This window comes from Panicum virgatum, chromosome 2N (assembly GCF_016808335.1).
Source record: "Panicum virgatum strain AP13 chromosome 2N, P.virgatum_v5, whole genome shotgun sequence".
In the NCBI taxonomy this organism is placed as follows: Eukaryota; Viridiplantae; Streptophyta; class Magnoliopsida; order Poales; family Poaceae; genus Panicum; species Panicum virgatum.
The window spans coordinates 49870535-49939461 of NC_053146.1; the positions used below are offsets into that span (position 1 = coordinate 49870535).

General features: G+C 45.7%; 6 protein-coding genes and 1 long non-coding RNA gene across 19 annotated transcripts in view; 4 read left to right on the forward strand and 3 right to left on the reverse strand.

The window, feature by feature from the left end:
* Positions 1-8636: 8636 nt before the first annotated feature.
* LOC120660964 lies at positions 8637-9392 on the reverse strand. Its single transcript, XR_005669773.1, has 2 exons — positions 9257-9392; positions 8637-9132 (listed from the first exon to the last, which is right to left on the reverse strand). It is a non-coding gene; the product is annotated as an uncharacterized LOC120660964 (long non-coding RNA).
* Positions 9393-9416: 24 nt separating this feature from the next.
* On the forward strand, positions 9417-15083 carry LOC120660963 (homeobox-leucine zipper protein HOX4-like). 2 transcript variants are annotated; one of them, XR_005669772.1, is made up of 4 exons: positions 9417-9805; positions 9928-10268; positions 10384-10866; positions 14431-15083. XR_005669772.1 is itself a non-coding variant. In XM_039939625.1 (3 exons), the coding sequence occupies exons 1-3, from the start codon at positions 9751-9753 to the stop codon at positions 10798-10800; spliced, it is 813 nt and encodes a 270-aa protein (XP_039795559.1). In that variant the 5' UTR covers positions 9417-9750; the 3' UTR covers positions 10801-11194. The 2 variants fall into 2 exon arrangements, 1 of the variants encoding a protein (XP_039795559.1); XM_039939625.1 differs by lacking the exon at positions 14431-15083 and having other exon boundaries at positions 10384-11194.
* Positions 15084-19620: 4537 nt separating this feature from the next.
* LOC120660965 (28 kDa ribonucleoprotein, chloroplastic-like) lies at positions 19621-21804 on the reverse strand. The gene is made up of 4 exons (XM_039939626.1): positions 21198-21804; positions 20767-20868; positions 20391-20663; positions 19621-20007 (listed from the first exon to the last, which is right to left on the reverse strand). Exons 1-4 carry the CDS (start codon positions 21684-21686, stop codon positions 19957-19959), a joined length of 915 nt encoding a protein of 304 aa, XP_039795560.1. The 5' UTR covers positions 21687-21804; the 3' UTR covers positions 19621-19956.
* Positions 21805-22401: 597 nt separating this feature from the next.
* Positions 22402-28244, forward strand: LOC120660966. 9 transcript variants are annotated; one of them, XM_039939632.1, is made up of 16 exons: positions 22662-22865; positions 22961-23250; positions 24055-24287; positions 24382-24600; positions 24686-24825; positions 24932-24953; positions 25089-25192; positions 25353-25504; positions 25973-26037; positions 26130-26198; positions 26279-26458; positions 26540-26661; positions 27164-27490; positions 27620-27756; positions 27842-27901; positions 27994-28232. In XM_039939632.1, coding segments are annotated over exons 2-10 (1005 nt in total). In that variant the 5' UTR covers positions 22662-22865; positions 22961-23248; the 3' UTR covers position 26198; positions 26279-26458; positions 26540-26661; positions 27164-27490; positions 27620-27756; positions 27842-27901; positions 27994-28232. The 9 variants fall into 9 exon arrangements, 7 of the variants coding, with proteins under 7 accessions (XP_039795563.1, XP_039795566.1, XP_039795564.1 ...); XM_039939629.1 differs by having other exon boundaries at positions 22403-22865; positions 23028-23250; positions 24932-25192; XM_039939630.1 differs by having other exon boundaries at positions 24932-25192; positions 27164-27527.
* An 18594-nt stretch (positions 28245-46838) lies between these two features.
* On the reverse strand, positions 46839-48496 carry LOC120660968 (60S ribosomal protein L37-3-like). The gene is made up of 4 exons (XM_039939634.1): positions 48376-48496; positions 48149-48284; positions 47213-47314; positions 46839-47134 (listed from the first exon to the last, which is right to left on the reverse strand). Exons 1-4 carry the CDS (start codon positions 48376-48378, stop codon positions 47085-47087), a joined length of 291 nt encoding a protein of 96 aa, XP_039795568.1. The 5' UTR covers positions 48379-48496; the 3' UTR covers positions 46839-47084.
* Positions 48497-48587: 91 nt separating this feature from the next.
* LOC120660969 (nicotinamide/nicotinic acid mononucleotide adenylyltransferase-like) lies at positions 48588-50633 on the forward strand. Of its 3 annotated transcripts, none has more exons than XM_039939636.1 (10): positions 48588-48761; positions 48849-48931; positions 49039-49124; positions 49199-49282; positions 49403-49487; positions 49569-49648; positions 49785-49886; positions 49977-50035; positions 50138-50270; positions 50370-50633. In XM_039939636.1, the coding sequence occupies exons 1-9, from the start codon at positions 48700-48702 to the stop codon at positions 50250-50252; spliced, it is 756 nt and encodes a 251-aa protein (XP_039795570.1). In that variant the 5' UTR covers positions 48588-48699; the 3' UTR covers positions 50253-50270; positions 50370-50633. The 3 variants fall into 3 exon arrangements, with proteins under 3 accessions (XP_039795570.1, XP_039795572.1, XP_039795571.1); XM_039939638.1 differs by having other exon boundaries at positions 50204-50270; XM_039939637.1 differs by lacking the exon at positions 50138-50270 and having other exon boundaries at positions 50323-50633.
* A 13379-nt stretch (positions 50634-64012) lies between these two features.
* The window catches only part of LOC120660970 (protein SCAI homolog), a 6163-nt gene continuing 1248 nt past the window's right edge, over positions 64013-68927 (forward strand). The window contains exons 1-8 of one of the 2 annotated variants that reach the window (XR_005669776.1): positions 64013-64710; positions 65608-65814; positions 65937-66176; positions 66726-66792; positions 66882-67028; positions 67163-67258; positions 67962-68135; positions 68221-68357. Coding sequence is in view for 1 of the 2 variants with exons in the window: in XM_039939639.1 (XP_039795573.1) it covers positions 64189-64710; positions 65608-65814; positions 65937-66176; positions 66726-66792; positions 66882-67028; positions 67163-67254; positions 67962-68135; positions 68221-68357 (1586 nt within the window). In the remaining variant the exon portion in view is untranslated. The remainder of the gene's footprint in view (positions 64711-65607; positions 65815-65936; positions 66177-66725; positions 66793-66881; positions 67029-67162; positions 67259-67961; positions 68136-68220; positions 68358-68927) is intronic. The other variant, XM_039939639.1, reaches the window with a different exon arrangement.

The following is a 68927-nucleotide window of genomic DNA, read 5'->3' on the forward strand; positions in this document are numbered from 1 at the left end:
TTCAATCTATTGCAATAGCCGCACTCTCGGACATTGAGCACGCTTTTGTACTTTGACTTTAACGTAGAGTTACCGATGAAGTTCATTGAAGATTGAGCTTATGATACATGATTACTCAATTATGCAATTTCATTGATGTTTGTTATAGAGATCATAGATGCTATGTCTTTGCTTATCATAACTTGATCAAAGTTAGATGCCTTTTTATGCAAAATTAAATACCACGATATATCCTTGCTACTAACCAAATGCATTCTTCTTGAGGTCGGGCAAGTATATACCCATATCGGATAAGTCCTGCGAGTACTCTTTGTACTCATGGTGCTATCGTTAAAGTTGTTGTAGGTGATACGCAGCCGGAGGCCATCTTTGGGTACTTCTACCCCGCGGACGGAGGTGCGGGTGAGGAGTAGATGGCCGGTGGCTACAAGAAGGACACTATCGGCATATAGTGTTTACCTTCTTATTTTGCATTATGTATGGAATGACGGCGTCGTAGAATTTTCCACTGCAAAACTCTGAAGACTTGATGTAATGAACCTTGAACCTCTTTTGTAATGTAAACTCGTGTTGGGTGTGCCTCTATAATGGTATTACTGTTGTGCGAGTGGAGTGTGTTTAAATCCTGAACGGTGCTCATAACATATTCTAAAGACTACCGGAGATGGTCTTTTCTAATTGAGTTGATCAATGGACGATACTCAATTAGTCGGAGTCAACGTGGACTGGTTCCACTCACGTAGGACGCAGGGGAATCTGTTCCCTTGTACGAGTGGTGACTGTTGGACGACGACGCCTGGATCGGCTCGGTGGCGGTCGACAACGACGGAACATGACGGAGCAGCAGGCGCTAGGGCGGACGAAGATGATTCGAACCCGTCCTCCTGGGCTCGGTTTGGTTTCGTGCTATCTCTATTCATTGCAGGCTCTACAGCTAGCTAGCATCACTTAGGGCGGTGCACCACCTAGGCACTAGGGCACTGTAGCAGACAAAGCGTAGGCGTGGCATGGAAACGTGCTCGGCACCCCGGCCTTCCTTCCGTTTCAGCGCGAAGAGCTTTCCTTTCTCCTTTACCATACCTATGCTCGACCGCGACACGGCAGGCACGAAATCTGCTGCACGAAAAGCCTACCGGCTTTTGCAGCCTGCGAGCACATGCCTGAACACGAACCGTCAGTCAAGATGAAAATGAAAGAAAAATTACAAAGGAGCTTTCGCTATCTTGCTCGATCGATGCCGTGATCTCGACAAGACAGGGAGTCTTTAGCCTTTATACTCTAATGAAAGTTGCTCTTGATCTTCATATTTTTAAAAAATTCACTCGCACTTGTATGCCTTGTTACCAACTTTTTTTTTATCCGTGTAACCTTCCATCCATCTCCATTCAGTTTACACCATTAAGATGCCCTAACATGTGGGCCCATTCAGTGAAGATGACCAAAATGCTCCCTGCCCTCTCCCTCACTCTGTTTAGCCTCAGCACTGGGGTGTGGCGCACCGCCGCGCCGCAGCTCCTGCTTCCGGGCCCTAGGATAGAGGTCGAACCCGATGGCGTTCGTACCGACCACCCGTGCAACAGTATCAAATGGGTGATTCCTGACAGGAGCTTGCACACACACAAGCAAGCAAAATCAAATCAAATTAGACACGTCTATCGCTCTCACGAAGAAACCAAATCCAACCAGTCGGGACAATACTGCCGGGAGGCCCGTACCACCAGAGCGCGAGGTGCCACCCGCCGCCGTTGACTGGGGTGTAGTGGATCTGCGATCATCGGTGTTGAGAGAAATTCGCTGCAAAGAATTCAGTAATCCGGATTATATATATAGGTGACTGCTATTCCACTCACAGCGTTATAAATAAGAATGTCTCATCAATCGATTTTTATTATCCATCAATCATCTATTTCAACCATAGGATCACCGTCCAATGACCGGATCCATGACCGGATCCGCAGTCTGTTGAGTTTGCTGCTTGTAACATGTTATCGGCCCGGCTTGCTGTTGAGTTTCCCACCCATAACGGGTCCATTTTTCACCTGTTACGCGTCCAGTAAGTAGTTGAGCAGCAGCAATAACAGATCTATTGTATATTCAAGGACCTATTAAGAGTGTAGGGTGTTGCGGATCAGTTAATTGTTGTCTTTTCCAGCCAATAATTGGCTCAACAATCCTAAATGTGTGTTAACTAGTACACATTTTTAAATTTTTAAAAATAACAACCCCTGCTTATTATCCAACTTTTACGCGTACCAGTTTACAAATACAACATTTTTTACAAACAGTTTTTTCTTCAACTACAGTACGAACAAAAATAACAACAAATAAATAAGTTACATATAAAATTTTGGACAAACAAATTAAGAAGCCACAAATTCTTTTGCCAACTGTAGTACAAATAAAAATATCGACAAATAAAAAAGTTACTGGTAAAATTTTTGGACAAACAAAAAATTGACAAGTCCTTTTTGCTAACAACAGTACAAGTAAAATTTTTGAACAAAAAAATTGACAAGGCTTTTTTTCCAACTACAGTAAGGTAAAATTTTTGGACAAACAAAAAATTGATAAGTTTTTTGCCAACAACAGAAGAACTGCTACCCAAAAAAAGTACAAAGAAAAAAAAACTGCTACAGGTTGTAATTCTAAATTCAACATTTGTATTCAGACTCAAATTAGAAAATAACATGCGAAGAAAAAAACAAACCCTATAAACTGCTTTCGTCTTCGTTGGAATTGCTAAAATTGGGAGCACAATTCTCCCTTCTTCATGGCTGCAGGTGCAGAGAAGCTAACAAATGGATCACGGGCAAGAGGGGCAGCCGCGCTCCATCAGGAAGGGAGCCAACGGCTCTGGGACGCCGCGCTCATCACCCGCCAGGTGACACGGCGCTGGCACCGACATGAAGTTGCAACGTTGTCACTTCTCCAGCGGGTTCCAACCGCTCCTCGCAGACAACCACCGTTGCTAGGACACACCCACCGCAGCGCAGGCTCCCTCGATGACACAACAGCATGTGGTAACAGGTAAACATGCATGCAAACTCGCGGAAACAGACTCAATTAGAATGTGGTTTTAAAATATGCTAACAACCTTATAGCCTCTAATGCAGACGAAAGAAATTGGCAACGTGGTATAGGATCATGGAGTCTCCAAACTCATCTCAAGGTTAGCTGGGTGGACATCAAAGCCACATGAGGAAAAAGCTTAGTAAATTTTATCAGTACAACTGTATACTAAGTGAACAAGATAGAACAAAAAGGAAGCGAGATGATGTGACAACACATGATGTTATGAAAGGTAATAAGATACGAATTCAACAAGCCTATCACATTGTTGCACTATATTGATGATGAGTACTTCTAGATGTAGAGTTCAACTGTTTCATGGCGGAAGATGACCAAGTTGCATTGATCAATTCTTGATCGGAAGATCGAATCCTTGTCAAAATAAAGGATATTATTCTATCTTAGAAGAATATGGAAACGTTAACTAGAGATTACGGTTACGACTCTTTTTACAAATGCTTGGATGATAAGGTTCGTCATTTTTTAATATGTTAATTGATTCCCTTTTTTTTGCACTTTCTGAGTCAGTGTTTCAGATTGTGGATGCTAGGATACATTATATGCGAGTGAAAATCTCAAATGATGAAAGGAGGTTTGGTAGAGTGTTCTTAGAGAACACAAAGATGGCTGCAGCTTTCCAGTTTAAACAGAGAGTGAAATCAGATATATGTAAAATATGTCAAACACCACATGGTACCACTGATTTTGATTCAATAAGTATCCTTATTTAATTTAATGAATATATGTTCCTCTAATGAATGTTTATTAAATTATTTGTAGATTTTCATTCCAATGCGTGTGCAAGACCACTGGTTCCTATTTGTAGTCCGTCCAAAATTATTGTGTATGCAGGTCCTAAATTCCTACAAACCCCTCAATGTAACAATCGATCCACTAATTATATTTAGTAATGGATGCTCAAGCGACTAACATTAAATTTTATATATTTAAAAGGTTCAAGGATTGGAGTGCTATTTTGATCACATCGATCCATACTACAAAAGGAATAATCATGGTGGATAGATTTCAAACTAAGCACCTGGAATGGCAACAGGAAGACCGAACTCATCAGGCCTATTCATGCTAAAGTACATGGAGCACTGGAATGGCAAAAGCCTTGAAAAAGAATTCACACAAAATCTTATTAATGAGTTCGGAAAGAAGCTGGCAGCCATGCTTGTGAACTCGCCCCACAATGAGGAGGGGATCTCTAGAGATATAGTGCAACAATGCTAATTATTGGGAACCGAAGTGGCCCTAATACCCTCTAAGTTGGGACTTCTACGTAAAACACACCAATCCACACTCTAGTCGGCTAGCCTTTTCACGAGAAAACGTTCTTGTGAAATCGACGTTTAAACGTTAAAACGTCCGTTTAAACGATAAAACGTCCATCGTTTCGTTAAAATCTACCCTCTATTCGTTTCGTCGTTTTATCGTTTTAATAACCTTGTTGTAGATACTTAATGTATATGGTCATTTCAACAGCAAAACCTCTTTCTCGCTTCTAGGTGGCAGAGCGTACCAACAGATCAAGCTGGCTTCCGGAAAACAGAGGCCTTCCTACGATGAAGCTCGGACCCTTTGTGATCCCGAGTGGCAGAGCCAACCTACGATATATCTCAACTTATACACTTAGTACTTAGAAACTAGGAGATTAACACTTACAAAACACTTGTTTTATTACAACACACAAGAGTACACAATACACCTTTTTTTGCCTAACCTAGCACCCTCTTTTTGTGCCTAACTTAGCACTACTTCCTAGCACCACTCATGTATCATGCTCATGGAACGAATGGCATGAAAACAGAGGGGGCTCTATTTATTGTGCAAGGGAACCATGAGGTTGTGACAAGTATCCCCATTTTAAAATTTTCCTAGATATTATAGCATTATCTAATTTATTTTATTACTAAATCTACACTACTCCATGGTAAATATTTTACTCTTGCGTAGTGTAGAACATTCTAGGAGATTGTCTTGCCTCTTTCAACAGTTACCATGAAGAGCATTTAATTTCTGAATTTTATCTCAGATATTCTATTTCTAATCTCATGATCCTATTGACTGAAGTGGATCTGTGTCATCACCAAGCAATTATCATGAATTGCAACGCCTGAAATCGTGAATGCGGCCATTATCACTAAGCTTGATGTTTGCCGGCTTGGCCCTTGCTTGAAATCGTGAATGCGGCCTGCTAGATGGGGCGTTGCGCCGCTGATCCCTCTGATGCCGCCTGCGCTTTGGTCGTCTGGTTCTGGTCTCTGGTAGCCGGCGCACCCTGCCATGGCCGCCTGACCCTTGCCGGCTTGCCGCCGGTGGCCCTCCCGTCCCGTGCCATGGTTGAGCGAGCGAGGCGGCGTGGTCTCGAGCGAGACAAGACGGCTGACGATTGGATCTGTGGAGCGGTGGAGGTGGGGTCAGGCTGTCACGGGAGTCCGAGAGGGCCAAACGGGTTTATGTTTCTTGTGGGCTGGGCCGTTAAGGGTTGATGAGGTCGGCTCGGTTTCGTTCCCCGGGCTAAAAAATCTTCAACAAGTGCTTAATTGTACATGATCAGTAAAGTCTATATATCTATATGATAATTTTGATTAAAGGTATTTGTTCAAATAAAATCTTTGTACAAAGATTTAATATGAAAGACCCATATTACACATCAATCAGGTCTCACCTATCATCTACTATAACTTTGATGAAAACTCGCTTATCCTGTCTACCCATTCGTCTCTTGGTATTATAGAGTATGTCTTATGGCACGTAGTGAAATATGATATTTTCGCTTTGTATGAGTTCGTTGTCAACTTGCCTACTTATCAACATTGTTAGCTTAAACATTAAATGGTGAACGGTCGGTCACCCATTGTTGAGCAAAAAATCAGTATACATAGCCTTTTAAATAGTCAAAATGGTTTTTGACGGCTTTACTTGGCGTGTAAATGGCCTAAACGGCCGTGTAGGACCTCTGACTCCCGGCCAATCGCTCCTGCTTGCCGCTGGTTTGAGAGAAGTGGTGGTTTTTTGGCAAGAAAACGAGTTCGCTGGTGACGAACCCAGGAGGGGCGCCTGAACGGGGTTGCTAGGACAATCAACCACTGCAGGGCCGTGGAAACATCATACTCCTTCTATTTCAAAATAAATGTAATTTTAGAACTGAGCACGCAAACTAAAATTAAGTGTAAAAATATAAAAATATTGTTTATCTTTTGTGATGAGTGGATGAGGTGTTAATTGTTTTGTGAGAATATTCTAGAAATTATTTTATTTTTTATGGTAGATAGGTCATAGTTAGCTATGTTTATGTGACCAATTTTGTGAGAGCAGCATCGTCCATGAGATGTATGGGACCACGATCCGTCGCGTCGGCTAGCGCTGCGTAGCGCACTAGCCGGAGCCCTTAGCCGGGCCCGGGGGTGCCCAGGCCGGCCGGCAGGCGGCCCAGTACGCGTACGGCAGCGGCGCGCAGCTAGCCAGCAGCGCCGGCGCTAGAGTCTAGATCAAGCAGCTCCCGCGAGGCGCGAGGCCGCGACGGGAGCGGCCGGCCGAGCAAAAGGGCGCGTAGCGGCGTAGCTGAAACCGAGACGGTGCGGCGTAGGTGGCTTTCAGTCCAACAGGCGACGCCTTGCGCGTTGGAGCTACGTGCGAGCTATGCGAACCAAAGACAGAAACCGAGGCGAGCCAGATATCGTCCGTGGTGCCGGCGTGGCGTGCGCCACGACGATACACGGTGGACGTTCGCGTCGCTCGCTGCCCGCACACGATCGAACCGGGAAAAGGAGGCAGCCTTTCGCATCTGCGTGGTAGGCTCATGCGTGCACGCGCGGTGGTCAGGCTACGGTTGCAGAGCAAATGCCGAGGAGGTGGGCGCGCAAGTTGCTGCCGTGGGGGCACAAGGCCTGCGAGAGGGACTCCGCGCTGTGAGACCGTGAGCTAGGTCGAGCGCGCGCCGCCTGTTTGGCCGGCCAGCGCCCCCGGCGGCGACGAGTCCCGATGTCACATCACCACGACACACCACCCTGGCCTGTTCCGGGCGGGATCCCACACCACACGGCTCCCTCCGAGCCTCCGAGCGCGATCGCTTTGTCCGCTTCGGCACAAGCAAACGGCGCGGATGGTGCTGTGACTGTGAGCCTGTGACTTGTGAGCGAGCGCCTGTGACCGCGAGACCGACGGAAGCGTCCCCATATGCCTCCTCAACTCTCAAGCGAACAGCAACCGCAGCGGAGCGAAACGTGACGACCTGACGTGGAGTAAGGAGTATACGCGCCGCACGTACAGTGGCCTTGTTCGGTTTTGCAACAAAACCAGCGCGCACCTTTCCCGAGAAGAGAATCTTGTATGCATGGATGGAGTACTAAATGAAGTCTATTTATAAAACTTTTTAGGGATGAGTATAACTTTTAGCGACGAATCTAATGACAGTAATTAATCGATGATTAGTTACAGTGGTGCTACAGTACCATCCTCTAATCTCGCGGTCAAAGACCTCATTAGATTCTTCAGGGTCACTAGCACGGGGTTCTGAAGTTGGTTTTGTAAACTGACTTTATTTGACACCGTAATTAGTAGTCAAAATTATTACTATTCCTAATACGCTACAATTTTAGCGCCAACCAAACAAGGCCAGTCATGCTGAAGCCGAAATTTTGAGTGACCATGCAGCTCGCTAGCATATAGCCTGCTACTCTATCTGCTGCTCTTTGGACACCGTCAGGGGGAAGACTTGTGCTACGCTGACAGTGGCTGCATGTAGCGTAGCCGTGCTGAGTTGCCGACCATACGCGAACGAGACTGCCTTTGCCCGCAGTACTAGATAGACCGTGCACCTTCTGTCCATCCATGCAGTAGCTGAGATGAACAGGCATTACCAGATGAGTTCCGGTGCCGCCGCAGCACACTAGTTTCCTTCCTGAAAAAGAAAAAAAAAAGGTGTACACAAACAAACCACCCTTACCGCCGGCGCAACGCAAGTACGCCATGACTGAGAACCTCGCCACCACGTCGCAGAACCCTACGTCGCAGAACGCGTGGCCGGCGTTTCCCCTCCGGACGCAGACATTCACCGACGTCACCGGCGCGGAACGGCGACGCGCGGGCCAGCGGAACATCCAAAGGATCCCAGCTTTCGCGACGCGACGCGTCGCTTTCCCCGGGACGGATCGTATGGTCTCACACGCCGATTTTAAAAACGGGGAGCATTCTGCGCCCAGGGATCCGCGGGCGATTTGGGGAGGTTTAGAATATGCGACTGGGTGCTGGGTGAGCGAAAAGAAAGGGAGAGGAAGGAGGAAGGGCGTTCCGAAAGCCGCGGCCGCTTTCCTCCACCGGCGATCGGCGATCGCGCTGTGTAGTGCTGAAACGGGGCGCGGAATCTTCGGCGAGTCCATACATCTGACCTGCGAGAATACGCCGTGGGGGAGATGGTATTTTTATCCTGACCGTGGTAGGAGCGAGCATTCTTCGTGCGCGATGCGTCTTGAGCATCAACCATGAGCAGGACTCGATCGAACGACGAGGACAGACACGAGAGTGAATTGCGAGTTGCCAAATTGCAAACAGGGACAAGGTGAACGTGAAGGAGGGGCTCAAGGAGCGAAGTGCAAAACTATTTATTAGCTCCCGGTCCCTGCTGCTGGAACATGTTCAGCACAGCAGAGCGCTCCTCCATGTCCATTTCCCAGAAAAGCTGCCCCGCCGTATGATTTGGCTTCTACCGGCCTGCTTTTGCCCCCCACCCCACACCACCCCGACCAGTGGATGCGAGCCGCCTTTCCCGCCCCACCTGCCGCCGCGCGCTCGCTGCACTGCGGTGCACCGGCACCGCGCGCCGATTCCACCCACCCACGCCCCCACAACGAGCGTCGCGTCGCGCACGTACACAGCTCTCCACCACGCTCCTGCTGCGTCGCTGCTGGGCCTGCGGCGGGGCGGGTGCGGTTCGCTGACGCCGGCCCCGGGCGCCAGCCAGTTGCCGTGCCTGCCTGCTCCCGGCTTTGGTTCGTCCATCTTTTCAACTTGGCTTCATGGGCGTGACCTGAGCTTGACCACCGCCTCGTTTCAGCTCTAGGGGTGGTCACCAGAAAGAAAAAACAGTTCGATGACGATCACACTTTGGTTGTACAAGCTGCAACGCTGCACGAGATGTAAGAAAAAGACAAGCTAAAGACCGCCGGTTCAGAGTAAAAACCTGTGCCTGTAAACTCCGTAACTCCTGGCGTGCTTGCGCGGTTAACCATGGTCACCCGTTAACCGCACCACCGCCGCGGACCTAACCCAGGCTCCGAGCCCGAACTCCCTCTTTGCCCCTCGCACGCCCTTTATTAACGCACAGAGTACAGAGCACACAGTCTTCAGTCTTCAGTCTTGCCGGAACTGAAAGGAAACCGAAAAGGAAACAGAGAAGAAGGCCTCATTCCACACTCCAGTACTCCACTCCCCTCCCCTCCCGGTCCCGGCGCTTTCTTGGATCGCGAGAAAACCACTCGAGAAACCCGCAGTTCTAGGGAACTGTATCGGCAGGAGCACGAGGAAGTAGAGGGTGCCGGGCATGGATCACGCCAGGGGACGGAGACGAGCAGGGAGGCAGCAACGACCGTCCCGGTCTCTGGTCTTGTTCTCGCTGTAAAGAGAGTAGGTGCCCTCTGAATTCCACTTGAGCGATCCAACTCCAGTCGCCTCGCCATGAAGCGGCCACGCGCCGGCAGCCCCTCCCTCCTTCCGACGGCCAGCCCGGATGGTAACTTGCCAGCCTCTTTTGTTTTTCCTTTTTCTTGCGCGAATTCTTCTCCCCCCCCCCCCCCCTTCTGTTTCGGTGGAACTCGTGCGGAAGATCTGAGGCGTGCTGTTGTTGATTTCCAGATGATGGTTACGGCGCGGCAGCTGGGATGGAGGCGGAGGAGGAGATGGTGGCGTGCGGCGGCGGCGGCGGGGAGAAGAAGCGGCGGCTGAGCGCGGAGCAGGTGCGCGCCCTGGAGCGGAGCTTCGAGGTGGAGAGCAAGCTGGAGCCGGAGCGCAAGGCGCGGCTGGCGCGCGACCTCGGCCTGCAGCCGCGCCAGGTCGCCGTCTGGTTCCAGAACCGCCGCGCGCGCTGGAAGACCAAGCAGCTCGAGCGCGACTACGCCGCGCTGCGCCACTCCTACGACGCGCTGAGGCGCGACCACGACGCGCTCCGCCGCGACAAGGACGCCCTCCTCGCCGAGGTATGTATCGCTGGCTGCCTCCTGCGCACGAGCAGGCACGACCCATGCGGCGTTCGTTTCTTTTAGGTGGGCGATGGTTGATCCTATCTTTGGTTGCTTGTTTGGATCGCCGCAGATCAAGGAGCTGAAGGCGAAGCTCGGGGACGAGGCAGCGGCGAGCTTCACGTCGGTCAAGGCGGAGCCGGCGGCCTCCGACGGGCCGCCGGCCGCGGGCGTGGGGTCGTCCGAGAGCGACTCCAGCGCGGTGCTGAACGACGCGGACCCGGCCGTGGGCGCGGCGGAGGCGCCGGTGCCGGAGGTGCAGGGCGCCCTCCTTCCCGCGCCCACCGGGGCCGCCGCGACGAGCCGCGGCGGGGCGTTCTTCCACGGGGGCTTCCTGAAGGTGGAGGAGGACGAGACGGGGTTCCTGGACGACGACGAGCCGTGCGGCGGGTTCTTCGCCGTGGAGCAGCCGCCGCCGATGGCGTGGTGGACCGAGCCCACGGCTGGAACTGAGCTGGGGTGGATGAGAGCGCGGACTTGGGATCTGTGAGCCAGCCGAGCCAAGCGGTGGGGGAATAAAGGATTCGGAGCGAGAGACGGGGGCTATTCTGCGAATTTTGTTGTCGTGGTGTGGCAAACCACAGTCGGGTGGCGGAAGGCACCCGCCCTAGTCCAGAGGGTGTGTACTTGGGGGTTAGCTAGTCCCAATTAGATTTCACTCAAGAACACGATGAACACAGCTGGTTTAGAGTGGTTCGGGCCACCGGAGCGTAATACCCTACGTCCACTGTGTGTTGTATTGCTTGCGCTCTCTAGCTGAGTCTTGAGAGAGTCTGAGGAGGATCTGTGTTCTAGCGGGTGTGCTCTCCCTTTTATATGTCCAAAAGGAGCACGTACACTGAGCGGGGCCCTGACATATGGACCCGGCGATGTATTATAAACTACACTTTGGCCTTCAATGCCTCAGATCCGGAGATCTTGTCGTCGGCTTCCGTGCGTAGCTTCTGACCAGGGATGGTCTTGAGCTGTCCTGTCAGAGTAGAGTCTAGCCTCTGCAGCCACGCGTCGAGGTCATGATGAAGTGCCGAACTACTGACTCAGTCCACTGTAGCAGCGTGCATTGTTGCTCCAGTCAGTAGCTGGTTATCATGACTCGTCGCCCATGCGCACGGCGCTGAGTCTTTAATGCTTGTCTTGGTAACTGACGAGCCGCCTCGGTAACTGGCGATCCACAATGTGGACTGACAAAAGCTGCCCCGTGCCTAGAGGCAGCAGAGCCTGCCTCGACCACTCGCACTTAATGCGGGTGGGTGAGGGAGCTTCCAGCGGAAGGCTTGCGCCCGCGCCCGCGTCTGCATGACACGCGGCGGCTCCGGACCCCTCCCGATCAGCTAGCTGAGCCGAGAACTCACGGGGGTCCGGATAGTCACGTGGAGGTCCCGGACCCATCTGCGGGAGTCCGGATGGCACGTGGAGGTCCCGGACCCACCTGCGGGGGTCTGGGTCCGCGGCCACAGGTACTGAGCATTTCCACCTCTAGGACACGTGGTGACACCGGACCCGTCCCTGAACGGGAAGCGGGTCCGGGACCGTTGGTCTGGTGAGATGGAGTCGGACCCCAGAGGTCCGGCTACTCAGCTCCTTAGGGCGTAGTTACGGATAACTACGCGAGTCTTGGCACAGTAGGAGTGGGTACCCCAGTTACAGGGTACCGACAGAGGCCCCCGGGCCCGCCTCGGGAGAGGCAACGAACCCGCAGGTGGGGCCACTACTGTGAGCAACTTGGCTGCTTCTGGCGCCCAGCGGTGCGCGTCGCAAGGGTCTTGTCCTGCGTCGTCCATCCTTTGGGTCACCTGCTGCATCATCACGTTTGGACCTGCACATGACTCAAGGTAGATGCTTAGTAGCGTGCCCACGGGTCCCAAATCCTGTTGGCTGTAATCCTTTGAGATAGACAGCTAGGTTCAGTGAACGGAGCTCAAGGGGCCGGCCTTTAGGTTAAGAGAAAGTCCGGACCTCCAGGTTCCTAGTCCTTGGTACTACGACACTCATTCACAGGAGGTGGTGCGTGCAGGCTTAGGATACGGAACCAGGCTAAGCGGCTACACGGCTCCGGACCTCCCCGGAGAATGAGTGCGCTTCCCTGAACCTACAGGTTCCCAGGGGTCCGAACCCCTCTCTTCCATGAGGGGTCTCGAGCTAAGTCACTAACTAGCCAATTCAATTCGGACCACAATCACCGCACAAGAGTAAGAAAGCCACGTGAGGGTTAGCGCAAACAGAATGCGTAGATTGAAATTGGAATGTAACATCCTTAGAGGCGAACTGAGAATAAACTTTTCCTTTATAATTAGATGTACATGAGATGTGTGATGTAAGCCAGAACACGGGTTTATGAGGCCGGAGCTATCCGGACCTCCGGGCCCCCAGTCTTAGGTACTACGGTACTCGCCCTAGAGAGGTAGACCATGCAGGCTTAGGGTACGGAACCAGTCTAAGCGGCTACACGGCTCCGGACCTCCCCGGAGGGTGAATACGCTTCCCTGAACCTGGTTCGCAGAGGTCCGGACCCCTCCACGGGGGAGGCTCACCGGACTGGACCACACGGAAGTACTACCTAGTTACAAAGGAAAAGGCTTTATTCCCTGCTGGACCTCTAAGGGTAGGACTTACAGAGATGTAGAGTCGGGGGTGCGACCGGAGTCGGCTTTCCGCCGGAGCGGGCTTGGTGCGACCGGAGTCGGCTTTCCGCCGGAGCGGGCTTGGTGCGACCGGAGTCGGCTTTCCGCCGGAGATGGCTTCCTCACATGAGTGAGGTATGCTGCGAGCTAGGATTTGTCTCTCCGCCGCACGCAGCTTGTGAGGGGGCCCTTGATGGGCGCCCTGACTCTTGTCGGCGAGCAGCGCGCGCCGCCGCCGACGGTGGCTGCTCCACAGGCACGGTTGCCCTTGGAGCAGGAAGGCGAGAGGCGTGTGGCGCGGATGATGCCACCCTCTGTCATCTCCACGTCGTCCACACGAACCATGGAGACGAGGAAGAGATGAACTACGACCAGCTAAATGCCCCCTACCTGGCGCGCCAGATGTCGTGGTGTGGCAAACCACAGCCGGGTGCGCGGAAGTCACCCGCCCTAGCCCAGAGGGTGTGTACTCGGGGGTTAGCTAGTCCCAGTTAGATCTCACTCAAGAACACGATGAACACAGCTGGTTTAGAGTGGTTCGGGCCGCCGGAGCGTAATACCCTACGTCCACTGTGTGTTGTATTGCTTGCGCTCTCTAGCTGAGTCTTGAGAGAGTCTGAGGAGGATCTGTGTTCTAGCGGGTGTGCTCTCCCTTTTATATGTCCAAGGGGAGCACGTACACTGAGCGGGGCCCTGACATATGGACCCGGCGATGTATTATAAACTACAATTTGGCCTTCAATGCCTCAGATCCGGAGATCTTGTCGTCGGCTTCCGTGCGTAGCTTCTGACCAGGGATGGTCTTGAGCTGTCCTGTCAGAGTATAGTCTAGCCTCTGCAGCCACGCGTCGAGGTCATGATGAAGCGCCGAACTACTGACTCAGTCCACTGTAGCAGCGTGCATTGTTGCTCCAGTCAGTAGCTGGTTATCATGACTCGTCGCCCATGCGCACGGCGCTGAGTCTTTAATGCTTGTCTTGGTAACTGACGAGCCGCCTCGGTAACTGGCGATCCACAATGTGGACTGACAAAAGCTGCCCCGTGCCCAGAGACAGCAGAGCCTGCCTCGACCACTCGCACTTAATGCGGGTGGGTGAGGGAGCTTCCAGCGGAAGGCTTGCGCCCGCGTCCGCGTCTGCGTGACACGCGGCGGCTCCGGACCCCTCCCGATCAGCTAGCTGAGCCGAGAGCTCACGGGGGTCCGGATAGTCACGTGAGGTCCCGGACCCATCTGCGGGAGTCCGGATGGCACGTGGAGGTCCCGGACCCACCTGCGGGGGTCTGGGTCCGCGGCCACAGGTACTGAGCATTTCCACCTCTAGGACACGTGGTGACACCGGACCCGTCCCTGAACGGGAAGCGGGTCCGGGACCGTTGGTCTGGTGAGATGGAGTCGGACACCAGAGGTCCGGCTACTCAGCTCCTTAGGGCGTAGTTACGGATAACTACGCGAGTCTTGGCACAGTAGGAGTGGGTACCCCAGTTACAGAGTACCGACATTTGTAAAATGGAATTTTACCTAGTCCTTTTTTGTCAATTCCTGCGCGTATTAGCAGGGTGGTGGTAGTAGTAGTAACCAACCTAGAATAGAATCAACCCTAAGCACGTAGTGTTTGGTTAACTTTGGACCCCAGTGCAAAAATGCGACCAGAATCGACGAAGAGGGGGGACAGCGACAGTGGGAAGAGAGGAGTGTAGAGGAAGAGCTGGGCGAGGAAACGGCCAACCCGCCGGTCCCTGTTGGCGGGCCCGGGGCCACGTGAAAGTCAGGCATTGCTGGCGCCACCATTGACCGGCGGGCCTGCCAGTGGCGCCGATCGGCGACGTGGACGTGCCTGGCCGTGCGCGCCCGTGGCGTCTTGCGCGAAAGCGTTGGCTCCGGGCCTCCGGCTCTGCTCCCTGATTTCTCTGTATCTGATTTGGAATCTTGCCGCTCGCCGTGGAGCGGATCGCCGGCGTGCCGGTGCCACGGGAAATGGCGATCGATCTCGATCGGTGTCTGTGTGTTCTCTTTGATCCTGCTGAGGAGCTCTGATCGAGAAGACGAGAAGCGACCCGATCTTGTCAGATGGTGATCGGTGTTCTTGTACGAGACCGAGTACTTTTCTGCTACTCTGATTCCGCGTATTCAGAGAATTCCCGTTTTGTGCCACTGCGATTAAGATTTTCCTCTCTACAGTGTTCTCACCGCAGCGTATCATGATCCGGGATTTTTTTTTTAAAGTTGATCCGGGATAGTTGGAGATTCAGAGTTCGTCCATCCATCTTTTCAAAAAGAGTTCGTCCATCCAGTGCGGCGGAAAGGTGATGCGCGTAATGATGTGCGATCAGATGGCAGTGGCACGGCGTTAGGATATGTACTGAAGCCTTGTTTAGATGCATAAATTTTTGGATATAAATCAGTATAGTATTTTCGTTTGTATTTGATAATTATCGTCCCACCATGGATTAATTAGGCTCAAAAGATTCGTCTCGCAAATTATAGACAAACTGTATAATTAGTTATTTTGTTTAGCTATGTTAAATATTTCATATATATGTTCAAAAATTCGATCTGATGGATGGAGAATCTTGTAAAGTTTTGGAATTTTAAAGACATCTAAACAAGACCTAAGGCCAGCACTTGCTCCGTCCAGTGGTAGTCCTGAACCCCGATCTCTTCGACTGTCGGAATGATTACCAGCACGGAGTAAAATAAGACTTGCCGCGTACGGCGTCCTTAACCTCCAAGCACAAGAGTACCGAGCTGTGGTTCAGCGTGGGCAGTACGGAGCATTCATCAACTTGTCATGGGTTGCTTGATCACTGTTTATGCTTCCCGATGCAGCAGAGTATTTTGCAGGACTGTTCAGATGTTACTGTAGTTTTGATCACTTCGGACGTAGGTGTGCCGGAAGGATTCTGTGTCTCCGAGACCAACCCTTTTTTTTTCCATTGTGTTCGTCGCGGAGTATGGAGATCGCTTATGGGAGGTGCGGGTGGCCGGGTGGGTGGGGCCGTGGGGGCGGGGGGTGTTGGATTTGATGGAAAGGAAACCATGCATTTCTTCAACAACAAAAAAACCATGCTGACATGGTCTGATGGAGCCCCTCTATAGGTGCAAAAGGGCACATCACACACTTCCATTTGTTGCTTCTCGTAGTCGTTTTACCTCCTCAAATCGAGCCTTGTTAGGGAAAAGGGTGAGGAAAGATATCTAGGTATGAGATCAGATATCCTGAATAATAACAAGAGGAAAATACATGCATGCGGTGAAAAGAAGTTCATTCCTAGTCAAATTTGATTGTCAGTTCCACACATGCCTGGGACAAGAAAGGCAGCACGGAAATCTTAAGGCTGACGCTGACTTACTTTTCCCAATCAAATGATAAAGTGGATGCTCTTGATTCTCTATCTACTACAGTTTAAAGTTGATTAGCTCTAGCACCTCGATCACTCGCCTGTCAAATTAAATTCGATCGAGTTCGGTCATTTTTTTCTTGCATTATTTGCGGCGGTGAGATCTAAATAGCAAGAAACGCAAATATTCGTGGTATTTCTGCTTCTGGTGGGCAGCATGGTCGGCAAGACACTGAGTGGAAGTTTTCTGGACGAGATGGCATGAGCTATAGTGTTCAGTTGACCACCTGAGGCATTAAGCTAAGGCATGATGTGAGTTACAGCCACATGCGTAGAGGAGAATTTCGGGTATGTTCAGCCACATTCTAATCTTGTGGCTAGTTCTAATTCCACGAGCTCGAGGTGGTTCAGGACGGTTGGTGTGTACTTTGTGATGATAGACATTCTGGTCGCGTCATCGATATCTCTCCATCAATCACTGATGACTTGATCAGCCGGACAGTATGTATAGCTTATAAACAGCAGCAGCAGCATCACGTAGCTGTCAGTGGAAATCATATTTGGCTTCCTCAATTCATTTGAAAACACGCGCGTGAAGCGCGGCTGCGAGATGCTGAAGTGACTCGCGTATTTATTATGAGTACACTTCTCTGTCAGAAGGTCATAAACGCATGTGTATCGTATGTGATGTACGTGGAACAAGCTAGTACGAATGTATGATGGCTTTGCGAGCTTTGCAGCAGCAACGGTATCAGATGAAATAATTTTGTTTTGAAAAGTTGCTATCAGATGAGTATAGGAATCGAGGTGATAGAGAGGTCGAGATAGCAGAGTTCAATGCAGGCATGCACTGTCTGACTTGGCTTCCAACCATCAAGACTCTGCAATCCTAGTTTACTGATTACATGTATCAGTTCGGCAACCTATCCAAATCTTCATTCAATACAATGGTCAGTAATTAATTTGGAATTAACAACAAGATCGTCGCGCAGATGTTGAAGGATCAGTAGCTGCTGGCTAAACAGATGGAGGTGACAGGGAATGCTGTGGCTCAACTGTCCATTAACCAACACTCTGCTCATGATGAAGATCCTTCATCATCTGTATGACTGTGTCCACATAGGACCAGCAGTTTCGGTTGTCCAGTGGTAGTTTTATAGGCACAATTAGACTGAAAACTAGATAACTGTGTCAAATTAGTTTTATGGTGATGAAACTCTCATCACATCACATGAAACTTCATCATTCTCCCTCTTTACCATGTTAGCAAAATTGATGATATTTAATGTTATAAAATCCTCTATAAAACTCCCATTGAGACTGGCATAACCAACCATCGGCGTCCTACGGTGGGGTTTTCAGGCAACAGAAACATTCTACCCAAGCTGTCGTTTTCGAGATTTGTGGGAGTGAACGCTAGAATTTGGAAATCCAAGCGGTGGAGATAGCCATGGTGCCAGAAACCTCCGGTCCCTCTGGCGAGGGGACTGAGGAGTGGCGAGTGGCACAGAGAGGTTGTCTGGTGCAGGATGTGGTGGTGGCTCCTGGCTCCTATGAGATCCGGACATGTCACACTCATTTTTTTTCGCAAACGTGTCTGGGCATGTGTTTCATTAAGAGGGTAGACAAAGTATTTACAGTGGCCGATTACAGAAAAGGGGAATCAACCACAAGGAAAAAAAGTCTGGAGCGATTACAAAATAACCAATTCGCGACCAGGTATCCTGCCAAACGCATCTGCAACCGGGTACAAGTGGTGGTATCCGGCGAGACACCAACTAGCCACCTCGTCAAAGATCAGCGCCAGTAGTTCAGTAACAGTGCGGTCTTGATGATGAAAAGTCCTTCTGTTGCGTTCTTTCCATAAGCACCAGCTAGTTAGCACGACCATAGAGTCGAAACACTTCCTGGCGGCCTTGGTAAAGCGGTTGTGGGCTGAGACCCACCAATCGGCCAAAGAGAGATCCACTGTAGAGGGTACGACAATGGCCCAGCCAAGCTTTTGTAGAAGAGCAGACCAAATTTGTCTTGCAAAAACACAGGACACGAGCAGGTGGCCGATAGATTCGGACTCTTGATCACATAGGGCACAGAGATCATCATTTTGCAAATTACGTTTTTTGCGACGCTGTGCCGTCCAGCAGCGATCATGGAGAGCGAGCCAAATGAAGAACTTACATTTGGGTGGGGCGCGTGTTTTGCTCAGAAGACTTGCGCCTTTGATGGAGAGCTGGCCAATGAAGGACTGATATGCTGAAGCCGTGGAGAAGCACTTGTCAGCCGTCCACTTCCAGCAGACCCTATCAGGGGTGTCGTGCAGCTGGACGAGCTGCAACCGGTCCCAGATCTGCAAGTACTCGACAAGAACCTGGACAGTGAGAGCTCCGGATATATCCTTTATCCATTGCCTGTTGTCGAGGGCCTGAGCCACGGTGCGTTGCGCACGAACCCGAGCAGAGACAGCGTTGCAGAGGCATGGGGCTAGATCCTGGAACGAGGACCCCTGCAACCAGCGATCGGACCAAAACAAGGCTGTGGTGCCGTCACCTAATTCCACATACACAGAGGCCTGGAACATAGCTTCGACCAGAGGCTCACGATCATCGTTCAAATGCAACCAAGGTCTGGAAGAATCAGTTTTCCTGAGCCAGAGCCATCGCAGACGTAGAGCAAAACCAAAGCGATCCAGGTCAATGATGCCAAGACCACCCAAATCAGGTGGCCGGCATACTCGCGGCCAGGCCAACAAACAATGACCATTTTTTGCGGAAGCTGCCCCCGACCACAGAAAGCCTTTGCGGATTTTGTCAATGCACTGGATTGCCCAAGGTGAGATTCGAACCGCCAAAGCAGTGTGTGTGGGAATGGCTGAAAGGGTGGACTTGATCAGAACTGTCCGGCCGGCTTTGTTGAGAAAATTGGCCTTCCAGAAGGATAAGCGTTTAGCGACCTTGGCTATCCATTTGCTATGGTTTTTCTTTCCTGAGCAAAAATCTCTCAAGTTATATGTTTACTCAGTGTGTCTCTGTCTATGTACGTCTGCCGTTGAATTTCTCGAATTGAAAATTTTATGACTGAACAGATTGCAAATCACTTCAAGAATGAAATCCAGTTACTTGACAGTTTGCGTAGACTGAAACAAATTTGGTGGCCCATATCCGCATGTGGTGCATACACTTGAGTTTTGTCAACACCCGGTTTTGTGATTTGTGGAGGCAAGACACTTCATCTCTCCAGAGTGATGTATCTGTCAGTACAGCTACCAACATCTCTGTACTTTCAGACTCGAGTCTATCAAGTATTTCAGCAACAACAGCTTCAAATGTGCACCAGTGCATGGATCCACCGAATTGGTGCTCCAGTGATCAGAGGAGCCATCAAACAATTTAGACAGATTAAAAAAAATCCTAGTTCCAAGAGAATGGAACTATGGACCACTGGCCACTAGTAACCAATACCTCAAAACCATAAGAATCACAATTCTTAATGTATGAACCGTCTTTGCTAAATATAAACAAGATGGCAACAAAATTTTCATGCTATGCTAGATCAGAAACACTTCTTTTTCCTTGCCCCTGCTCCTGCAATGCGCTCCGACAAGTGTCGCCGTCTTGGTCGCATTTCATTCTTTGCATTGCAAGCAGGCATCACATGTCAATTGCATCTTCCTCCCTATCTCCACTCTGCTACTTCTTTCCAAGGGCCAAGTTGACCCTGATTTCCCTGCCTTCCATTTCCTGCATTATGCACTACTGTTCAGCTCAATGTATTCTGCTGACTCATGTGAATTCAAGACCGGATTTTTCCCTAAATCAAAAAAATCAATGTGCCATTTGAACAATGTAGGCATTTTTTTATCTCTAGAAAGAAAGAACAGGTAAAATTACGTCTTTCAATTCTATGAACCATAAAAGATTCATGTAATCATAATTTCTTCCAACTTCAGCTATTTGTACTAAGCAAACATATTTCAGCGCGCACAGTTAATTCAGAAAAAAATGTATGTTTCAGCACACCACGTTTATCAGAAACGATGATTCCTTTCTTGGGTATTTGGCAGTCAGGATTCGCAACATTTATTTTAGAGATACAATCACACAGTTTTTCAGACATGACATACCATTCCGTTGAGCGAGGAAAGCGCCTCGTCCATCTCCTCCTTGGTGGAGTAGCAGACGAAGCCATAGCCCCTTGACCGACCGGTTTCACCATCGTAGAGCACCCTTGCGTTGACCACGTTGCCGCACCGCTGGAACGCCTCCGTGAGCATCTCTGAGGTGACTGTCCACGACAGGTTGCCGACGAAGAGCTTGTGCTCCGTCTCCGGGTACAGTGGCAGCTTTGGTTTCGGTCGGTCAGCGAAGTTCACCTTCATCGTCCGGCCACCGTACAGCTGGTCGAAAATTCAAAAACCGTCACAAATACAGTTGACTGGTGTTGTACAATACTACACAAATTGCTATTACTGATTGTGCAGCTGACAATACTGCACTTACGGTGCCGTCGAGGTTCTTGATGACCAGCTCGCAGTCTTGAACTGTGGTCATTGTCACGAAGGCGAACCCTCGGCTTCTTCCCGTGGTACGATCGTACAACACCTAACATGGAAGTTCTGAGATCAAACTAGCCAATCTTAGGCAAGCTGCCTAAACATGTGTTGCAAGTACCCACTTTGTTCTAGGAGCAATTCTCTAATGATGCTATTCTTCAGCAATAACAGGGCTTTGGGTTATACTAAAACGTGAAATGAAATGCCGTAGTAAAATTACTAGACAATCTGATAATAAAATCCTGAAGGCATTTTACTGCAGTATATGTGGACATCCGATTGGTGCACAGGCAACGATTGTTCGGCCTTCAAAATTTCACAAAAGCAGGTACCACAGCAAAGAGTGCAGTTCGGCATTTGAGTGAACATTAGGCGTACCTCGACCATCTCCGGGCTGGCGTACTCCTGCACAATGCCGGCGAGCTGCGCGCTGTCGCAGTTGTACGGCAGGTTCCCAAAGTACAGCTTGGTAGTGGTGGTGATCGGCGCCTCCGACGGGCCACCGTCGTCCGAGCTGGCCTCGGCGGCCCCATCTTTCTCCTGTTCCGGCTGCTCTTGTTCCGCGACCTCATCTTGCTCTAGCAACTGTCCCTCGGCGACCTCCTCCTCGACAGCCGTCGCCGCAGCCTCCTCCTGCGACACCATCGCGGTGACCGCGAGCCCGCGCCTCCGCGCCACGGGCACCAGGGGCGCGGCGAGGTTGTCGGCCACGAGACGCTTGTGCCCCCGCGCCGGACGCGGGAACACGGACGCGTACTGGACCTGAAGCTGGAGCAGGAGCTGCGTCCCCGCGGCGTCGGCCGAGAACTTGGGACAGGCCAAGCGCAGCGCCGCGCGCGCGGCGGTGGAGGGGCAGGAGTTGGCCATGGTTCCCGCAAGGCGGAGGCCGGATGAGAGGGACGGGGATGGCCAGGCAACGGAGCAGGCAGGGCTTGGCAGGTTGGCGCCTGGTGGTGTGGTTGTGATTTGGAGGGGCGCGAGGCCACCCAGTGGGAAGGGATGATGGCAGAGGGGATAAGTGGCGGAGTAACATGAACCGTTGACACGTGGGCCCGTTTGTGTGGTGCTTGATGTGGTTACGCCACAATAAGAATCTTTATTTTATTTATTTTTTGTTTGCTTCTGCCTAGAACACATGTCCGAGTCCCAAAGATTCTTGTTGTAACGTGACAAGTGTTTTTTTTTTGCAAGATTATTCATGCCCTACGCCCCCTACATTTTCGCTTTCACTGCATGCTAACCTTGGCACATTTAGAACAGAGTTCCCCATGATCCATTGCAATGTTTGAGCTATCAACATTGAGCCCACGGAGCAAAATGAACCACTGGTTCAGGTTTGTTTGGATGGTAGCCACATCCTGTCATCTTTTTATCATCGCCAGCTCTGATAAATAACACATCGAGCAACATAGAGAAGAACAAGGACGCGATCCCTCTTTATTTTTTGCAAGCTTCCTTACATATACTAGACAGATACTGAAGTAAAAAAAAAAAAAACTGTAGCAAAACCTAAACAATCTGAACAAATCAAAGATTCTGAACGCGTTCCGCCGCGTCTGCCTTCCTTGGGGCCCGGCGACAGGTCGGCCTTCCACTTCTCGAGCTTCTGCTCGAGCTTCCTCTGCTCCGCGGCCGTGCCCTTGCGTTCCAGGTGCCCGTAGTGGTCGATGAACGCCGGGTTTCTTTGGTCCTCGTCGACGTCCGGATCCTCGATGCACTCGGCGATCTTGCACAGCGACGCCAACCTCGTCATCACAAGGTCCCGGACGGCGAACGCGTCGGGCGAGCTGGGGGCGTCGTAGAGCGGCACGGTGCGCGCGGCGTTGGTGGCGTCCAGCAGCGCCACGGCCACGTTGACGATGCCCTGCGGTTGCGGCGGAGCGAGCGCGGCCGCCGGGGCGCACGTACGTGCTCACCACGATGCGCGTGAGGCCGAGCACGGCGACGGCGGCGTCGCCGCCGGTAAATGTTCTCGTGTGTCCCTATGGGGCTATGGACTTGTACCCACCCGATGCTGGAATCGTTGAGTTTGGAATCTCCATGCAGGTGAGTCTGTTGTGATTACGATACTTATGTTATTGGTGAAATTTCTCCCAAAGAGACCCCACCCGCCAGCTTCATCGCGCCGGGACTCTTCACAGATTAACCCCCGGCCCGGGTGCATCCCCGATCGGCTGCTTCACCTCACCTCGCCGGAACTCTACACAGATCAACCCTGGTGCATCCCCGATCCGCCTGCTTCATCTCGCCGGAACTCTTCCCAGATCTACCCGGTGCATCCCGTCCCGGTCGTGCTTCCCTCCTCATCTAAACCGCGCCACTGTCCCTTGCTCCGATCCGCTCGCGGAACAGCGGGGGCAAGTTGCGCCATCTAAACGGCGCCACTCTACCTTGCTCGGCGCGCGGAATCGCTGGGCACAAGTTGCACGATGTGAGTGCCTACTCGCTTGCTGTTAAGTTCGATTTGTGTTTCTACTATACATCTAACTGGAGTGGGTTAAGTTCAGCCCGAATTTATCCATTGTACCCCTCTTTAATCATAGCATAGCATCTAAGTTACTTAACCTATTTTGGATGTGGCTCTATTTCGATCTACAAATAACTCCTAACCCAACATCTATAGACAAAGCAGGGCCTTTTTATGTTTTTCATTCCGACTTCTCTTCTTTCTGATCATGTATGTATGTGGCAGTTTCCTACCATCATCAGTGTGTTGTTTAGGAATTCTTTACCAACCGCTGTTAATACCCTTTTGTTTAAACAAATGTATGGTAGACAAGACAACAGTGTCATAAAAGGTTAGTCCGTTAGGTTGAGTAGTTCTGTTTGGGCTTGCTCATTTAGCTTCATTTATCCATCTTTTTACCGCAAATATTTGGTTTAATTGGATTCATGCTGTTTTCCGACCTTTTATTTTGTGCGCTCTGTGCTGATTTTAACCAGCTTCTTGGAAGTAAGAACTGCCTGCTGATATTTTCACCACTTTCTTATTTTCTATACAACACTTGTTAAATCCGAGCCTTTTACATTTATATGCACAGAGTCAGGTCAATTTTATGCTGATTCCCATCAAAATGCATACTGTTAGATAATATATGTATTGTCACTCAACCTGAAAAAATAGAAGTTAACAAGGTACTTTCCATTTCTGTTTTCTTATTCATGCTGGGGCATTATATCAAAAATTTCAACAATGAGCTGCTCTACTTACATTTGCATTTACTTTCTGCTTCAGGACTGCAAAAACCCTGAAAAAAAGGGGGGCGATCGATTGCACTAGAGGCTTGAGTAGGGAGCAGAGAGCTATTAGCAGAAGTTTCAAAAAGCTTCAGTCGTCGCTGACTTCAAGTTGTAGCGATGGCCCAAAAAGCTCGAGCGATGACATGAAAGGCTCTGGGACATCGATAAAACCAAAACTCAGTCATACTGAGAAATGCATTAGGAGACTGGCAAAACAAATGCTAAAACGTGAGTTACGGATTTTGAACTTGCTGGTTCTTCCTTTCCTTGCACATATTGCTTATTAGAACACTGATTGTGGTGGATCATGTTCATTACTTAGATGATATGAGTCACAGGCGGCGGGTAGATGCTGTGAAAAAACGATGCGCTGCTCGGGCAGCACAGTTTGGCATGCTTCCTGAAAGAGTTGTTTCAAAAACCTCTTTTGAAGAGAAACCATTTGGCCATCTTGTCCAACCTGGGATGAAATTTTATGATGCCAGTGCGAATCATATGCAATATGTGTCCTCCACTGTTGTCTCGCTTGCTTTGTTTGATGGTGATTATGCTGCTATATCCTTATGAGTTTTCTTTATATTTTAGTTTACTTTATGAATGATTATTAAAATTGTGATCTTGTGCAGAAGATGAGATGTTATTTGCATGCTCAGGCATACCTCTACCATTTGATACAGCTACCAAACTCGATTTAACAAGAATTGTGACTTCAGCATGTTTGGTTAGAAAATTTAATCTCAAGAGGAATAGAGATGATAAATTGAGGGTTTGTGCTGCTAATAATTGTGCCCTCCCTCTATTTGGCTTTGTTTACTCAAGCTAATTGTGTCCATTTTGCGCTGATTGCTGATGTAATGCTTTTATCACTCTAGGTTGAAGTGCGCCTTCCTAATGGTAAGAGCACCCTTGGATTCTTGGGACTGTATGATGATGATATTGCTATAGTCACATCATTGGACTTCCTAGAAGTGGTTCCTCTAGATCTGGATTATAAATCAGTACCTGTCTCTTCTGATGATCATGTAATAGCTGTTGGACGTGCATTCAGTTCGTACAGTTTGTGGGCTTTGGATGGGGTTCCATGTACAGAATGCAGCAAGACGTGGGTTTCTTCTACTTCAGATACAACAAAGGTATGCTGTGGATTTGTTTGTATTTTCACATGATGGAAAACTTGAAACCAATAATTGTGTTATTATGTTGGTGGTAAGGTATCGCTGTGGTATGTGCTGTATGCACCAAGGTATAATGCAAATTTCTGTTATAAACCCTACCACTTTGCTTCTGTTCTAGGCTGTACTTGGAGGGCCACTTATACAAAATAAAGTAGAAAGTAAGGGAAGACTTCTTGGGATGACCCTTGATCTTAATCATGATGACAAGAGATACACCTTCCTACCACTGGGATCACTTAAAGAACGCTTGGAGCATTTTCAGATACTCAAGTATGTCTTATGCGCTTTCAGTATTTATGCTAGGTATTTTACATTTGTTTCAAATCCCCTCCTGTTCTACGCTACGCCCCCATAAGGTATGCCAATTTCTAACACTTTGCATCGGTGCCTAAGGGGTTTTAAATTGGTAATTTGTGGATTGAAAGTGATTTGTTTCTTGCTACCTCTGCCTGTAGATTCTTTGTGTGCCAGAGCCACATTTCCTGTTGCTGAATAGCTTGACCTTGATTTTGACCCTATATTTTGTTCAGACTATATGGACAGTGCAACTTATATTTGTGACATTTAATTGCTCAAATGACACTTTTTTTTGTTAAATTTTTATAAGCCTGATTTTAAAGTCTTCTTTCATTACCTTATCCTTTTAGTAACGATTCAGTTGATTTGTTGGTACGACCATTTGGCTGTTCGGCTTGTTCCTCTTGTTATTTATAAAAACTCTACTTTGTTCTATTGCAGTCCTAAAGTAATTGACTTCCATAATTATTCCTTGCCTAAAGGTGTATCAAGGATAATCCCTTCAGGTATTCAATAATGCTAGTCATCATTACAACCTAGTGATCATTATGCACAGAATATTATGTGAATGCTACATCTGAGTATTTGTCATCATCAGGATTTATGTTAGTGATTAACCAGCTAAAAGCCCTTGGCTATCCCTTGCCACCTCCACTTGTGCTCTAATGTAAGTCATTTGCTTTTGATATTGCTGATCTTTGTGTTGTTCTATATAGAGCTAACTTCTGAGCTTGTTTCAATAACCAGTGGACGGGCGGTTGATTAATAAATTTGAAGGTTGCTTTGGTGAATCATATCCTTGGAAAGGGTATAGCCCTGGTCCTGGTCGTATACGCAGTGTTTCTGAAGGGTTTGTCTAGTCGCGACTTACAAAAAATGTTTTGGACAAAATATCTCATCGTGTTGTCTCTCTTGCTTCATTCAATGGTGATTTTTACAATTATTATGATCATTACTTTTATGTGCTAGTATTTGATCATAGCTAATGATTGAATTTATGATGTGCAGAAGGTATTAGGTTTTTTGCATGCACAGGCTTGCTTATAAAGTTCTATGGGCACAATGTCATCCTAACTTCTGCCAGCTTGGTTAGAAATGATGATGAAGGTGACATTGATAATAACTTAAAGGTTCGTACTGCTAAGCATTTCTTTTGGTCATTTATGTTATTTATAATTATAATTTATAATTGGAAAAATTCTTTCTACACTCGCTTGTAGCTACTCCTACGTGTATATCTCATGATGTATGATGTATCTGACCCAACGAAGAGTATGTATGTGAAGTATATGGTCATACTAGATAGTATATGATGGTATAGACATTAAGTATGTGACCATATATGGAGTATATGGACATACTTATTTTTAATATATAGTGGTAATGTATAATCATAATATATTTAAAAATCAGGGATGCTTTTGAAATTTTTTGCATATATCTATTTGAAGTATCTTAGAATTAGTATATGAACATACTCAAAGTGATAAATGAGTATATGGACATACGCATGATGGCATATTGATGGTGAGAGTAGCTACACGCGAGTGTAGAAAAAACTCGTCTATTTATAATTTATATTTATAATTATATATTATATGATGGTTAGCTGAACTCACGTTATCTTTGCAGATTGAGGTGTTTCTCCCACCAAATCAGCGTCGCAGTGGGACAGTGGAAGTGTATAATTTGAACTATAATATTGCTATTATCAGTGTGGCAAAGAGATTCTTTCACACTTGTCCAGAAGACATTTTCAAAACAAATCCATCATCTGAGAAGGCTTATCGACAATTAATTTCAAATGAACATCTGAAATCATCTCAAAAAGTAATAGCTGTAGGACGTGATGCTTGTGAAGGACTATTAATGGGCACAATTGGTGAAGTGAAGCCTACAAACGAGGACAGCAAACTTAACTGTGAAGAACTTAGGTTATCCACTTGTGAAATCAATAAGGTACTGTGGTCAACTTCTCTTGCTGTTTTTGTACATGGTAGCTATAGTTCCATCAGATTCTTAGTTATCCTCTTTAATCATACATTTGCTCTCTAGTAAACTTTGGGCTTCTGTTTTCTTGTATGCTAGGCTGGGATTGGAGGCCCTCTTATTGATCTTAGTGGGAGGTTTGTTGGCATGAACTTCTATGATGGAAGAAGGGTAACTCCTTTCTTGCCAAAGAGCAAGATCGTTGAAGTTCTTAATGCAGTTCCGGAACCACATGGGTATTACCTTTTTTGTTGTGTCAATGCTAACTGGGCAGGCATAATAGTTCCTTGAACTTACATTTGAAAAATATTTTGATGACAGAGCATACTGGCCTCGCCACATTGTTCCTCATGATGATGGTTGGCCGACAAAGAAAAACAGGTACTGACGTTTTTCTATTGCCACTTTGACTTAATTCAACATCTAATTACATAACCAACTTGCATTGTAAAAAAAAATTTATTGAATGACAGGTGGTCCGTGCCCCCCTCCATATTGGTACCATGGTGAACTTGATGTGGATGGGGATGAATTACCGGCGCTTATGGGAAGACAGCTGCAGGTTGGGACTCGGAAGTATTAACAGGACCTTCTGCCCGTTTATCTAGTAGTATCTAAGTATCTACTGAAGTTCTATTGTTGACCACATAGAGGTTGGACAGGCTTGTGTAATGCAACCATAACTTGTTTGGTTCCTTGGTCAAGTCCCTAAGCCTGGCTCCAACAATGCAAAAAGGGGGTCCTAGTCTGGCTTCCTGGAAACGAGATTCACGAGCGTTTCCAAGAAACCAGGCTTGCACAAGCTTGTTGGTCCACGAGTGATATGCATCCCCTCAGGCCCTCACCTCCGTCCATTTTCACCGCACTGCAAAGTCCGTGAACATCCCTCATCGCCGCTCTAGTTCGCCTGGAGCCACCGTGTATATCTCGTCGCACGGCCCGCCCTCGATGATGCCGGTGACCATGCGCCTTGCCCAGTTCATGGCACTCGAACGATGGGTCCAATAGACAGAGGGAGTGATTCGTTCTTCCACATTGCAGTCGTCTGAACTTGAGACCACGACGGCGAGAATGAGCAGTTCTTGGAGAGGATTCGTGGGTGGCGGAGCTTGATTTGACCACGCTGGAGGTGGAGGTGGAAGTGGGGAGGAGCTGTTGGCGCGAACACGTGGAGACGAATCGGCCATGATGGAGCTCGATCATCATGGAGGAAGAGCAGCCGCAGGAGGTCGAGGCTGCTGGAGCCTGGAAGCGCTTGAGGTGGCGCATGTCCCAGTCCCTCTGCGCCCGTTGGGGTCCTGCAACAGCGATTGGTGTCTGTCGTCCCTGACATCTAGCGGGTTGTCTAGGCCCATAGTGTTTCCTGACAATCACCATGCCCCTGAAGCTCGGAGCCTAGTCATGGAGCCATCATCAATGCGGGGCTTTCACCACGGGTATGTGCTCGTGGAGGAGATGAATGTTGCACACAATGTGCTCGATGTAATGGGTCGGGGGATCTCTATCCAAATCGATGAGTTAAACTCACCACATTGAGGAAGGGTGACCATACCCAATGCAAGCAGTGGCGAATCTAGAATTTGGATTTAGGGGGGTTCATCTTCCTTTTCTTCTTCCTCTCCCTCTCTTTTCCTTCTTCCTTATTTTCCTCTTCCTCTTCTTAATCCATGGTTGAAAATTATAGGGGAGCTTTGGGGGACTCCATTAGTTCCATAGGCATAGGGGGGCTGGAGCACCCCAGCACCCCCTAGCTCCGCCGCTGAATGCAAGCCTACCAACCAAACACGATTCTCGTAAACCGGGCTAAACTAAGCTCACCAACCAAACATGAGACTCCAGCACTGTTGGAGTCAGGCTAAGGCTAGCCATGGCTATTTTCCAGCCAAGTTTGAACTAAGCCAAGCAACCAATCACACCCATAAATAACGTAAGTTTGACTGTTGAGGTAGGGATTGTTTATCTGACTCGCTATTGACAAGTTTGCTCAAATGTTTGACTAAATACGATCTGCTGTCCACATTGCATCGCAATGAGGGGTTCGTTGTATTCGACATGGATGATTTGTTTAGTAAAAATGTCAAAGAAACTTATAAAACTCATCGGTCTAACTACATGTTGATTGTAAATCCGACATTTTGGACGATCAGAAAAAAGTGGTTTATGCTGCAAAATTTGTTTTGGCCATCTAAGAGCAAACCCTATTCTTGTTCATCACTGACAGGTTCAAGGACCCGACGTTCCTAGTGTTCCCACTTCATAATAAACATAGGGTCTGCCTAGTTTACGATGATCCTCCGACAGTGGATTTTTTTCCTTTTTTAGTAAGTTTTTGTCGTTTTGTGATTAAAAAAATTAGAAAAGAATTTCATGAAAAAATTTCGAGAAATAGAAAATTTTTCAAGGAAGATTTGAAGGGCAGAAAAAAAATTCAAGAAACTTTTTGCAAAAGTTTTTTTCCTATCTCTCGAAGATCGGAAGGACAGAAAATTTTTGGCAGAAATTTGAAGGAAAAATTTCATTCTAAAAAAAGTTTGGCAGAAACAGCTTTTTTAAAAAATGCATCAAAAAAATAAAAAAAGGAAAAAAACAAAGAGCGTCAAAAAATTTTGCATGAAAAAAAGAAAAAAACGGATTTCGGGGCGGCCGGTGCGGGGGGCGAGCGCCGGCCTTCCCCGCCGACCCACTGTTGCCGCCGAGGGCGAGCGCCTCCCGCCGCCGGCCAGCCGGCCCCGCCGCGCCTCCGTTCGCTGGCCGCCATGGATCAGACTAGGGGAGGGGAGAGAGGAAGGGGGAGGGGGAAAGGAGCCGCGGGCGCGTCGGTGGGATCCAGATGCAGAAAGGAAAATGTGAAGGGAAAAGGAGAGGGGGAGGCAGAGAGACAGTGGGTCCCGCGCACGTGGTAGAAAAAAATCGACCGCCGGAAGGAGAAGGTTACGGTCGGTTGTAAAATCAGCATTGAGATAAACGCACCCGCTCAGCTTCGATAGCTTTTTGGCAGAACGCTCGCTCTTATGGGCCGCAATTCCATTTGGGTCCACAAAACCGACCGACCAGCCAGTCAGGAGGAACGGGGCTTGCGTCCTCAGCCTAGAGACGGTCGGGCAACAAGGCGGTTGTAACACCCCGGGTGTTTACACAGTATTTTAATTAGGTGCCTGCACAGTAATTGTGTGGGTTTGCTATACATTATGTGCTCGATTTAAGTGAAAAGGATCTTTTTGTAATTATGAAAGGTTATATGTGTAATTATGATTTTATGTAAGGTCCTTTATAAAGTTATTTGTGTTTATAGCTTTTATGGAGGGTGTTTGTGCAAAATTTCAGTGCATTTATTGCATGGCATCAAATTTTGCTTGAAGGTCTACATTTGAAGTGAAATTGCTTTGAAAAAGACAAATTTCCTGGAATTCAAAATCCCTTCAACAATTTTAATTTTAGCTCTTGAAGCTTTGGCCAAATAAATTTTTGCACAACATCAAAGTTGTAGATCTTGAAATTTTGAACAACTTTCATGTTGGGCACTTTTCCATTTGAGCTTTGGTTTAAAAGTTATCACTGGTTTACAATTTAGTCCCTGGAATTTTTGGAAATTGCAAAATCGCCCTTATGACCATCTCCCCCTCCCTGCTCTGCTTCTCGCCGCCGGCCACCGACAGCGCCGCCGTGGAGCGCCTTCCCGGCTTTCCCGGCCATTACTTCGCCGTGCGCTGGCTTCCACGCGTCGCCGGCGAGCTCCTCCCCCTCCTGTTGCCTCGCGCTGGAGCCCCCACCCCTCGCCACGCACCCCCGCCGCGCCCAGAACCTCCCCGACGGCCGCCACCGCGACGCCGCCGTGGAGCGTCCCCTGCAGAGCCCGCCGCTCTATTCTAGCGAGCTCCCGAGCACTACAAGAGCCCCAGAACTCGATTTCGTGCTTCCCTTCGCTCTCTCATCGCTCCCACGCCGCAGAACGCCGCCGCCGCCCTGCTTGAACCCCGGCGAGCTCCACCCCGCCACGGAGCCGCCACCCCAGACCCGCTCCACCCCTACAGCCCCCACCCTTAGCACCGCCTCGACCTCGCGCAGCTCCCAGGCCACTTCCCCTCGCCCAAACCTCACCGGAGCACCCTCGCCGTTGCTCGCCTCCGCCGCCGACCCGCCCTGCTCCGCCGAGCCGCCGCTTCCGAGTCTCTCCCCGCGACCCTAGGCCACCCAGAGGTGCGCCTTGCACCCGTGAAGCTCACGTACCCCTCCACTCTCGCCGCCGGTGAGCCCCTCGCCGGGAAATCGCCGGTCAACCGCCGCCCCCTCTCTCTGACCCGGCCCAGGGACCTCGGGGTGGAAGAAACAAAACTTCAGGGTGTTATTTGAATAGACCTAGACTCATGTGAATAGTGCACTAAGGACTGCTTTGTAATATTTTTCAGTGAACTTTGAAATTCTAGATCAATTCATAGAAAATTCGTAAAATAGCAAATCTTGATGTTTTGGAATCCTTTTGGAGAGCTCTATGCAGTAGAACCATAATATGTTAGGCTTTAGTTGCCAGTTTTTGCTGTATAAATGGTTTTGTGTCACTAGATAAATAAATACTAGATGTTTAGTCTTTTTCTTATCTGATGCTTGAAAGCTGTTATTGCTATGAAATTTTGGTGGTAGTTTACTCATGTAACACTAGCTTTGCTATAAAAATTTCATGGTCAGTTCCCTTGTGTAGCTATTTATTTGTTTTAATCTTTGTTTAGTACACTTTATTTATGGTAAATAGTTTCTGTTTGTAATAAATCATGATTTTATTTTGGCATGTTCTTTTTGAGTAGATTAGCTTGTCCAGGAAGTTTAAGCTTCAGTTCATGGCTATAATAGGAGTTAAAATTGAATCTTGTTAAACTGGTGTCTGTTTTGTTTAATTTATCTGAATTAATTCCGTGTATATAAAATCATGAAAAATTCACAGTAGCTAGATCAACCCTGTGGAGATATCCTGTTAAATTTTGAGCTTCTGTTTTGATCTATTTTGATCTGTATAATTCAGGCTTGTACTAGGTGTTGCCTGCATAAATGATTTATTGTGATTAAATGGTTACATGTCTTCATATGATATTTGCAGGATAGCTTAGTATGTTCATGTTCTGTTTAGTGTAATTTTGGTGTAATTTATTTCTATTTTTACTCTGAGTTGTTGATTTATTTGTAAACCATGACTTAATTGTATAGGAAATCACCCCCACTTGTTTATGAAGTTAGTCAACTTCTTTTGTGCTGTTGATCATGATGCCTTGTGTAGTTAAATTTGTTATTTAACTACTCTATAAACGATTGCCCATGCTTGTTTATAATGTTGTTCTTGCATTACATATAGATACGACTACTTTGTCAGACGGGACGTACGAGTTGATTCCGGAGTCTGACGGAGGTGATCTCGAAGCTCAAGTGAACACTGCGGAACTAACTGAAGCCCCGAACCAAAGTTCGGAAGAGCCTAGCGCTGAAATAGTTAGCAACTACCGAGAAGGCAAGCCCCGGACATAACCTATGTTTCAAATTATTATCATTTACTGTTATTACTTACTTGTGCATTTACAGTTCTTAGGATTTGAATTGAAACCCTAGATGCATGATCCTAGGAACCTATGTACTGAACACTAGACCTGAGTTCGACTATCTGCTAAGCTTATAGGAACGGTAAAAGTCGAGTGATTGCCTGTCACTCGCGAGCTTTATAGGAATTGCTTGTTTACTTTCTGTTATCAATATAAGGACGACGGACGGGGTTGTGTTCGATATCATGTCCTATGTGAGACCCCGTCTGTGTTGATGAACTTGCTAAGGTCGCGGTGTGTGGTAGTGCTGGTTAAGTTTTTGAAAGTACTAGTCACATGCCGTAAATATGGTACGCGGCAAGCCTAGTAGCCGATTGGACCGGGGAGTGGATATACCTCCCACTCTCTCAGTAGGGATAGGTTTTATTATATGTTGCGCAACACTACGACTTCTAGGGACAAGGTTCGGCCTTGGAGCCCTGTAGTCGGGGAGAGTGGCACTATCCACAAGCCGGAAAGAAAGGTTAACGGTTGTTTGGGAATGACCCGACGGTATTCCAGACGTGTGTGCTAGGTTACCCTTGCAAGGTTGAATTTCGATTCAGAATCGTCCGCCTCTCACGATGAAATGAGACTGCTTGATCTCTTTGCCACACAGAGTAATAAGAGCAACAATATTCTTATTAATCTTGATGTTTGCTTAGAAGTTCCACCATGAATGGTTAGTAGATGCTTACATAGAATGGTTAATCAACTAGAATCTTGCAGCTAAAACTTGAAAATAAGGACCTACTCTTTATTGCTTTTCAGCAAAGGAAAACCAGAGCCTTACAAAGCCTTGCATAGTCTAGCTAAGGTGGGCTACTTATACCCGTTGTCGGTTAAGTCTTGCTGAGTATTAGAATACTCAGCCTTGCTGTTGAAACCTTTTTTTCAGGTATGACTTTTGAGGATCAGGTCGCTAGCTTGACCTATCCTTGCTCGTTGCCTCCTGGCTGGTCCGTAGAATGGGATACGTCTTCGGCCGGCAATGACTATGACGAGTGATACCAGGCTTGGGCTAGCTTGGTATACTTTTGGCGACGTGTTGTAGTGATCGTGTTTCATCTTCCGCTGTTTAGACTCTGAACTTATAATCCTGGCTTGTATAACTGCTTTACTTAAGTTGGCTTTGTAATAAGGTTTTCAACTGGTTTGTAATCATTACTATGCCTGTGTTGTAAAAATTTTGGTTGTAATATCTCTGGACTCGCCTTCGTGCGGGGTATGCTTGTTCGATCCAAGAATCGGTGGTTGTATCGGGACGTTACCCGACAGACCAAAAATTGTTCCGTTTGAAGTGCGTTTAAGCTAATATTGCCTTTATGGTGATGGTTTACGCACTTGAGCCGGGATAATTTAGGCGGTTCTGCCACAGCTGGCATCAGAGCTACAAGCATATACCAGAGGTGTTGGAACCTTAAAAATCGCTTTCCGTATAAAAATTGGAACAACAGGGTATTTTGAAAAGCTACGTTGGATTCGTTAAGGGTTGTGCTTAGAACGTAAAGTCCTAGGGAATTTATGGGAATTACTAGGTGGTTATCTCTGTATGGTTTATGTTATCTGACTTCCAGCACTTTACATTTTGTCAAACCATACTCACAAGCAACTCTTAATTCTTGTAACGACGCACCTACGTTGAGGTAAGATGGTAAGGATCCTCAGTCAGCTGAGGGAGTCTGACCTTCCCGTCGGTGATGCGAGCCGAACGCTGCCCTCAAGCAGTGGCTTACTTGAGGTGCTTCCAATATACCGACTATTAGTTGACTATATTGGAAGTAAAGTGTGCTCAGTCAGCTGAGGGAGTCTGACCTTCCCGTCGGTGATGCGAACCGAACGCTGCGATCAAGCAGTGGCCTACTTGAGCTGCTGCCAATATACCGACCTCGGTCGACTATATTGGGAGTAAAGGAACTTGTGAATACGCCTCTGAGTAGCGTATGTTAACGTTGGCCATACGGCGGAAATTGTATGGCTGCCGCTTCTATAGTGAGCGGTAATGTTTGGGAATGCTTTCATGGGTGCTGGCATGAAAGGTTCATTGGATATATATATATGTTCTGTCAATTTTCTGCAGGAACACTAACCGCGATTTGTTAAGATAAGAACGGTTAGAATGTATCGACTAGCTATATAGGGAGAGCCGTATTTATGTATACCACCGTGCTAACCACGTAAGCCCAGCCATAGTTGGCAATTGTCTATCTTGTGAGGACGGTCAGGACGTGCATGCATATTTGGTTGATGTTTGATTGGTTTATAATAGTTGAAGTTGCTACATGAGCTTGTTAAGGAATTTCTAGTATGAATCCTTATAAGATAAGTGTTAGTATGCTTAAAACATGAGTGAGTGAAACTCTGATTTTAGTAGCATGCTTGTTAAAATGCTTAGGTTTCCTTGGATGAAAAATATGGTTCCGAGTCATGCCTTCCTCCTAAGCCCCATCTTGTTGTTATAAGGATCTTTTCATTCCTTAGAATCTCAAATGATGAACCAGTACCAATGGTGGTTTATTATTCTTTGAGTTGGAATCATATCATCTTGTGAATTAGAACACATTTGTTTACCGCAGTCTTCTTAAAGCTTTATTTGAGAAGTCTTGAGATAATTGCATTACTCACATTTGAATCCTTTTTGATTCAGATGGCGACTTGTTCCCAGATCTTTTGGGATGAGGAGGGAAATGCTCATACCGATTGTCTGTACTGGGAGGGTTTTCCGAGGATTCTTTGGGATTCACTTCGTATCTTCCACTACCCAGATCCACCCCAGTACACGGGACGCCAGTTTTCGGAGGATGGAATTAAGAAGAACAGAGTTAAGATGACCATTCCTCAGCACCCCACCTTGGAGTGGCCACCGATTGAGATCGAGGTGATTGGGTACCGTCTTGTGGATACGTTTGAGAAAGCAGCTCTCAACGCTATCACCACTTTTTGTGAGCACCATCCCGAGGAGGTAGCAGCATATCCTATTGGTTTGTTCCCAGCAGTCAGTGCTGGAAATGTAGAGTGGCTGTTCAGGGTCACACACTTTGGACACTTGATTGGAGATGTAGCGGATGAGACTATCGAGGCAGTAGTCAGATATATGAATGCTCAGTCGCACTACCAGATACTTCAGCAGCGACACATGGACCAGGTGATAGACTTGGCCCAGAGTTTTCAGCGAGGCCTTCGTCTGAAGGATATTCAGATTGGGGGACTTCAGGATGCCGTTGCTGGGAGGGACACTGCTATTGCACAGTTTGAGCATCAGGCTATGGAGTATGGTGCTGAGATAGAGCAGCGCAACACAGTTATCGGTTTTCTTCAGGCGCAGGTGAATGAGCTACAAGCAGATTGGGCTGATGCTTTAGCACATGTTGGTATGCTCCAGGAGCAACTAGATGCCCCAGCTGAGCCGGCAGCAGCAGAGGAGGACCCAGAGGAGATTGAGGGAGTATCTGACTTAGATTCAGAGCACGCACTTGCTGAGCCTAACCCTCAGCCGGATGACTCTTCTTCCGGTAGTGCCTCTTCTGTGGGCAACCTCGACGACTTCTAGGCGCCTTAGACCAGTCCTAGAAAGTTCGTGTTTTATCTTGTTGTAGCTTGTACATAGGAAAGAGATGTTGTAAGATAGCCCTAGGGAGGAGTACCACTTGTTGTATTATATGTGGTAAGGGTGAGTGATGTTAGGTTGTAAGAAAAATGCTGCTTTGGATGTAATATAAGTAGCGACTACCAGTTTGGAAATCGTAATCTTCCTACTTATCAAATCTCTTCATTTGTGCATGTTCACGCCGTTTGATGAATATAAGATGTTGCAATTTTTGTGGCATATGTGCTCATCAAATGTTAGCATGTTGAATCTGTGAGACTAAATTTTAGTCCAACCCCTTCTATGATATCTGTTGTTTAGCAACATAGCACATGGCGCTGAAGAGTGAATTGCTAGATTATTTTCTTTACCCTTTGCTCTTAGCATTGAGTATCAATACGATGGAGCATGAAGCTATCTAACAGCTGGCCTGTTCTGAGTTTGGTGGGTTGCGCAGTTATGTATTGTGCATATTGTGCTACACCGCATCTAGTTACATTTTTGCTGATTTTGTTTTATCCAAATGTATGATCATTGCATGTACCATTGATTTTGGAAGCGAGAAATATGTATCTAATGGATGTCTTCCATGATTACAGATGGTTGGTCATACACGCGGAACGCCTGATGGCTTTGGTTGTGAAACTGGCAGTGGATCTCAGCAACCACCGCCACCCCCATCAAATCTGGCCGAGTTAATGGCCATGCAAACAGAGTTGCTTCGCCAGCTAGTCCAAGGGCAACAAAATCATCCACGCCAACAGTATGGAGGACGGGAGGCACAACCAGCGGGTTACCAGGAATTCTTTGGTACCCAACCTCCACTTTTCAGCAAAGCTGATGACCCATTGGATGCCGATGCTTGGCTTCGTACAATCAATTCCAAGTTTGCTTTGTTAGCGGTACCATGTATTGATGCAAACAAGGCCCCCTTTGCCGCCCAACAGCTTCGCGGTCCTGCACGTATATGGTGGGATAATTATTGTGAAATGCAGCCTGCTGAACATATCATATCTTGGGAGGAATTCAGAACTGCATTCAGATCACATCATATTCCGGATGGACTAATGGAAAGAAAGTTGAATGAATTCTTGGCTCTAGATCAGGGAACCCGCACTGTTCTTCAATATGCACAGACCTTCAATCATCTGTGCCAATATGCGGGTCATCATGCTGATACTGATGCCAAGAAACGTGATCGTTTCCGTCGTGGCCTCAATACTAAGCTCAAAGAACGTTTAAACTTGGTTCAGCCCAATACCTATAATGAGCTGGTTAATATGGCCATTACACAGGAAGATTGTATTGCTGCACATCGTGCTGAGAAAAAGCGGAAGGCACCAACAGGACCCTCGAGTGCCCAGCCACCGAGGTATCGCTTGGTGCAAAATACTCCACCTAGGCCTCCACAAAGAAATGCCCCAGTGGGTAGGTTTGTCTTTAGGCCGCCTCAGCAACAAGGAGGATTCAGACCTCCAGTGCCTCAGCAACAGCAACAGCAGCAGTTTAGCCCAAGGCCGAATGCCCCACAGTTCAATAGTGGGAATAGTAATAATCGATGCTTCAACTGCGGCAGTGCTTCTCATTTTGCCAAGAATTGTCCACAACCCAGAAGAAACAATCCAGGGCAAAACTCTAATCAGAACAACAACAACAACAACAAGGGCAAGGGCAAGAGGCAAATGGTGCAAGTCCGGCAAGGGCGAGTTAATTTCACTACTCTTGCAGACCTTCCAGCAGGAGCACCAGTAATGACGGGTACTTTCTCTATCCACAATAAACCCGCAGTCATATTATTTGATTCTGGTGCAACGCATAGTTTTATAAGTGCCAAATTTGGAGCAAGATTAGGATTGGATTTTTGTCATACTAAGGGATCTTTTATGATAACAACCCCTGGTGGGAAGATAGCTTCCAATCAAATCACTAGATGTGTGCCAATTAAGCTGGGTAGCAAATTGATGAAGACAGACTTGATCTTGCTGAATTTAGAAGGCATGGATGTTATTCTAGGTGTGAATTGGATGACTACACATAAAGTACTACTAGATATCTCTTCCCGAGCTATCGAGATAGATTCACCACATCAAGGAGCCACCATACTCTATCTACCACAACGAGAGTGCATTAACTCTTGTGCTTATGCCGCAAAAGAAATTAAACTTGAAGATATCCCTATCGTGTGGGAGTATGCGGATGTATTTCTAGAGGATTTACCTGGAATGCCTCCTGATAGGGACATCGAGTTTGTTATCGAACTTCAACCCGGTACCGCCCCTATTTCTAAGAGGTCGTACCGAATGCCTCCAAATGAATTAGCAGAATTGAAAGTCCAACTCCAAGACCTTCTTGACAAAGGTTTTATACGACCAAGTTCTTCACCCTGGGGATGTCCAGCCCTGTTTGTGAAGAAGAAAGACAATAGTTTGAGGCTATGTGTTGATTATCGACCACTCAATGCGGTCACTATTAAAAACAAGTATCCTCTTCCCCGCATTGATAAGAAGTTTGATCAGTTAGCTGGAGCTAAGGTTTTCTCTAAGATTGATCTTCGTTCTGGCTACCATCAAATAAAGATCAAGCCTTGTGATATTCCAAAGACTGCTTTCTCTACCAGATATGGACTATATGAATATTTGGTTATGTCTTTTGGCCTTACCAACGCCCCAGCATATTTTATGTACTTGATGAATTCAGTCTTCATGCCGGAGCTGGATAAATTCGTCGTGGTTTTCATTGACGATATCTTGATCTACTCCAAGAATGAAGAAGATCATGCTGAACATTTGCGTATCGTTCTCCAACGATTACGAGATCATCATCTTTATGCCAAATTCTCCAAGTGTGAATTTTGGTTGGACAGTGTGAAATTCTTAGGTCACACTATCTCCAGTGATGGTATATATGTTGATCCAACTAAAGTACAAGAAGTAATGGATTGGGAATCTCCTATTTCAGTTCATCAAATTCGCAGTTTTCTTGGTTTAGCTGGATATTATCGTCGATTCATTACTGATTTCTCCAGAATAGCCAAGCCTATGACGGAGTTATTGAAGAAGGGAGTGAAGTTTGTTTGGAATGATAAGTGTGAAGAAGCTTTCCAAACTCTCAAAGCAAGATTAACTACCGCTCCAGTATTGTCTACACCGGACAGTACTAAACCTTTCGATGTCTATTGTGATGCGTCGGGTACGGGACTTGGTTGTGTGCTTATGCAGGACAACCGGGTTATCTCTTATGCATCAAGAGCTCTCCGGGATCATGAGAAGAATTATCCAACCCATGATCTGGAATTAGCAGCTGTCATTCACGCTCTTAAGATGTGGAGACATCATCTTATGGGAACTCACTGTAATGTTTACACTGACCATAAGAGCCTCAAATATATCTTCACTCAAGCTGATCTCAACATGAGGCAGAGACGCTGGCTAGAGTTGATAAAGGATTATGATTTAGAAGTGCACTATCATCCAGGAAAGGCTAATGTGGTTGCGGATGCACTCAGCCGCAAGTCACAATGCCATTGTCTATCTGTAGAACCATTCAATGAAACTCTATGCCAGGAAATGATGAAGTTAAACCTAGAAATGGTACCTCAAGGAAGTTTGAACCATATATCCCTTGAGCCTACACTTCATGATAGTATCATCATGGGGCAATTACATGATGAGGGTATCAAGGTCATCAAGGAAAAGTTATCACAAGGTGAAGCAAAGTATAAATGTTTCAGAGTGGATCATAGAGGAGTTTTATGGTTTGAATCTCGACTAGTTGTACCTAAGGATCATCAGCTTAGAAAGCAAATCCTTGATGAAGCACATCTTTCGAAATTTTTGATTCATCCCGGTGGTACCAAGATGTACCATGATCTCAAACAAAATTTCTGGTGGACTCGAATGAAAAGAGAGATCGCCAGATATGTTTCTGAGTGTGATGTCTGTCAAAGAGTTAAAGCTAGTCATTTGAAAGTAGCTGGTACTCTCCAACCTTTATCTATTCCATCCTGGAAATGGGAGGACATCAGTATGGATTTTATCGTTGGTTTACCCACTACTCCTCATAAGCATGATTCTGTTTGGGTAATCGTTGATAGACTCACCAAGACCGCTCATTTTATTCCAGTACACACCACTTATTCTGCCAAGAAGTACGCAGAGATTTATCTCGATCAGATTGTTCGTTTACATGGCATTCCAAAGACGATTATTTCTGATCGTGGGCCTCAGTTTATAGCACGTTTCTGGGAGCAAATGCAGGAATCCCTTGGAACAAAATTGATTCGTAGTTCAGCTTATCATCCACAAACAGATGGGCAAACTGAACGAATCAATCAAATCCTTGAAGACATGTTGAGGGCATGTGTTATTCAATATGGCAAGAATTGGGTTAAGTGCCTAGCACTGGCAGAGTTTTCATACAATAACAGCTATCAATCCAGCTTGCAAATGGCACCATTTGAAGCATTATATGGTCGAAGGTGTCGAACTCCTTTGAATTGGTCCCAAGCTGGAGAACGCAAAATTTTTGGGCCAGATTTAGTCTCTGAGGCAGAGGAGCAAGTCAGAATTATTCAGGTTAATCTTAAAGCAGCTCAATCAAGACAGAAAAGTTATGCAGACAAAAGGAGAGATCCTTTACAATTCGAGGTAGGAGACTTTGTATATTTGCGAGTATCTCCTACTAAAGGTGTTCAACGCTTTGGCTTAAAAGGGAAATTAGCACCCCGATACATCGGACCATTTGAAATTATCGAAACTTGTGGACCCGTTGCCTACCGACTTCGTCTTTCATCTCAGTTGGCCGCCGTTCATGATGTCTTCCATGTCTCACAACTTCGGAAGTGCACCAGGGTACCTACTGAAATCCTTGAACCACAAGATATCGAAATTGAATCCGATCTATCTTATACGGAGTATCCAATGAAGATTCTTGACACCAAAGAAAGAAGTACTAGAAGGGAGAAAGTTAAAATGTACAAGATCCAGTGGAATCAGCATACTGTAGAAGAAGCTACTTGGGAAACTGAAAATTTTCTCCAAAGAAACTTTCCCGACTTCCTTAGAACCAATCCAGGTACCCAGTTTTTGTACCCTTTTCTTTCTGTAATCTCGGGACGAGATTTCCTTTTAGGGGGAAGGCTGTAACACCCCGGGTGTTTACACAGTATTTTAATTAGGTGCCTGCACAGTAATTGTGTGGGTTTGCTATACATTATGTGCTCGATTTAAGTGAAAAGGATCTTTTTGTAATTATGAAAGGTTATATGTGTAATTATGATTTTATGTAAGGTCCTTTATAAAGTTATTTGTGTTTATAGCTTTTATGGAGGGTGTTTGTGCAAAATTTCAGTGCATTTATTGCATGGCATCAAATTTTGCTTGAAGGTCTACATTTGAAGTGAAATTGCTTTGAAAAAGACAAATTTCCTGGAATTCAAAATCCCTTCAACAATTTTAATTTTAGCTCTTGAAGCTTTGGCCAAATAAATTTTTGCACAACATCAAAGTTGTAGATCTTGAAATTTTGAACAACTTTCATGTTGGGCACTTTTCCATTTGAGCTTTGGTTTAAAAGTTATCACTAGTTTACAATTTAGTCCCTGGAACTTTTGGAAATTGCAAAATCGCCCTTATGACCATCTCCCCCTCCCTGCTCTGCTTCTCGCCGCCGGCCACCGACAGCGCCGCCGTGGAGCGCCTTCCCGGCTTTCCCGGCCATTACTTCGCCGTGCGCTGGCTTCCACGCGTCGCCGGCGAGCTCCTCCCCCTCCTGTTGCCTCGCGCTGGAGCCCCCACCCCTCGCCACGCACCCCCGCCGCGCCCAGAACCTCCCCGACGGCCGCCACCGCGACGCCGCCGTGGAGCGTCCCCTGCAGAGCCCGCCGCTCTATTCTAGCGAGCTCCCGAGCACTACAAGAGCCCCAGAACTCGATTTCGTGCTTCCCTTCGCTCTCTCATCGCTCCCACGCCGCAGAACGCCGCCGCCGCCCTGCTTGAACCCCGGCGAGCTCCACCCCGCCGCGGAGCCGCCACCCCAGACCCGCTCCACCCCTACAGCCCCCACCCTTAGCACCGCCTCGACCTCGCGCAGCTCCCAGACCACTTCCCCTCGCCCAAACCTCACCGGAGCACCCTCGCCGTTGCTCGCCTCCGCCGCCGACCCGCCCTGCTCCGCCGAGCCGCCGCTTCCGAGTCTCTCCCCGCGACCCTAGGCCACCCAGAGGTGCGCCTTGCACCCGTGAAGCTCACGTACCCCTCCACTCTCGCCGCCGGTGAGCCCCTCGCCGGGAAATCGCCGGTCAACCGCCGCCCCCTCTCTCTGACCCGGCCCAGGGACCTCGGGGTGGAAGAAACAAAACTTCAGGGTGTTATTTGAATAGACCTAGACTCATGTGAATAGTGCACTAAGGACTGCTTTGTAATATTTTTCAGTGAACTTTGAAATTCTAGATCAATTCATAGAAAATTCGTAAAATAGCAAATCTTGATGTTTTGGAATCCTTTTGGAGAGCTCTATGCAGTAGAACCATAATATGTTAGGCTTTAGTTGCCAGTTTTTGCTGTATAAATGGTTTTGTGTCACTAGATAAATAAATACTAGATGTTTAGTCTTTTTCTTATCTGATGCTTGAAAGCTGTTATTGCTATGAAATTTTGGTGGTAGTTTACTCATGTAACACTAGCTTTGCTATAAAAATTTCATGGTCAGTTCCCTTGTGTAGCTATTTATTTGTTTTAATCTTTGTTTAGTACACTTTATTTATGGTAAATAGTTTCTGTTTGTAATAAATCATGATTTTATTTTGGCATGTTCTTTTTGAGTAGATTAGCTTGTCCAGGAAGTTTAAGCTTCAGTTCATGGCTATAATAGGAGTTAAAATTGAATCTTGTTAAACTGGTGTCTGTTTTGTTTAATTTATCTGAATTAATTCCGTGTATATAAAATCATGAAAAATTCACAATAGCTAGATCATCCCTGTGGAGATCTCCTGTTAAATTTTGAGCTTCTGTTTTGATCTATTTTGATCTGTATAATTCAGGCTTGTACTAGGTGTTGCCTGCATAAATGATTTATTGTGATTAAATGGTTACATGTCTTCATATGATCTTTGCAGGATAGCTTAGTATGTTCATGTTCTGTTTAGTGTAATTTTGGTGTAATTTATTTCTATTTTTACTCTGAGTTGTTGATTTATTTGTAAACCATGACTTAATTGTATAGGAAATCACCCCCACTTGTTTATGAAGTTAGTCAACTTCTTTTGTGCTGTTGATCATGATGCCTTGTGTAGTTAAATTTGTTATTTAACTACTCTATAAACGATTGCCCATGCTTGTTTATAATGTTGTTCTTGCATTACATATAGATACGACTACTTTGTCAGACGGGACGTACGAGTTGATTCCGGAGTCTGACGGAGGTGATCTCGAAGCTCAAGTGAACACTGCGGAACTAACTGAAGCCCCGAACCAAAGTTCGGAAGAGCCTAGCGCTGAAATAGTTAGCAACTACCGAGAAGGCAAGCCCCGGACATAACCTATGTTTCAAATTATTATCATTTACTGTTATTACTTACTTGTGCATTTACAGTTCTTAGGATTTGAATTGAAACCCTAGATGCATGATCCTAGGAACCTATGTACTGAACACTAGACCTGAGTTCGACTATCTGCTAAGCTTATAGGAACGGTAAAAGTCGAGTGATTGCCTGTCACTCGCGAGCTTTATAGGAATTGCTTGTTTACTTTCTGTTATCAATATAAGGACGACGGACGGGGTTGTGTTCGATATCATGTCCTATGTGAGACCCCGTCTGTGTTGATGAACTTGCTAAGGTCGCGGTGTGTGGTAGTGCTGGTTAAGTTTTTGAAAGTACTAGTCACATGCCGTAAATATGGTACGCGGCAAGCCTAGTAGCCGATTGGACCGGGGAGTGGATATACCTCCCACTCTCTCAGTAGGGATAGGTTTTATTATATGTTGCGCAACACTACGACTTCTAGGGACAAGGTTCGGCCTTGGAGCCCTGTAGTCGGGGAGAGTGGCACTATCCACAAGCCGGAAAGAAAGGTTAACGGTTGTTTGGGAATGACCCGACGGTATTCCAGATGTGTGTGCTAGGTTACCCTTGCAAGGTTGAATTTCGATTCAGAATCGTCCGCCTCTCACGATGAAATGAGACTGCTTGATCTCTTTGCCACACAGAGTAATAAGAGCAACAATATTCTTATTAATCTTGATGTTTGCTTAGAAGTTCCACCATGAATGGTTAGTAGATGCTTACATAGAATGGTTAATCAACTAGAATCTTGCAGCTAAAACTTGAAAGTAAGGACCTACTCTTTATTACTTTTCAGCAAAGGAAAACCAGAGCCTTACAAAGCCTTGCATAGTCTAGCTAAGGTGGGCTACTTATACCCGTTGTCGGTTAAGTCTTGTTGAGTATTAGAATACTCAGCCTTGCTGTTGAAACCTTTTTTTCAGGTATGACTTTTGAGGATCAGGTCGCTAGCTTGACCTATCCTTGCTCGTTGCCTCCTGGCTGGTCCGTAGAATGGGATACGTCTTCGGCCGGCAATGACTATGACGAGTGATACCAGGCTTGGGCTAGCTTGGTATACTTTTGGCGACGTGTTGTAGTGATCGTGTTTCATCTTCCGCTATTTAGACTCTGAACTTATAATCCTGGCTTGTATAACTGCTTTATTTAAGTTGGCTTTGTAATAAGGTTTTCAACTGGTTTGTAATCATTACTATGCCTGTGTTGTAAAAATTTTGGTTGTAATATCTCTGGACTCGCCTTCGTGCGGGGTATGCTTGTTCGATCCAAGAATCGGTGGTTGTATCGGGACGTTACCCGACAGACCAAAAATTGTTCCGTTTGAAGTGCATTTAAGCTAATATTGCCTTTATGGTGATGGTTTACGCACTTGAGCCGGGATAATTTAGGCGGTTCTGCCACAGCGGTACTAAGCCCCCGACTGTGGACTCCGACCACCTTACACGTGGTCTCTTCCCTGACTGAGAGGATGGAGGTTACGGACGGACTCAGGACACAGAGCTACTAGGAGTCACACGGGTGACTGGTAGTCAAAGTGTCAGTCATATTTTTCCAAAACTACATATCAAAATCAAAATCCAACTGCACCACTATGTTCCTTGCTATGAAATCTTCGAAACAAGATTACACTTGGATGACTTTTGTGTGGAACATTTTTTTGAACACGGAACAATTTGTTTTTGAGGCGACACAATTGTTCCAGCAATATAAAAAATATATTCCTCACACTTTATATGATGGTTTGACTGCCAGTCACACGTGTAACTCCTAACATTTTCACAGCGCACTGACAGACGCATGGGGATGGGCGTGATGGATAAGGATGAATGTTCATGTCAAACTATCGTAGAAGCCACCGGGTCATGCGCCGAGATGACAGTGGCTGGGAGGACGACGGACCGATAGTGACCTTAGGAAGTCGTCGTCGTGCCCACCTCGCGTGCTGACACCGCGCCAGCCGGAGAGGTAGGGATGGGGTGCAAATGGGTGTTTTTTATGTGCATCTCCAACTCTCTTTAGTTAAAATATTTGTACTACCTTTCCAAAACAAAAACTCATTTAGAAGTAATACAAATATTTAAACTAAGAAAACCTGGAGGTGCATTTAAAAGTCACCCATTTGCACCCCTACATAGGAAGTAACAGAATTTGGAAGCTTGAGAAACAGCCGATCTACAGAGGAAGTAACAGAATTTGGAAGCTTGAGAAACAGTCGGTTAAGGGCAAGGGTTATTAGAGGACGTCAAAGAAACGAAAACAAGTTTAGGGTGCTGGAACGCTGCTGCGTATAAATTTGGTGCGTTCCAGATGGGATTTCCTTTGAACCGTAGGCAACGATACCAAACAATCTGATTACTGCCAAGTTGCACTTGTTTCACCACCATGATTACCAGAAAGGACACGGCACAGCATCGCGCACAACCTGAAATCCTGATGATGCTAGACCAGAGATCAAGCACACGATAGCCATGTCCACATATCAACAATTTACCATCAATGTAACAATTCAAGATGTCCATTAGACAAACTTTACAGACAAAATAACCATTGCAAATGCACATTCTCAGCTTCTCAAACAGACAGAATCAGGCAACACTCACCACCATCAGAGTCACAGAAATATAGCAGTTAACGTAACACAACATCACACAGGCAGCTGCAGAGTTAATTCTGTAAATAGAGTGACAGCTAACAATCTGGAAAGATTCAACATTCAAAACTGAAGGATTAACATCCATAATATGAAATAACATGGACAAGCATTGTTTGCCTCTCAATTCAGGAACATGGAAGTAAAGCAAAAAGAGCACTAGTTTCATGATCCACAGCCCGGCCTAGTGTAAGTGGGGAACACACTTAGTTGGCACCAGCAGCAGCTCCCTTCTTCCGTGATACAGCCTCAGTTCCTTATAGTTTTTGCAGAGGTAGTTTAGTATAATAATCCATGGATCACACAGCGTCAAAAGAGGTGAGCAAGGATTTACCCTCTGTGAAGTTGCTCTTGAACCTCCGTGGCACGTGACGAAGGTACCTCATCCTCCCTGTGCCAGTAGTCTTCCTCCTAATGGCCTTCACACTCCAGTTGTCTGATTTTTTTGGAAGAAACAGAAATAATGGGATCAGAATTACATGAAATTTCAGAGAAAATTTGCACATATGTGGCAAAACATACGAATATATAACCTAATTTACTATGTCTTCAGTCTTCTACGAGCAACTTACACAAATAAATAATATAGTTGTAGCTACTGATATGTGCATCCATCACGAGCATAAAATAGGTAACATATTTCACAACTTGGATATAATCATAAAAACAGCTGTACCTGAGAGCCATAACTGAATACCACAGTTCCTTAAAGGAAATATACAAGGGTAACACCGTAACACATGTCCACAGACCTAGAGGCTAGTGAACACTGCAACTAATTAACCAAGTTTGGGTGCCAACACAATGTAAACATGACGACAATGAGTTGAATTTTATCAGTTTGTGCCAAAAAACAATAAAAGGCACCTAGATATATATTATGTCTAGATGCATAGCAAAATCTATGTATCTAGAAAAGTCAGAACGACTAATAATTTGGGACGGAAACAACAAGAGGGAGTAGGCAGCTTGGGCTTACAGGTGACAAACATGAAGGTTCAGATTGATGTAGCTGCTTTTACAGTGATATACTAACACACCACACAAATAAATAAATAACTGTTGAATGATCAAGGCGCATCCAGCAATTTAACCATGATGGTAGCATGTAATTTCATCAATTAGCACACATCCAAAACGTATATCGATAAAAAAAATGAAGCAAGAACGTTCCGGAACTCTCCGGGCACAAACAACGACGGTTACCGTTCGAATCTCATGAACATAAGAAAGCTGAACCAAAGAAGCAGGAAGCACCCAGGGATCTTACACTTGCGGATACGGGCGGCTGGGTAGCCGCAGGAGGAGCAGGTGCTCTTCTGCAGGTGAAAGCTGCGGCGGCCGCAGCGCACGCACAGCGTGTGCGTCTTGTTCCGGCGCTTGCCGAAGCTTCCCGTACCCTTGCCCTGCACGCAACGAGAACCGATCAATTAACGCATTTGATCCATGGAAGAGCACGAGGATGCGTCCATGAGAGCTAGTGATGCGATCTCTCACCATTTCGCCGCCGGCTTCTTCGCTTGCCGCCGCCGCCGAGGAGAAGAACTCGCCAAAAACCTAGCCACCGGAGTGGGCGAGATTTTATAGAGCAGCCGGTTAGTCCGCAGGTGGACCTTGCATGGGCCTAATGCCAGTATTTTTTCTTTATGGGCCTTTTATTCCACGTTAACAGGCCCTGGCCCATAGAAGCCCATAACACAAGTAGGACAGCTGCTTTGTGCTCCCAGCGGCCGAGCCGACAGAGCGACGAGATTCTCCCACAGCAGCACCGCACGGGGCACGGCCACACGGCGAGCGCCGCCTGCGACCCTCTCGCCGGCGATGGAGCAGGTGGGAGTGGAGGTGCCTCTCCCTAGGGACAAGATATCCATTGAACCGAGCAGGTAGCAAAAATCTGGCCTTTTTTTGTTTCGATCGCGTGATGGATGGACGCGGCTGTCATCTGATTCCCGAATTCTCTGATGCGGCAGGGACGGAGGAATCCGAGGGGGCGTCGTGCTCGTGGCCACCGGGAGCTTCAATCCTCCCACATTCATGCACCTGCGCATGTTCGGTAAGCTTCAAAGTTTGAATTTCTGCCGCCTATCGATTGCTTTGGAACCCCTTCAGCTTCTGATTGGGATCGAGCAGTGAAGCTTTTGTTCTCCCTGTTTCCTGTAGAACTGGCAAAGGATGAACTTCAGCAGCGAGGGTATAGCGTTATGGGTGGCTACATGTCTCCGGTGAATGATGCGTATAAGAAGAAGGTATTTATTGCAAAAAGCATATGAAACTGATACTTCCTGCTCTTTTAATTGAGTTCAGATTTAAAGTTGTTTAGGACCTCTTACCGGCTGCTCACCGGATTCGTTTTTGTGAACTTGCGTGCAAAAGCTCATCTTTCGTGATGGTTGATCCATGGGAGGTAATTTGATCTTACATGCTCTCGCTCATAAGTTTCTTTGGGTTTTGTCATGTATAATATTGATATTTGTAATTTTGATATAGCAACAACTCATACATGGTAATGCCTTGTACTTCCTAGGCCATGCAGAAAGGTTATCAGCGCACTTTGACTGTCCTTTCAAGAATTCGGAACTCTTTGTGCAGGGATGGTTTAGCTGATCAAGGTATATATAGTGAGGATTGTTTGACCTCATTTTTTCCATACTATTTCATTTAATATGTAGTGAGAAAGAATTTTCTTTCAGGCAGCCTGAAGGTAATGCTTTTATGTGGTTCTGACTTGCTCGAGTCATTCAGCACTCCAGGAGTTTGGATCCCAGACCAGGTAGAAATCTTGAACTTTGGTAGCAACGAAAAAACTTTTGCGACTTCTTTTTGCAATTTTATGATGGCCTTTTTAGTTTCACTTTGGTTTTCCTTGTGTATCAACTTACTTTGATGACACCAACTTTTGTTTCCAGGTCAGAACTATATGCAATGACTTCGGTGTCATATGTATACGCAGAGAAGGAAAAGATGTTGGCAATTTGATAGCCGGCAGTGATATACTACAAGAATGCAGGGTACAAACTTGTAGTTGAGGATTTAGAATGGAACAGTATAAGCTTCTTTACTGTTTATTTGTGTATGATCACTTCTTAAGTCCTTTTCAGGATAACATCATTTCGGTCGACGAGGTTGTGCCAAATCAAATCAGTTCATCCAGAGTAAGGTATCGGTCTTAAAGACATTGGTTTGTGGTTAATTTTGTGCTAGTCATATGAATAATAGTTTTTGGAACATTGGGACGCACTTATGTATGGCTAAATTTCAGAGACTGCATAAAAAGATGCTTGTCGATAAAATATCTTACTTTTGATGAAGTAATTGAATACATTAGAGAACACAAGCTGTTTATCGAAGCTGAAGGCGGTGATACAACATTGTGATAATAGTGGTGTTTGGAGGTAATTTGACATGCAGTTCTTTTTAATCTTGTAACATATATCATAAATGTAGGCAACCCACACAATGTGTCAGCATTGGAACATGTGGATTTGATGCAGGCTTTTACTATCATGAAGTTAAATGACTTCTTCATAATCGACATGTATTGGCTGTGGACGCTATCTCCAGATAACATGTGGATCGGGCATGTTGAGCAGTTGTGGAAATTTCATTTGAAATAGAAAATAAAAGGTGTTACGGGCAAACACTATCAAATAAAAGGGGCTGACCACTTAAATCAAATGTTACTTTGTGGAATTTTGGAGACTCTGTATCATTGTTAGTTTGGCTTAAATAGAAAATATTCAGAAGCAAGTGCTACATATTGTTGGCATTCTCATTCACAACATAATGATGCTTACTTTTACTTATCAACCAGTGCCAATCATTGTGAACTAGGGATTACGGATATGGTAGCATATACTGGTTCATAAATTCAATATGGCTTTGTTTGCACACAGCGTTAAACATCTTTTTAGGGAAATAATACAACTATCTCACCTTGTAACGAGCAATTAGTTACATCCGACGAAACAAATGCTGTTAGTCGATAAGTCAGCTTTTTTGCACAACTCATGAGCTGCTTTACAAAATTACCATGTCCACAACTCCACATAGATGCGCCAACACCAGGGACTTGTAAGTAGTTTGGAAATTCACAGTTGGGGAATTGACCAGAACCGATTCTATCTTTATCTGTAAGACTTGTATCATAAACTTGACTAGAAAACACGATGACGTCTTGAGAACATACTTGATTTCTTGGTCCAAAGGAGGATTTGCAGATTGCAGCTATTGCTGATGTCATTTGATCCTGTGGAGCATCAGTAAATCGTACGACACTTGCAAACCCTTTGCTGCTGTTCTTCGGAAGCATTGCTCATAGCCTGAATTAACAAACACCAGCTGCTTCAAGTGGCGTTCCTGCCAGTAGCAGAGGACAATGGACAAGGCCTCCCCTGCTGTGCGGCCTCAAGAACGACCCCGCTGTCGCAGCTCGCCGGCGGGAGGAGCTGGATCCCGCCATGATAGCCTCCATGTCGCACGTCTCGGCGAACTTGGGCATTGTCGCGCGTGTAGGAGGCGGAGGCTGGGGTACTCGGCCAGCTTCCGTCAGCGCTCAGCGGCGGGACGCAATCGGGCCGATTGGCAGCCTCCTAACATTGGGCAATAATATAGGCTTCCGGGCCGAGAATTGTGCATAGCTTGGTCGTGGGCCGTGCAGAGGACTCTCTCGTCCGTCTCTCGCTGCCTCCTCATTTTGTTCCACCACTTCAGGCCTTTTGGTTGGATCATTGGATGCCAAAATTTATCATGTGCTACAATATAGACATACCAAAACGTTAGCATATCCAAACGTTTTTAACCTTTGGCAATTATTACACTTTTGGAATAAGATTAGGTTAGATGTGCTATTTTTTAGTTCCAACTAAATAAGTGCCGAATTATTATATGCCTAAAATTTGGCTGGGCAGATTTTAATACCCAACAAAATTAGAGGGTGTTTAGTTGGTGAAAAAGTTTGGGTCTGGATACTGTAGCATGTTTCGTTGTTACTTGATAATTAATGTCCAATTATGAATTAATTAATATCATTAGATTCATCTCGTAGTAATCAGTTAGACTGTGTAATTAGTTATTTTTTTCAACTGCATTTAATATTTCATACAATGTGTCCGAAAACTCGATGTGACGAGTACTGTGTGAAAAAAATGGGAACTAAACGCTGCCTTAGCCTGTTCATAAAATCACACTCGACAAGTCGACATGCATGGCGACGTTGACGAGTCAGTCGATCAACACCGAAGACTGCCAGAGTCCACGGATCGAGCGAGAACCGGCGGCACCTGGTCCGCTCGAGCTGATGTCCAACTTCCAGGTGGGCCGCGGGCTGCTCGCTCGAGCAGTCAAACGGTACGACCTGATGAGACCGTGCCGTGTGTGCAGTGACGAATCTAGCTTAAAAATGTAGAGAGACTCATATCCATTTTTTTCTCTTTTTCTTTTCTTCTTTCTCCTTTCTTTTTCTTCATTGTTTCATCTCAAAAATTAAAAAGGGCAATTAGAGGGTATCCATAGTTCTTAGGGAGGTAGGGAGGCTTAATCCCCCCTAGCCCCCCTTTAGACCCGCCCTGTGCGCGTTCAGATGGCAGAAGCGAGTAAAAAAAACATCGCTGCCCGCCGGTTGACTCGCTCCCTCCATGGCGCACGCAGACGCAGACACCGCGGACGGAGTTGTTGCCGTCCCAAAGGACACGGAGCGAAGGATCTCCAACCATTACTCCTCTCTAACTCCCCAAATATATTATTTACTATATTTTACTATTTCTCTCTAAAAAATTCCTCCCCCTATAACTCCTTCTCTCCAACCATTCCCCACATATCTATTTCCCCTATATACTATCACTCATTAACTAACTATTTATTTATTTATTGTTTTTTAATTTAAAAAATTATACAGTATTTGTACTGTCATAATACGCATTATCATCATGTTACGGGACTCAAACAGAATTAATATCGCTAACTATTTATTTATTTATTGTTTTTTAATTTAAAAATTATATAGTATTTGTACTGTCATAATACGCATTATCATCATGTTACGGGACTCAAACAGAATTAATATCGCGAAGAAACGGTGTGATTAGAATATACAGAGAGTTGGAACTCACCTTAAGGAGGAGTTTCAACTAAGAGTTTCAACTCCCCTATATATATATATATATAGGGGGAGTTTGGCAAACCATTCGATCGCCAACTCGCTAAGAAAACGAGCGCTCGCCTTTGACACGTACCATCATGGAGCTGGGGGCCGGCCTAGCATCTTCGGTGGTATCCTCTTTGCATTCCCTTTTCGCCTTTTTTTTTTCTCTCTCTGATTTGACTTGCGTCCGGCTCAGTTTTCTTCGTAGTGGACGCAGGGGGTTCGTGGTGCGCCAGCTTTTGGTAAAGTACAAAACCAGTCGCCTTCCCCATACTTTGACGGATTGGATTGCATGCCAAAAGTTGTGGCCACCAGTTCCGCGCCGTGCCATCCATGTCAGTCACCTCCCGTGGCGGCCCTGTGCCGCCGGCGCCGGCCCCGATCGCTCCAAGCCCTCGCCGCGGCTCCTGGTCCTGGCTCCGGCTCCGGCCGGCGCCAAAGGCCAGCAGTTCCAGCCCGGCACCGACCACCGGCGCAGCTCCGGCAAGCATAACGTGCCACGCCGTCGCGTCCGGTGTACGCTCGCACGGCACGGTGGCGCCCCTGGCAGGCAGTGCGGTCGGCGGCGGCGTGGCCACGCGAGGCCGCGCCCCCATGAAAATGACGGCTACTGGACGAGCGTTTTTGTGTCTGTGTGTGATAGAGAGACCGTATGATTTGTGCCAACGCGATGGGCCAAGCCGAAGCCGTATGTCTTGGCATCTTGCCAGTTCCGTCTCCGCACAAGAGCGAGCGAGTACACTAGCTTCAATTAGAACAGGACCGGAGATCGGACCGGTAAGACTATCGGTTCACTAGTTCACTGGTTCAACCGTAACAAACAAGTTCAACCGCTGGTTCAATAGTTCGAAACAGAGAATTGAACCGCCCACAAATACTTCCAAATTGGTGCAATATCATACTAGTATATAATAGATAAATAGTAACATAGAGTTGACCACATGTGTCTTAATAATGTAATAAATTTCATAAATTTTGGTGCTCTAGATTTGTTTTACGGGATATACCAAAAATAAATATGCATGAAAATATAATATACATAGCATTTATGAATTAAAAAAGTCTAATTTAAATATGTACCATTATAAAACAACTTCAAATGCTAAAATGAAGTTCAACATTGCAAAGAGCTCATCGAAATAATCAAAATGGACTATTATTTGTCTAATTTGAAGCCCATATGAAGTCCATATAATCAGCCGGTTTATCGGTTTCGTAAAAACCGGGCCAGCTGGTCCGATAATATGGATTGTCCGTGAAACAAACCAAACCATTATAGTCTCTGGTTTGATCTTTTACCATCCGGTCCTAATAACTATAACTATGACTAACTAGCTCTCCATACTGGCTGTTACGGCAACGTGCCAGTCCGAGAGAGTACTTGAGGATTGGTCCACCTACGGTCAGTCGCATTATCACATGCCGTTGTTTCCTTGTCGATCGGAGTCAGCAAGGACCGGCGAAAAGCTTTAGGTTAGCGCCGTAGGTGCAGCGGACACGCATCAAAGTCAAGAGCAAGGAAACGATAAGAAAAGATCGAGTGTCCCGGCTCCCGAAAGATTCCAAGACGCGACGCCCGTCACGAGCCTCTCCATGGGCCATGGCGATGCGGCGAGCCAGCAGGACCCTGACCAGTGTCCACGGACGGCCACAGCTCTGACCTCTGACCAGTTACCAGTGTGGCTGCTATGGGCAATGGTCACGGACGACGGTCCGGACTCCGGAGCCCCGGACACTAGTCCCTCCATGGAACGGATCATGCCTCTCCATGGAACGGATCAGGGTGGATCCCTTTGACAGGATGGACCGGCAGACCACGAGAATCGTTGAATAAATGTGCTCTGCTGCGGGTGCCGGCTCTTTTGGATTCTTATGTCTTATGACTAATTTTAGGGTCCGTTTAGTTAAAAAAAAGTTGGGCAAAATTTTTTGGCAACATTTGCAACACTAATTAGAAGTATTAAATATAGATTTATTATAAAACTAATTACACAGATGGACGGGAAATCTCGAGATGAATCTATTAAGCCTAATTTATCTACCATTAGAGGTTATTTACTGTAGCATAATATTGTCTAATCATTACATAATTAGGTTCATTAGAATCATCTCGCAATTTCACCCGGTGTTATGGAATGAGTTTTGTCAATTATCTACATTTAATAATTTTAATTAATTGTCAAACGTTCGAAGTTACAGTAGCGCACGAAAAAATTTAGTTTGTCAAACGTTCGAAGTTACAGTAGCACATGAAAAATTTTGGGAACTAAACGGGGCCTTAGTTTTTGGATTAAAAATTTCAATCCTTTCCTATTTGAAATAAGAGATTAAAAGGGACTAAAATTATTAAATAAATTGTATAAAAGATCATATTACCCTAGTAGCAGGTGCGGGTGGAGATGAGGGTAGCGGCTCAAAAAGTAGACATTTAGTCCTAATAAGTACTTCCAAAACAGTATGCACTTTGAGACCCTTTTAATCCCTTCTATTTGGATTCTTATGGACTAAAGTGACTCATGAACCTAATCTTCTTCGGAGAGTGATGGATGGGGTGCAACGATTGCAATTGGGATGCCTTTTCTCTTGGAATCTTTAGTAGAATAGAGTACCCGACTACCCGTTCGTGTGTGCAGTCTGCAGTGCAGCTCAGGTGTATCCTGAACAAGCCTGACATGCCTCTATTGCTTGCTGAGGACTTCATCGAGGTCTCTAGGCAGTACGCTCTTCTCAGTGGTTAGGTCACATTAGTGAAACTTTATCGAGACAAAGTAAACTGTTGGATTTTGGGTGTGTTTACGCCCTGTTTGGATCCCAATTTTTTTCAGAAGTCCCTATCACATCAAAAGGAATCTTACTATTTTATAGTATTAAATAAAATCTGTTTATAAATGTTTTTTGACAGTTGAGTGCTTTTTCGTGAGACGAATCTAATGAGCTTAATTAATTCATAATTTGCTACAGTGATGCTACAGCAACCATTCGCTAATCATGGATTAAGATACCTCATTAGATTCGTCTCGCAGTTTAGCCCCAGGGTTCTGCAGTTAGTTTTATAATTAATATTTATTTAATACTTCTAAATACTAAAAATTCACTGGGACTTTTTTTAAGTCCCTATTCCAAAACACCCCTTAGTTGGTGAAAAAGTTTGGATTTTGACATTGTAGCACATTTTGTTATTATTTGGCAAATAATATCCAAGTATGAACTAATTAAGCTTCAAAAATTCATCTCGTGGTAATCAGTTAAACTGTGTAATTAATTATTTTATTCAATTGTATTTAATGTTTCATCGATGTGTGTGAATTTTTTTGAAAACTAAACGGGGCCTTTCTGCACCAGCCGGAGAGAATTTTCCAGTTTTCAGGTCTTCCATGGTCAGAGAGGGAAAAAAACGTCTGTCAGTACTCCTACTCCTGCCCTGCTCTGTTTAAAGAGAATCCAAAAATCCATGTCGGTGCCGCACTGCCATCGCGTCGCAAAGATCTGCAAACTGGCGACTGGCGACAGTACCACCGCTTAATTCCATTTCACGTGATGGGTTATTATGGTCCTGCTCGTACAAAGCCCGTAATCACGAGGAATCATGCCGAAAGCGTGGCCGCTCGCCACCCTCGTTTGTCTCGACCGGCGAAGCCTTCGCGGCGAAGGGAAACCAACGGAAACGGGCTCCCGGAAAGCCAAAGCCCGCCGCCGCCGCCCCGTCGCGCGCAGCTCCGCGCCACAGCGCACAGAGATTCCGTCCCCGTCAGATTAAGGTTAACCCTTTCTTTTTTGAAGTTAAGATTAAGGTTAACCCTAGCCGGCCACCTATAGAACCATTTGTTAACGAGGCCACCTGGAGTATCATAGCCAAAAAATTTTGTCTCACCTTTAGACACATGCATGGAGCATTAAATGTAGTTAAAAAATAAAACAAATTGCACAGTTTAGATATACACGACGAGACAAATCTTTTGAGTCTAATTAGTACATGATTAGCCATAAGTGCTACAGTAACCCACATGTGCTAATGATGCGGTCAAAGACCTCAAAAGATTCGTCTCGCGGTTTCCAAGCGAGTTCTGAAATTAATTTTTTAATTAGTGCCCGAAAATCTCTCCCGACATCTAATCAAACATTTGATGTGACCTTTGTACCAAAAATTTTGGTCAACTAAACACCCCTTAACACTGCCCTGAGCGGCTGAGCCCTGGCACGGGTGCCCGACAATGCGAGGCCAACCTGTTCCAAGCAGGCAGCATTAGCATTCCCTCTTCCTCCGCGCGGATCCGGGGACAGCTGTGGCCGCCGATTCGCTTCACGGGTGGGCGGGTGGGTGCTCTGTTCTGGCCTAGCAGCCTCTGCTGCTCTGGCTGGGCAGGTCGGTGCCGCTGCCGAATGATTGCGGCGAACCCGGCGGGGCCGGCGCCATGATGCTACTGATTACGAGGTCCCCCGGCGGCAAGCTCGCGCGGGCGGGCAGCGAAAGTGGCTTGCCGTCTCTCTGGCAGCAGAATTTGTGGCTTCAGTGGCTCAGCCGTTGTGATCCTTGGCAGCATGATTCTTGCAGGAATTCTTGGGCTTCCTTTTGAGCTGGAAAGGGGACACGGCAGATACTCGAGTGATACGACTACTACGGGGCGTTTAGTTCAAAAAAAAACTTCCGTATCCGTCACATCGAATCTTCGGACACATACATAAAGTATTAAATACAATGTAAAAAATAACTAATTGTACAATTTAACTGATTAGGATGAGAAAATTTTTTTAAATCTAATTAATTCATAATTAGAGATTAATTACCAATAATAACAAAATGTGGTACAATGTTCAAACCCAAATTTTTTCACTAACTAAACACCCTCTAATTCAGTTCTTGCGGCAGGTAGGCGGGAGAAGCAGTTGCGTCAGGATGCATTTTTTTCTCTTTTAATTTCGAAAAAGGCACAGAGGTCGTTTGCTTTCCAAAATTTTTTGTCTCCTCTTTGAACACATGCATGAAACATTAAATATAGTTAAACAATAAAAATAATTGCACAGTTTGGATGTACACGATAAGACGAATCTTTTGAGCCTAATTAGTGTATAATTAGTTATAAGTGCTACATTATTCCACATGTGCTAATGATGCGGTCAAAGACCTCAAAAGATTCGTCTCGCGGTTTCCAAACGAGTTCTGAAATTAGTTTTTAATTAGTGCCCGAAAAACCCTCCCGACATCTGGTCAAACAAACGATGTGACATTTGAACAAAAAATTTTCACTAACTAAACACCCCCACAGTTGTGTTAGTTGGATTAAAAAAAAACAGTCACAGCGGTGTCAACTGATAACCTATGGGGACGTCACAACCGCAGGGCCGCCTGCGGGAGAATAAACAACATGAACAGCCAGCGTCAAGCTAGTATAGTATGGAAAAGCTCCAAACAATTAGCGTGACGGCATCGGAGAACTTTCCGCCCGATTCGACCACCGCGGCGAGGGCTGCTGATCGATCATCCGACGTCGGACGTCACGAGAGCGAGAGAGCAGCGATGCATCGAGTGGTCGCGAGTCGCGACTGAGATCCAGGCCCCGGACGGACGAGATCGCGAGGAATCCTTCACGTCGTGTCACCTATATATCCAACTGAAATTGGCACCGAACTAGCCCTGTTTAGTTCTTAAAATTTTTCTTACACTATCCGTAACATCGAATTTTCAGACACATGCCTGAAGCATTAAATGCAGATGAAAAAAATAATTAATTATACAGTTCAACTGTAAATGACAATATTAATCTTTTAAGTCTAATTAGTTCATGATTGAATATTAATTTCTAAATAATAACGAAAGTGCTACAGTAACTAAACCCAAAAATTTTCATAAACCCAAAAATTTTCACCAACTAAACACAGCCTGAGGCCCTGTTTGGGACCGCTTTTCTGAAACTCGCTTATAAGCTGAGCAGACTTATCTGATAAGCTGCGGTCTGGAGAATCTGCTGTCTAGAATAAGCAAGGTGTTTGGCTGTCCTGATTATTGCTGGTAGATTATCTGTCCTGTATATAAAATGACTGCTATACCCCTGAGGCTGATAATATCACTTTTTGTTTGTAACACAGATGTAAAGGCAATTTTCTGCATCTTTTTGAAGTTTGAGATAGAAATCTAGTTATACAAAAATATAGAGTACAATAGAAGTCAAATTAACTCACATTTGATCCATTGAAAATGCTACAAAATACTAAAAAATACAACAATAAATCAACCAACCAAAGCAGAAGCAAGTTCATCACGGAAGGCACACATATCTATATCATCCCCCATTAGGCTAGCGTCTTCTGAAGGGTCTTCGTCACGAATGTCATCCACATAGGTTATGAAATGTTCATCATTTATGTCAGTTTCTCTAATGAAGTTATGAAGAGCCATACAAGCAACAATAATCTGAGACTGCTTATTAACTGGAAAGCTAGGTACTTTCAAGAGAATGCGCCACTTCATCTTGAGAACTCCAAATGAGCGCTCAATCACATTTCTAAGGGATGCATGATGATAGTTGAACACCTTCTTCAATCCCACTGGGCGGCGACCATGCTGCCATTCAGGCACATGATAGCTTTGGCCTTTGTATGGAGCTAGATATCCTTTTCTGTTAGGATACCCGGAATCAACAAGATAATACTTGCCTTGAGGTGGATGTGGAAAGCTTTCCTTGTAGGTGACTAAAGTATCCAAAAATACCCGAGTGTCATGAGCAGATCCAGGCCAACCAATAACAACAAATGTGAACCGCATATCAAAGTCACAAACCGCCATGACATTTTGTGAAGAATAATGATGTCGGCCAACGTATTTTGGTAGCTCACTTTTTGGCACGATAATAGGTATATGTGTTCCATCGATGGCGCCTATGCAATCATTGAAATGAGGCCAGAACCTAGCTTCTTGTAGTTTTGGATGAATTGTACAAAATTGTGGATCCTTAGGTCTTATGATGTGAACTGCCAATCTACAAATGCAGCGAAGCACCTCACTAAACTTTCTACTGACAGTTTCCAATGAATGTCCAAATCTATTCTTGAGTTGTCTCAATGATTCAGGTGGACCACATGCCCACAAAAACATGGCTAAGGCTTCCTTGGTCTCACAAGAAGCATTACATGTGCTCATCTTCACTTGTCACAAAAGTACCTATAAAATAGGTACACATAAAGCAGGGAAACAACATAATTATTATTGGAAACAAATTATTGGTCCATTACAGTACAACTAAATGAAGTAAAGAAATAAATTACTGGTTCATTACAGTACAACTAAATGATGCAAGGAAATAAATTAATGGTCTATTACAGTACAAATAAATGATGCAAGGAATTATTGGTTCATTACAAAAGAACATCACTAGTTCTTCCTGTCCTCCCATGCTCTCCTCAGCCAATTAAGTCTCCCAGAAGGTGTCTTCAAAGTAATAAACACATCACGGTTCTCCTTGTTTTTTAGAAGTTGGGTAGCATAGTAGTGCTCATCACTCCCTTCTTCAGCGCCATCATTAAGGACTTGCTCCAACATAGATCCAATCTCATCTCTAACATGATCAATGACATGAGAAGTTGCTGAATTATTACTACTCTGGACCTTCTTCTCATATGTTTCCACCAACCTCCTCATAAGGGTATCCCTATATGTTTTCTTTTTCTTTCCAGAAGGGGAACCTGTGGTTCTCCCTGAAGATGGAGCTGGCCTTTTGTTAGCACTTGGGGTGACCTGTGGTGCACCCCTCTCGCCTTCACCATCAGCCTCACCATCCTCGCCATCATCATGCTCTTCCTCCTCTCCCCCCGCATGACCAGTTCCAGGAACATATGCACAGTTTCATTTGTAACACTAATTGCTTCAAACATTATGCGCATCATGTCCTCATGCTCAAGAACTGAATTTTTGAATGATATACATCCTGGCATAGCCTGAAACAGAAATTAGAGCAATTAGAATGTCACCAAAAAATAACAAGTAATGCATGTACAAAAAACACGAAATGACAACTACTAACCGCATTTTGGTCAGCCCACCACTCATCCGAGGCTGAAATACATCCAGTAACAGGATCTCTACCCAATCCTGTGGCTCTCATGTTCAAGGTCTTCCACTGAGAGTATTTCTTCTTTAGAACATCCCATCTGTTCTTCATTTGGTCTTGGGAGTATGGTCTCTTTGTTCGGTCAAAAAACTTCTTCACCAAATTAGCATAACCCACGGAATTCAAGCAATGTTTGTGGCCTGTTATGGGCAAGGACTTCTTCTACACATATTTCGTTGAACACTTTGGCTGTAAATGCATCCCATCTAGCTGGAACCTTTGTTGCTTTTTCCATCTATAAATTGCAAAATTGGTGGATTTTCTAGTACCATGAATATTTATAGGCTTGATTTCTACTGCACAAAGAAGCAACAAGATTTCTACTGCACAAATTTCTACCAATTCCTAATTTTTCCAGAGTCTGTTGTGCTAACCTTTGAAGCAGTGTTGAGGAGGGAGCCGCTGCGTGGTGCCTGCTGGTGAGGGAGGCGCGCTTCCTGGTGGCTGCAGCAGGGAGGAGGGGAGGCCGGCGGCGCCTCCTGGCGGCTGCAGCAGGAAGGAGGGGAGGGCGGCGGCGCCTCCTGGCGGCTGCAGCAGGGAGGAGGGGAGGCCGGCGGCGCCTCCCGGCGGGCGCAGCAGGGAGGTCGGGGAGGCCGGCGTCGCCTCCCGGTGGGCGCAGCAGGGAGGCAGACTGGGACGGGGCCGGCGTCAGTGAGGAAGGAGAGGCCGGCGGCCGGCGCTAGGGTGGGAGAGGGGCGGCGGCCGGCGGTAGGGTGGGAGAGGGGCGGCGGCCGGCGGTAGGGAGGGAGAGGGGCGGCGCCCCCGATCCAGATCTGCTCGGGTGCGGGAGAAGGGGTCGAGGGTCTCTGAGGGAAAAAGCCTCGCGTTTCCAGAGAAGCGACGGTCGAGCTGCGTTTCAAAACGCAGTGCTACGGAGGATTTTTTGGCGTTGGCGTTGGAAATAAGCCAGTTGATAATCAGGACGTTTGACGGGATTATTTCGTTTATTTCGCTTAAAATCTGAGTTGAGCGGTTCCAAAACAGGGCCTGAGATGGGCGACATGCAAATTGTCGTGTCTTTTACCATGGTATCCTTTTCACCTGCGTTTCAAGCGATGTCTGGGTCTGGCGACGGCGATCTCTTCCGGGATTCAGAAGGGGGATAAAATATAGGTTGCAGTTGATGGCTGTGCGACAAACTCATCCGTCCAGAATGCTGGATGTTGAACGGGGAAGACATCCGTTCTTGAATTTGGTCAGGGTAAACAATGAGGTCACAGGTCAGGCGGATAATGTGGGTGACTCCTCCCAGCATCAAAGATCCGGCACTTGAATTTAGTGTGCACTATTTTTTTTTTTAAAAAGAAGGATTTGGTGTGTACATAAAGTTTAAGGGGGTGTTTAGTTAAAAAAACAGTACTCATTACATCGAATCTTTGAATACATGCATGAAGCATTAAATATAGTTGAAAAAAATAACTAATTACACAGTCTAACTGATTAAGACGGGCTGAATCTTTTAAGCCTAATTAATTCATAATTGGACATTATTTTTCAAGTACCAATAAAATGTGCTACAATACCAAAACCCAAACTATTGTTCGATTTAAGTAAATATCTTCTACTCCGTCCTTTCTTTTGGTAAAGCATTTTAGGAATTGAAAAGTGTTCAAAGTACAAATATAAATGCTGTATAAATCTATTGATATAATATTTAGACACTGAACGCGAAAATAATTTGACTAGTCATTAATTGAATCACACGAGGTTTAACCTTTGGGATCATAATTATAGCACCCTACATAAAGAAAAAAATAAAAGAATACTTATCTATTTCATTGGATGTTGTATTCAGTCTATGGTACATGCAGAAAAAAAAAAGATCTTTCATGTCAATTGATTGAAATGCCACTTGATTACACCCAGCACATTCGATAGCAGCTGTTTTGTTTTCTATCTCAATTCTCTATTCGTGTGTTTCACCGGTGCCCTAGCTATCTCTCCCATGTCCACATAGACTTGTGGACTGTTCGGCTGATCTGATGAATAGTATTCGACTGGTAGAATGAATAGTATTATGTAAGAGAAAATAAGTCGAAACAAACCGAGACAAGCCGAGAACCGATCAGCCGAACAAGCTAAGAGTCGCATAGTGGAATGCGAAAATAAAATATGCTCTCTCTCTCAAGTCTGAACCCTACGTCAAGGCGACATGTAATGACAAATCGACAATCAACTACTACTTCCGGTCATAATACTTGACGATTTGACTAACATTTTCTTTTAAAAATACTTATCAGTATCTCAAATATATTTTGTTGGACTAATATAAACTATATATATGTAAATTTGTACTGAAAATGGCTTCCAATATCTCATGCACTTATCAGATAATTCCACAGAAGAAAGTGTAGCTAGGCAGTGTCTTATATGAATTTAGTGCCTTCCAAACTACTCCCTCCGTTCCAAATTATAAGTTATCTCAAGAATCTTGGAGAGTCAAAAATTTACAAGTTTGACCAAATTTATACAACAAGATAATAACATTTATGATATCAATTAAGTATCATTAGATTCTTTGTTAGTTATATTTTCATAGTATACCTATTTGATGTCATAACTTTTTGTGTTTCTCTCTATAATTTTGGTCAAATTTTGAGATGATTTGACTCTCTAAGATTCTTAGAATGACTTACAATTTAGAACGAAGGGAGTAGTAGATTATATTATACTAAGCAGGTAATTGAGTGGAGTCAATTTTGGAGGAGGATCCACGACAGCATCTGTTCCAAGTTCATGCTTGGTTAGGTTAGGAAGCAAGTGGGATTGTACAGAAAAGAGTTGGGAGAAGCCATTAAACAAAGTCCAAATGATTGACTCAGAAGAGCCCAATTAGACGCCACCCAAATCACAGCAATTTACTGTACTACAACAGCTCATCCCGTACTCCCCGACTGCGGCTGCCTGCTTTTTATCTCTAACTTCTCGAACCACAACGAACACCTCCTTTTACCACCTCCTCCAGACCAGTCCTCGTTCTGCGATTCGCCATCGCCCAAATCGAGAGGGGGACAAGGAATTAAAACCTCGCCGCCGCCAGTCCCCTCCCTCTCCACCTCGTCGCCGGCGATGGCCGACGGCGAGGCCGGCGCGTACAGGGAGTTCAAGGCGCTGGCGGAGGCGGCGGACCGCAAGTTCGCGCGCGCGCGGGACCTGCCGCTCTACGGCGGCGGTGACCACCACAGCCGCAAGGCCTTCAAGGCGTACACGCGCCTGTGGCGCCTGCAGCAGGAGCGCCGCCGGGAGCTCGTCGCCGGCGGGCTCCGCCGATGGGAGATCGGCGAGGTCGCCTCGCGGATCGGGCAGCTCTACTACGCGCGGTACCTCCGCACGGCCGAGCCGCGGTCGCTCGTCGGGGCCTACGTCTTCTACGAGGCCATCTACAGCCGCGGGTACTTCGGCGCCGCGGCGGGCGCGGAAGGCGGCGGCGGCGGCGGCGGCCGGCACCAGGCGCTCCTGATCCGGTACAAGGAGCTGCGGTTCATCGCGCGGTTCCTCGTCGTCGCCATGCTGATGCGGCGGGCCGAGGCGGTCGACCACCTCGCCGGGCGCCTCCGCGCGCTCGTTGAGGAGTCCAAGGCGGCGTACCCTGTAAGGAGCTTGCTTCTCTTGTCTTTTGAATTGGGGAACCTGACTAAAATTTACGAGTTGTGGTGTTTTTGTTGTATATCTGGGGACCTAAAGCCTGAGGCGATGATTTACGTTTAAGTTAGCAGCGGAGAGTTAAGTTTTTTTTTTAAAAAAAATTAAGTGGTATGCATAGTGCTCTTTTGTTCTGAAAGGTACATCCACGATGGGGATTCTGAGTTGGATTGCTGTTGAATCAGAGGTTTTCTGTTTTACATAATTGCCTCGTAAATTGTGTTTTTGTATACCAAGTTTTCCAAGTTTTATCTTGTGTAATGGCACTTGAAAGTTGAAATCTTATAATGCTGGCTGCCCCTGTACAATCTAGTTGCAGAAGAACATGCTTGCTCCTGTTACTTCCGGTGGAAATTTGACATTTGAATAAAGTGTAAAGAACCGAGGATGAGCCCCCACCCCACTCACAAGTTGGTGGGACTGTGAGTGGTTGCTTTACAATTGTGATTTAGAATTTTTCAACTGTGTGAATGGAGACAAAAATTGAGTTTTCAGTTGGTTTGAGATCCCAAGGCAAATACAAGAAAGAAAAAAATTATGGCAATTGGACAAACACCATGACCTGTTAGGAAAATACCACATGGTTCTCTCAGTGCTTATTGAAAACTGAAACATGCATGATGGTTATGGCTGAGTGATGAATACATTTTATATTGTAATGAAAAAAAACATGTGATTTGGAGAACCGCATGGTTGAGTGATGAAAACATATGCAAGTTTCATTCTTTGTTTTCCCTATTGAGTCTTCCATTTCAGTAAAATATGGCATATTGACATGTTTTTAGGCAGTTGAGCCTATCATCAACTTTGTTCCTGACGGATACTTTGTGACCTTGTACTTGTTAGAAAACCAACTTCAAGGAATGGAAACAAGTGCTTCAAGAGCTTGGGAGATTCTTGAAGGCTGATGGGGCATACAAGGGATCTAGATCACTGAGATATGACAACCTGTTTGATTCTTATCCATCAAATCTTGCATCTATCGCACGATTCCATTCAAAAAGAGTGTTGAAACTGAAGGAAGCTGTATTAACAAGCTATCGCCGAAATGAGGTAGCATATTTCTTCTATCCCATCATCAATAATTTAGCATTAATCTAATTTTTGATTTTGTTTCACGAAAAGATGCTGAACAGTTGAAGACATCCCTCACAACCTTTTTTTCTGGAACGCAGGTCAAGTTCACAGAACTAACTTTGGACACATTCAGAATGCTACAGTGTTTGGAATGGGAACCCACTGGATCTTATCAGATCGCTGCCAAAGAACTTACTGAAAATGGCACTGTAAGTGATCAGAGCGGGCCCTCTGGTCTCATTGATATTCACCTGTCTGCTGAAATCTCTGATGGAAGTCTTCCTTCGAATCCTCAAAAAGCAATTATATATCATCCTACAGTTTCTCATCTTTTAGCGGTATGATTCTTACCCATTGTTTCCTTCTCGTTTATCAATCTTTGCATGATATTAGGAGGCAAGTGAACTTCTGGTAGAATTGCACGTCTTCTTGTACATTACTCTTTATTCAGAAAATCTAATCTAATTTACTTGCCTACAATCCTGAAGTATGCATTAGTTTGTGGTTGAACCATCGAAAAGAGTGCCAATTATATCTCAAAATCATGATTGTAACAAAACAAGGACAATAACTACCATGAGCATAATTTTAGTCAGAAACAGGTGGTTTTCCTGCATTCCTTGAGCTACACACCCAGTCTACAACTTGGATGCTCCCAACCAAAATGTGGTACCTCCTTGAGAACTGGTTTCATTGAGTTTCATGGTCAGCCAGGATTCATTAGTTCCCTTCCTAAGACAAAGGCTGGGGATGCCATCTCACCATGGTCAATTTTTTTTTAATATAATTATAATTGAGAAATGATGCCCCCCACCCCCCCAAAAACACACACACACAAAAAATCCTATAGAAGTTTCATACTGTTGACTCATAATTTTAAAGTACAGGTTCTTGCAACAATCTGTGAGGATCTTTCTCAAGATAGCATTCTACTCATCTATATATCAGCATCAGGTTATTTTTCGCTCTCTGGCGCTTTAGTTTATTTTGTTTTGATCACTTGCTATCCTTCTGACACTTGTGATTATCTTCTCACTTTTCAGGAAGTACCGAGCAGAATATGGCCAGCCAAAAGTATGCCTCTAGCTCCTCATCACATGCAACGGCTGCTTCTGCTTTCCCTATTGATAAGCCAAAATCACATATGAGTTCTGATAATCATCTATGGCTTGGTCCCCGTGGAAGTGGAGGTAAAGCTCGATGGGAATTTTATGGTTCAACAGTGTCCACTTATTATAGTTAGATTGGTGGATCGCTAGATCCATGGACCCTTTTCTTTATATGCACTTGCTCTTATATGTTGTTATTACTATCTTTTTGCCAGGTCCGAACAGTCTTTATCCTGAAGATCTGATACCATTTACAAGATATCCCCTGTTCCTTGTAATTGATAGCGAAAATAGCCATGCATTCAAGGCAGGTTTGTCAGAACTTAATCTTGGCTTGTAGAAGAAAACCATTACCATGGGCATTCTGTTACTTCTTAAAGTTAAACATATTATCGGAGTTTTAACATGATTTTTTTTCCCATTTGAATGTTGCATCATCTGAATTCATTCTCAAGTGAACTTCTGTCCTAGTAGAATAAAATATGAGCACGCACAATGGTTGGGTCAGAATTATTGTTATCTGGTTCTACTGTTTTAATAACATTTTGATCTCTAAACCACTAAAATATTTTTAGAGGGTTGTCAGCCTGTTAACTGGTGATGGCAAGGAATGAGGATGGCTAAGGATTGATGCCCAGCCTTGTGTGAATATGCTGGATACATAGCTGGAGTTTGGACATTGATAATTGTTAGGGAACTTTTTTTTCGATTTGGAACGCGTAGATGAAAGCCTACCCCAACTTGCTTGGGATTAAAAGGCTTTGTTGTTGTTGTGGAATGCGTAGATGAAACCTGTCTATGCCTGCTTTTATAAAGGAAAAATGCCCAAACTTGTTAGCATGTGAACTCATCTATGATCCCTTAAATTAACCAATTTTTCATAAGGTGGAGTTTAATTTGATGAGGTCTGAACTTTTTATTCAATATTTGTTGGTAGTTCTCTCCAATTTGTCTAACAATACTGGGTAACAAATGTATTTGAGCAAATTATCATTTTGTCATGTAATTTTCCAGGCCATACATAATGCAGAGAAGGGAGAACCAGCTGCATTATTACTTTCTCCTAGGATATCATCAGCCATGCCTTGTGTAGAATCCATGGGTCATGGAAGCCAGTTTACATACTTCCTTACTGCTCCAATGCAAGCTTTCTGCCAACTAGCTGGAATAACTTCTGACATAGATACTGTATGTTATCTGTTTGAGGAGTTGTCTATTCTTATTTCCTAAACAAATGATCTCTATAGTAATATTTATTCTGCTTGGTTTTCAGGATACATATGCTAATGCAGAGAACGTACTGTTCTCTGCTTTCGAAGAATATGAAGGAATCCTCTGCACTTCTGTTGGGTTAAATAATGTCTGGGGACAAATTTTACCTGATCCATTTCTCAGACGACTGATTCTCAGGTACCTTATCCCATATATTTTCTGCACTCAAAGCAATATGAGCATCTATCTGGCAGTAGGCTATAACATTAATTTAGCAACGTAACTTGAGAAAAGGTGTCTTGGCTTCAATGTTTTATGAATATACGTGAAGAACAAACTTTTGCATTGTTTGCATTTCATTTGGTGAGGGAAACTTTATATTTAACCCTAAGTCCATCTCATTTCTACCAGTTGTCATTTCAAGGAGTTAGTAGGGCCTACTCCTTCCAAAGTATTTTTTTTTTTCAAATCGAGGCTTTACCCCATTTCCATTTCGCAACGGAAATACAAGGTTTGCTACAGCCCAACAGGGCTTAGAATAGTACGGAAAAAGAAAAGAAAGACGGGGGGAGGCCTCGACGCACCCTAGCCTAACCTGCTTCAAGCTAGACTACCAGGGGCTGAGCATTGCTCCCGCCTCCCGGGACTCCCAAGAGCGAGCTCAGGAGGAACAAGTCACACTTACATACAGTGTTCAGAAAAAGAGCCACATACGACTCGGCTGAAATACAGCAAAAGAGCAGTCCTTCCAAAGTATGGCAAAAGGTT

What these genes read in the sequence shown, in the direction of transcription:
- LOC120660963 (XM_039939625.1), top strand. Translation starts at nt 9,751, where the DNA reads ATGAAGCGGCCACGCGCCGGCAGCCCCTCCCTCCTTCCGACGGCCAGC. An exon ending in TCCGACGGCCAGCCCGGATG is followed by an intron (nt 9,806 to 9,927) that starts GTAACTTGCCAG and finishes GTTGATTTCCAG; the next exon opens with ATGATGGTTACGGCGCGGCA. An exon ending in AGGACGCCCTCCTCGCCGAG is followed by an intron (nt 10,269 to 10,383) that starts GTATGTATCGCT and finishes GGATCGCCGCAG; the next exon opens with ATCAAGGAGCTGAAGGCGAA.
- LOC120660965 (XM_039939626.1), bottom strand. Translation starts at nt 21,686, where the DNA reads ATGGCCAACTCCTGCCCCTCCACCGCCGCGCGCGCGGCGCTGCGCTTG. An exon ending in CCAGCCCGGAGATGGTCGAG is followed by an intron (nt 20,869 to 21,197) that starts GTACGCCTAATG and finishes CTTCCATGTTAG; the next exon opens with GTGTTGTACGATCGTACCAC. An exon ending in TCAAGAACCTCGACGGCACC is followed by an intron (nt 20,664 to 20,766) that starts GTAAGTGCAGTA and finishes ATTTTCGACCAG; the next exon opens with CTGTACGGTGGCCGGACGAT.
- LOC120660968 (XM_039939634.1), bottom strand. An exon ending in AGCCGCCCGTATCCGCAAGT is followed by an intron (nt 47,315 to 48,148) that starts GTAAGATCCCTG and finishes CAAAAAAATCAG; the next exon opens with ACAACTGGAGTGTGAAGGCC. An exon ending in CAAGAGCAACTTCACAGAGG is followed by an intron (nt 47,135 to 47,212) that starts GTAAATCCTTGC and finishes AAAAACTATAAG; the next exon opens with GAACTGAGGCTGTATCACGG.
- LOC120660966 (XM_039939629.1), top strand. An exon ending in GGCAAAACAAATGCTAAAAC is followed by an intron (nt 24,288 to 24,381) that starts GTGAGTTACGGA and finishes TTCATTACTTAG; the next exon opens with ATGATATGAGTCACAGGCGG. An exon ending in GAGCATTTTCAGATACTCAA is followed by an intron (nt 25,505 to 25,972) that starts GTATGTCTTATG and finishes GTTCTATTGCAG; the next exon opens with TCCTAAAGTAATTGACTTCC.
- LOC120660969 (XM_039939636.1), top strand. Translation starts at nt 48,700, where the DNA reads ATGGAGCAGGTGGGAGTGGAGGTGCCTCTCCCTAGGGACAAGATATCC. An exon ending in ATATCCATTGAACCGAGCAG is followed by an intron (nt 48,762 to 48,848) that starts GTAGCAAAAATC and finishes CTGATGCGGCAG; the next exon opens with GGACGGAGGAATCCGAGGGG. An exon ending in GGATGGTTTAGCTGATCAAG is followed by an intron (nt 49,488 to 49,568) that starts GTATATATAGTG and finishes ATTTTCTTTCAG; the next exon opens with GCAGCCTGAAGGTAATGCTT.